The following is a 71438-nucleotide window of genomic DNA, read 5'->3' as shown; positions in this document are numbered from 1 at the left end:
GTCGTTTCCCTCTAATCCTGGACCCTTGCATCAACAGCATCAGATTCGAGCGCGTGCTCGTGGATGGAGGAAGCTCCATTGACATCCTCTTCCGCAACAGCCTGCCCGCTCTCAAGATATCTCCGGCACAACTAAAACCCTACGATGCTCAATTCTGGGGAGTCTTGCCAGGACAGAGTTCAGTGCCCCTCGGACAGATAACATTGCCTGTCCAATTCGGCACGCCCGACCACTTTCGGACAGAGTTCGTCAACTTCGTGGTCGCCGACTTCGATGGGACCTACCATGCCATACTAGGCCGACCATCGCTGACAAAATTCATGGCGGTCCCGCATTACTCATATCTGGTCCTCAAAATGCCTACGGAGAACGGCGTCTTGACCGTCAGAGGAAATGTCTACACTGCATATACTTGCGAGGAAGAGAGCTTCAAGATCACCGAAGCAATTGATCTCTCAATCCGGATGGCAGAAACAGCAACCCAAGCCGCACAGCTACCTCCAGATCAGCTCCAACTACCTGAGCAAGAGACCGCCAGGAAGAATTCAAAATCCAAGGAGCATAAAGAAGTACAACTGGTCGACGGCAGCCCCGAGAAGACGGCCCTCATCGGGGCCAATCTGGACCCCAAATAGGAAGACGCGCTCGTCAGATTTCTAAGGGACAACGTGAGCGTTTTCGCATGGAAACCCGCAGACATGCCCGGCGTCCCACGAAACCTGATCGAGCACTCCTTAAACGTCTCGAAGACCGCAAGACCAATCAAGCAAAAGCTGTGATGGTTCGCTCGTGACAAAAAGGAGGCTATTAGGACAGAAATAACATGGCTTCTAGCAGCCGGATTCATAAAAGAAGTGTATCACCCCGATTGGCTTGCCAATCCGGTTCTTGTACGCAAAAAGAATAATGAATGGAGAATGTGCGTTGATTACACCGATCTCAATAAACACTGTCCTAAAGATCCTTTTGGTCTCCCTCACATCGATGAGGTGGTCGACTCAACGGCCGGATGCGAACTCCTCTCTTTTCTCGACTGCTACTCTGGTTATCACCAGATCTCGCTAAAGGAAGACGATCAGATAAAAACATCTTTCATTACTCCTTTCGGCGCATATTGCTACACGACCATGTCATTCGGACTCAAAAATGCCGGAGCCACCTATCAACGGACCATCCAGCAGTGCCTCCACGACGAGATTCGTGATGACCTCGTCGAGGCCTATGTAGACGACGTAGTCGTCAAAACAAGGGATGCAAGCACCCTAATCGACAACTTAGACCGAACATTTAAGGCGCTAAACAGGTACAAGTGGAAGCTTAACCCCAAAAAGTGCATCTTTGGCGTCCCTTCCGATCTACTACTCGGCAACGTCGTCAGCCGCGACGGCATACGACCGAATCCTTCAAAAGTAAAAGCAGTACTCAACATGCGACCACCCAAAAATGTCAAGGATATTCAGAAGCTCACCGGATGTATGGCCGCACTCAGCCGCTTCATCTCAAGACTAGGAGAAAAAGGCCTCCCTTTCTTCAAACTCTTGAAGGCGTCGGAAAAGTTCTCTTGGACAGAGGAAGCCGACGCTACGTTTACCCAGCTTAAGACCTTCCTCACTTCCCCGCCTGTTCTCACAGCGCCTCAGCCCAATGAAGACCTACTCCTTTACATTGCTGCAACCGACAGGGTTGTTTCCACGGCAATAGTGGTTGAGCGAGACGAGCCAGGCCATGTCTACAAGGTCCAGCGACCCGTTTACTTCATAAGCGAAGTCCTAAACGAGTCCAAGGCCAGATATCCACAAATACAGAAGCTCTTATACGCCATTCTAATAACGTCGAGAAAGCTAAAGCACTACTTCGACGGCCATCGAGTCTTAGTAACCACCAGTTTCCCTCTTGGGGACATTCTGCGCAATAAAGACGCCAACGGCAGAATAGTAAAATGGGCAATGGAATTATGCCCATTCTCCCTGGAATTCCAGAGTCGCACCACAGTCAAGTCTCAGGCCCTGGTCGATTTCATTGCAGAGTGGACGGATCTCAACGAGCCTCCCGTTCCCGATGTCTCTGACCACTGGTCGATGTTCTTCGACGGGTCCTTGAACATCAACGGTGCCGGCGCGGGGATTCTTTTCGTGTTGCCTAACAAGGATAAACTGCGTTACGTCCTTAGGATCCTTTTTCCGACGTCAAACAATGTCGCCGAATACGAAGCATGCCTGCATGGCATCCGACTAGCCATTGAGTTGGGAATCAAACGCCTCTATGTCTATGGCGACTCCGCGTTGGTTATCAACAAGCTCAACAAAGAATGGGACGCGACCCACGAAAAGATGGATCTCTACTGCAAAGAAATTAGCAAGTGGGAGACCAACTTCTACGGCATAGAATACATCCACGTGGTCCGAGATAAGAACCAAGCAGCAGATGCGCTGTCAAAGCTAGGGTCATCTCGGGCCCAGTTCCCACGGGGTGTTTTCGTCCAAGATATCCATGAGCCAAGTGTGGGCTCCGGCCTGGTTGAAAAGCAACCTACGGAAACAATGCTCATAGACGATGCCACCCCGGCAACCAGTGGCCGTGATTGGCGCACCCCGTTCATCAGATATATATCGGACGGGTCAGGCTTTCAGGACAAAACAGAGAACGAGCGCCTCATTCGACGATCAAAGAATTACATACTGGTGGACGGCAAACTTATGCGAAAAAATGCGAGTTCTGAAGTGCTGCTCAAATGCATATCCCAAGATGATGGCACCAAGCTCCTAGAGGACATACATGCCGGATCCTGCGGCAATCATGCTGCATCCAGAACGCTGGTCGGGAAAGCTTTCCGAGCAGGTTTTTATTGGCCAACCGCGGTCAGCGACGCAGAAAAACTGGTCCGACATTGTGAGGGATGTCAGTTCTTTGCTAAAAGGACCCACGTACCTGCTCACGAGATTCAAACCATCCCGTCGTCCTGGCCTTTCGCCTGCTGGGGGCTCGACATGATCGGGCCATTTAAACCGGCCCCTATTTCTGGTCGTCAAATATGATGGAATTGCACCGACCACCGAGCACTTGATGCTCGGGACTGGTCGCCCAGTCTATTAATTTGGAACTTCAAGGACTGCACCGACCACCGAGCACTTGACGCTCGGGGACTGGTCGCCCAGTCTATCAATCCGGAATTTCAAGGAATGCACAGACAACCGAGCACTTGATGCTCGGGGACTGGTCGTCAAATATGTTGAGACTGCACCGACCACCGAGCGCTTGATGCTCGGGGACTGGTCGCCTAGTCTATTAGTTCGGGAATCTGCGGGCTGTATCGATCTCCGAGCATTGTACACCAGAGGACTGGATAATTTTAATTTTTTAGGCCTTGCTACAAGGCTCATACTTCGCCTTCCAGCAAGCTCGGGGACTACATCGGTACGATGCATCTGGCGATGCATTTTAGATTCAAAAATACTTTGAGGAATTTTCTTTTGACCCTGGCACCACGTGCCTACGTCACCTACTACCAGGCTCGAGGACTAAGTGGGCACACTTCACCTTGCGGTGAATATGCTTGCTTTTTTGAGGAACCGTACTTTTCAGAAAAGTAAAGTGGGCACACTTCACCAGAGAAGAAATATTTTTTCTCAAGAGCACCATGCATTCTTCGAACAATTGGCTTCTTCGATGATGATGTTGATCAGATATATTTACATTTGGTCAAAATACCGTCGCAATTGCCTGGGCAATTTTCATGCTGATTGAAGATGTCAAAGTTTCATTGGTAGAAGAAGCTCAAGACGGTGTGTTACTTCACAATACATGGTGCTCGGGGACTAGCTGTGGGGGTATAAACCCCTATACCCTTACGGCTAGACTTGGGCCAAGAGGCTTGGCCCATTACGAGACAAGTTCAAGGCTTGATCCGACAGTTTGGAGTTTCGCGCAAGGAAACAAGATGTGGAGATCAAGCGGGATTCTAGTCGGTTAGAATAGGAATTGATATCGAACTATCTATGGCAATTGTAACCGACTAGGATTAGTTTCCAGATCTGTAACCCTGCCCTCCGGACTATATAAGGAGGGGCAAGGGACCCTCCTAGATCATCATATTCTCTCAACACAAATCAATACAACCAGACACAGGACCTAGGTATTACGCCAGCTCGGCGGCCGAACCTGGATAAAAAGCTTGTCCGTGTCTTGCGTCACCATCAAGTTCGTAGTTTGCGCACCGTCTACCGATAAACTACTACCGTGGGTATACCCCAAGGTAGACTGCCGACCAGCTTTCGTCGACATTATGGTTTAAGTTTTTGTGAAGTTTAACTACTGTTATTGTAGTAAATGTCCACTACACTGCTCTCTATATTACACAATAATTACCTGCATTTTCCTCTGGTTTCTTATCGATTCTTGTTGCTCCTTTAATTTTATCTCGTAACTGTAATGTTTATGGTAAATATATACAAAGAATGGAAAAAGATTACATAAGGATGACCCTGTATTATACTGAGTACAACATATAATTTGGCATACATTCCATTAAGGGATTTGTAAAAAATAGGATTCACACTGTTTCTATAAAAAACACTGTAATATACTACTGTCAGCAAAGAACTTGTTTAGAAGCAAAATAACTTAGGCGATAGAAAAATATAGAGAAACATAATTCATAGTTTTAAAAGCTATAACAACTTACAGTTTTCCTCTCAACAATTGAAATGCCCGCTCTTTGTTCTGTAGTTGTGATCTCTCAGTATAGAATATCCTTATTCCTAGCTTGTGAATAAGGTCAACAGCCGTCTCCACCTTGTTAACATTCGGCCCTGCATTGATTAAAGTGTTAGAAGATGCTCGGTGTAAGAGAGCAAGCAATACAGAAAACCTAGTACTCTACTACGACAAAACACAATATGCACTCGAACAATAGCAATACAGAAAGAGAATGCACTGGTCTAATGCTCCACCAGATCTTGTTGTTCTAAGCTCAATATCTTTTGGATCGACCTTCAAAAAAATCTTTTGGATCAATAACCACATCACCTCTGTCATCGTCCTACTATGCCATTGAAACAAGAAGAGGGAATTCATGTCATAAAACTTCACACAAATGTCAAAATGGTCCACCTCTGGCATAATAGCTACAGTTGCTGTTGACGCATGAACACAACCCATAGTCTCTGTCAGGGGAACACGGTGTACACAAGACTCAAAGTTCAATTTATTATAAACAAAGTTGAAATGTACAACTGAGAAATGGAGAGAGGTACCTTCAAGTAAGATGTTGCGTGAATCTAGAGTAATGTATGCTTTCTCCAACGAAATAAAGAAACTAGTATTGTAGAATGCATAATGGCTAGAACTAATTTTTGGGATAACCACACTAACACACTTGCACATCGTCACCTATTCACGGACGAAAACATATGCATCACACATATATATGGAGAAAATAGCAGACAGTTACAACTAGTCCCAATCAGTTGTATCCAAATCAGAACCGGTCACAACTGGTTTCAGTCAGTTGTGCTCACATTAGTTGCAACCGATCACAACAGCACCAACAACAAGCACAACTAGTTGTAGCTAACCACAGTCATAACTAGTTGGAGCCAAACTTGCAGCAATAACAAGACACCAGATTTAACCTGAAAACTCCCCAAATCGGGGTAAGAACCAAGGGACCAATCCAGCCAAATCTTCTTCCACTATGCTTGTGGGATTACAACAAGTTCATTTCTATACACCACTAGAGGCAACAAACATAAAGATTCTTGGATCTTGGATAACAACAATAAGATTTGGGGCTGCTACTTAGGGAGTGGAAAGACCTCATCAAATGATAGTGGAACTCAGAGGCACCAAGGATGTGGATCTCAAGCTTCACAACCTTGGGGACAAATCCTTCTTGATCTATTGCAATATCTCCTCTCTAATCTCACTCTTCTCCCTCTCTTTTTCTTTCTCTGGTTTTCTTCCCTCTCTCACGCACAAGGAGCAAAGGGGCTATGCTGAAGCTATTGCTCTCACTCTGCTGCTGAACTGGACCGAGCTACTTCTCCCTTCAATATCTTGTAAGACAAGTGGAGAAATGCTAGATGCACACAAGTTTGGTCCACTTTCTTGAGCTGCACATATAATATGTAGGTCTGCTCTCAAACAACAATTACTCTCTTCAATGCCCACTCATGAAGAGGATTTCCCAACACATATGTAGATATTGTGCAGAGTGTTATGTCCTATTCACCTTCAATTTTTCTCCAAGCTCTTTCAAGCTCGTTAGATAGAGCCTCCAGCTCAGAAGCTATCATCTGACATATCAGGGTCATCTTTGTTCTCTTTTTCCAGAATAATCTAGTTCCTCTAATTAGTTCTTCCAGACTTGTTAGACAAGCACCACATAACACCTCTGATTGCAATGCTTCGTCCCTCTAATCCTGCTGGTGTCCTAGGTGCCTAGCTACTGTTGTAGAAGGTCAAGAAGTCATCGGCATAACTCCGATCCCTATCGACGTCTTAGGCACCTGGTTGTTGCTGTTGTAGAAGGTTAGGGGTGTTAGGCAGCCTTTAACACAACTTGACTTGACACTGCTGCTCCCCATCGATGACCTTGCTGTTGAGTTAGCTTCTATGACGGTGCCAAGATTGTAGCCTAGGAGCATTAGCTTGTGTTGTGGGGTGTCATTGGCAATGCTACTATAGAGGTGTGTGTACACGTCATTGGCGATGGATCCTAGGAACAGCTCCACAAGGTCATCGTCCGTGCTCCACGAGATGTACATCTCCAAGCGGTTGTCGTCCATGCAAGTGGCGCCATCTTCAATCCGCCATATGTTGTCACAGGTGAGAAAAACGACATCGCAAAGATGAAACTATCACAAACCATCTCCAAAGTCCACACTGAACTAGCCCATTATAGCTACTGCCCCAAACTGAACCAACCCATTGGAGTTTTCAACTTATTTCCACCCAAACGATGTTAGCCTAAATAGACACCCAAACCAGTAAATTAGACACGCTTTTGGTCCAAACCATTACTAGGTTTAACACCGACACATGAATCCTCTATAAGAGGTAAGACACCATCGCCGCTAGTTAGAGCAACAGTCCGATCATACAGACACACCGCAAAATTATAGCGTATGCAAAATTCTTCTCTAACTATAACTCATGGGACATCAAGCATGCTTGTTTAGCACTTGGTCTTCATGTATTACATTGATGTAAAATGAACTATTGCTAACGAAACAAGCCAAAGCTAGATCAAAATAAACTAAATAAAAAGAGGATGAACTATTCGAAGCATTTAAGAAGGCAAAATGCACAGTAACTCTATGAGGCCACTCTAATAGTATGGACAAACATTGGTGCAGGACAAAAATTATATTGAGTCATACAATTTTAGTTGCTCTAAGGGAAAGCGACATCATTTCAAATAAATTATAATAATATAGCCTAAATACACTGGACAATATTTTAAACATAGTATCTATCTCAATCCCGTGTTTTGGTAGAGTGGAGAATTCATAAAGGGGATTGGGAGAGAAAATCATAGCCGATCTAAGTTGGCTGGGATGTTTGAAGTAAATGGAGCCATCATGGCCATGACAATGGTGAGGTCATGCTTGTGGCGAGTTGTGAGTTGAAAGTTATTTTCGCTTATTTTTTTTCGAACACATAGAAGATCTACATGCCATCGTGTAGAGGCACGTGAACACAAAAGAAGGTACAAATGCTATAGTGTCATGTAAAGAAGAGAAAATTACCCAAGCTCACACAACTAGCATAGAAGCATTACAGAGACATGCGCACCACATGCTGAAGAGTAATGACCAAGAGGATTTCTCTCAATCCCTAGGTGCTAGCTAAGCCCTAAACTCCAGAAGCCCACCTCCTCTAACATCTGCCTTGTGACCACATTCACTCGTGGGTCGCTCGCCAACCGCCATTGAAGGCACACATTCATGTGCTTCCCAATAAGACATGTTATAAGAATAACCACAGAGTTGAAGCCCTTTTGTCTTGGCTTGTCCAACTATCTTTTGTTGTTTGCCACCACCAATCTCTGTCGAAACCAAAGACATTAGCCTTGTAAATACATCATGTCTTCGTTCCAAATTATAAGATGCTTTGGGTTATTTTAGATAATAGCTTCTGCTATACACTTAGGACACCCACAATGATATAAGCTAGTTACTAGCTCTAAGACTGTCTCTTCAATGATACTAACTTTAGGGTATATCTCATAAGATGAATAGCCCACATAACATCCTCATATAATATTGAAACATGTGCATGAATTAGTTTTTCCTCTCTCTTCTATTAAACTATGAAACAATGTTTTGAGCTAGCTCATAAGGGGCCTTTCGAGCTACCTTTTGATACACACTATCTAAATACATATTAAAAATAATATATAAAAAAATCAAAATATCTTATAATTTAAACAAGCCAAATAAGTGGTGAATAGTCATTTCCTCTTACAATATTTTTGTTGAAACATGGAAATTCCATTACTCAATAATTAAGGCCAAATTGTTGGCCAAAAGTTCATAGATACAAATTGGGGGCGGGGCACACACCGAACACACTGGTGCACCCACCACGATCACAGGGCAGTCTTGAGCCACCGGTCTATGCACCGAGTCCACGAGGCTCCTCCCCACCTCGAACCCACCGATCATCGCCGTCGCCGTCGCCGTACCCGTCTAAAAATACCTCCCGATCTCCGACGGGATGTCAACTATGGCTTCTCCCGCGCACCCGGCGCTCCACCGCCCGCGCCTCCGCTTCCGGCGGCCTCTTCGCGCGCAGCCACCGCCGCCGCCGCGGCTGCCTACTCCCTCTTTCTACTCCCGCCGTCCCTCCGCACCCCAGGTGAAGTCCCAGATCCCTCGCCACCTTCCTCCTCCTCCCGGTAGAGTTTTCCTCGTGATTGTCGCCTTCCTGGCTTTCGTAGAGATGCTTGCGTGAATGCGCGAAGTCGAGTGATCTCCGATTTTTCGCCCTGTTTCACGCTTCAGCAGCATTTTTGCGCGACTTGGCGTAGTTTGATTCGATGCCGTTTTATCGGGAAATTCGCTCAAAATAGTCAGTCTGTTTCTGTAGCAAAAAAAAAAAACGAATGTTCTGGGTAGTGCTTGCTTGAACATTACTAGGCTTGTACCGTTGTGCGTGGGGTACGATTTGGGGCGTTTAAACATTACTGGCTTGTACGGTTGTGCGTGGGGTACGATTTGGAGCGTTTGCTAGGAGTATATGAGTTGATCGGTTGTACATTTTACTCTATAAGTATAAGCCAATGTTTGTCCCTATTAGCTTTTGTTTCGCCAAAGGGGAGCATTTGAAGTTGTGCAATTAGTCTCAATGGACACTATCTTCTGCAGGTATCCCAGTTAAGAACCACCGCGTCAAGACCTTCAAGGAGGCGTCATGCTGTTCAAATTGTCACAGCATTTGATGATGTACTGTAACACCTCTCCACTCTTAGTTACAATATTTCACTATGAAGTAGCTTGTATTATGATTTATATTTGACAGTGATTTGGTGCAGGATCCTGGGGACTTCTCGCTGGCGCATGATGATGGGGACTTCTCGCTGGCACATGATGATGGGGACGAGCAGTTTGGTGTTGCTCCATATTCAAGTGAGAGTGAATGGAGTGATGATGATGTTGTTGTATTGACCGCAGTCACGGATGTTGAGTTGCCGATGACAGTCAAGAGCCGGGCTGAGGGTGCACTAACTATAGCTGCCCATAGGCTCGCCACCATTGACAAAGGGCATAAGAAGAGTAGGTAAGAGTGCTGAGACAATTTACCTTTCCATGTATCGAAACAATTAGCTTTCCAGACAATCCTAAAATCTAGTGGTTGAGGATTTATGAGAGAAAAATACTGCTGAATGGCCTGTTCGCTTGGCTGAAAAGCCATGACTGAAAGTACTGTTCATTGATTTATTGTGAGAGAAAAACACTGCTGAGTAACAGGCCACTATGGCAGCTTTGTATCTTTTGCTTCTTTCAGTGTTTTCAGTGTTTTCCTTCTTTTCTGTATTGGAAAAGGGGGGCTGTAGAATAGCAGCTTTGCATCTTTTGCTTGGCAGTGCAAGAGGCATATGTGTTCAGGTGCTTATATGGACAAATTAATGTACCAAAATAGAAATATGGCTATTTGTTAATTTTTTTTATGGGACACATAGCAATTATTGAACCATCCTTGGATGTGGTATGTACTTCAGAATATGAAGTACTACTGTACTAGTAGTAGTAATAGTACAATAAGAGCATGTATGCTACTATCTTCCAGGTTTAATACGATATCTCAATGGAATGTTGCAATTCTTGATTGTCGTGGTAAATGAAACAGAAAGTATGCCATACTACTAATATGGAGAGATAAGCTTTTTTTCCATCTGATATAGGTTCTAACTAAGTTCTTTACATCGATTCCCAGAACTCAACAAGGGCTGATGAATAATGTTGGACTGATTGCTTTCTTAGCAATATTACTTTTCTTTGTCGACTGGTGTTCTTGGAAGATTGTTAGACTACCACTGGACTCCTTTTACTTGACACGCCCTTTTTTACAATCAGCAGTTTTATCAGCACTTGCTGGATTTCTTTTTGCACCGGTCGCTGATAGCCTGAAGATCCACCATTTCCGGAGGAGAGGAAAGTCTGTTTCTCCGTCAAGTAGAAAGCCAACCCCGGCAATGGGAGGATTATTCTTTGTTCCTGTTGGTATTTTTGTTGCAAAAAGAGAGGTTGGTTCCAACTCGAATGGGGTTAATGGAGCAGCTATGATTACCCTCATATTTGCGATGGTTGGGTTGCTTGATGATATTTCGAGTCTTGTGTCAGATGGCAGTCATAGAATACCACAATGGATAAGGTTCTTGGTTCAAGTGAGTTATTCTTTTCCAAAGTGTCAATGTGAAAATATGCCATCCTTTCCTATTACACTGAATTTAACTTTCTTACTATCTTGTGTATTTTGCAGATTGTTGCTGGCATTTACTTCTCTATCTGGTTGGGTTCTGTAGATATTTCAACACCATATAGCATGTAAGCATTCGTGTAACTTATATATGCCTTACTCCATCTACAGCTTGATTGATTCCAGTTTATTAATGAAGGAAATTTCTGGTTCCTCTACCTCCTCCTTTTGGCCTTGCACTCATTGGAAAAGTATATATGGTTCTGGCTGCTACATGTTCACTTTCCATGGGGCCGGCAGTAACACTGGTTGATGGTCTTGATGGTTTGGCTGGTGGTATTGCTGCTTTAGCACTCATAGGACTATCTGTTGCAGCTCTCCCGATTTGCTCTGGTAAACTCTTCAGCTTCCTAAGCTATTCAGAGTTTATGAATTCAAAAAATAAAATAAAAACTATAGCATAGTAGCTTCTCCTCATGAAATATGATGGATCCTCGCTTTAACTTTGTCCAAAGGTTTTTAAGGTCCTGTATTCCATCAACAAAAAACCTGTTACATTTAGCCTCCTAGCAGACTGCACCTGTGCCTTGTCATTCACATGCCTAATATTAGTAGGTGCACCAAAAAAATTCAAGATTAGAAATACTCCTGTTTTGTCAAGCTGTTATACAATTTTTGAGCTTTTCCTTGCACAAAAAGGTCCTGTGGATGGGAACTATCTTTGTGAGTTTTTAATCGATCATGTGATGATAGTTTTTCAAAGTTGTAACATAGTTCGATTTTCATGATTTCTGCAGAAATCAGTGTTTTTGGAGCATCAATGTCAGGTGCTTGCATTGGCTTTCTTTTTCACAACAGATATAGGGCCTCAGTCGTTATGAGCCGGGTTGGTTCTTTTGCACTCGGAGGAGCAGTTGCCACAATTGCATCATGCAGTGGAATGTTTCTTCCAATGCTAATAGCATGCAGTCTCTTCTTTATTGAGCTACTTTTTGCAATATTGCAGGTGCGTCATTCTGTTGACTACTTCACTTCAATGGTTGCAATTCTAAAATTGTTCATGCTTCATTATGCTGTGTTTGCATCTGTCCATTTGTTGATCACTACCCTGAAGTCTGGACCAACTAGTTTGTGTCATCCTCCACATCTTTGTGGACCATAACCCGCTTGTTCATTGCGTGATGATAATGGAATTTAAAGTATTTGCCAAGGATGTGATGAAAGCCCTTTTAGTATTTGTTTCTACAAAAGTGAGCAGCATAACTTAAGACAAACATAACTAATCTGACTCTTGCTTTTTGCTTATTTCTGCTCCTTCCTATTTCCTGCTGAAAGCTAAAGCTATTGTTTGTCACATCTCCCTCGTTATATGTGCATTCTGACCGGTTTGCATCACCTTATATGTAGGATTATAGCATACCATCATGCAATGTTCTAGTTATGTTTGTGGTGTACTTAGAATCAAGGGTGCTGCTGTCGAAGTTCAACTAGCATTTGTTTCATTTGTTTGCACTTTTGTAGGGTCATGACCACTTCAATTTAGAACATAACCATATGGTCTAATTCCTTTTGGTGCTCAGGTTCCTTTTCATATGGCTACAAATTATTTCCGCGGAACAAGCAGACATCCCCTGAAAATCCGTCCCTCTCATTACTACCTCAGATTGTTAGGCATAAAAGAACCTTATATTGTGGCAGGTGCATACATGATATCATGCTTCTTAACTCTGTTGGCAGGATACCTTGGCCTTGTTTCAGCATAGATGAGTACACCATTCTTTCATTGTTTTCTTTTTCAGTTGTGGTACATGATATAATTCAGGCAGCCGTTAATGCTTCATTTTTGCCGGATCTGTGTTTCAGTGATTTGAAATTAACAGACATAGAGGAACTATAGAGTGAGGCCTGTAGGATTCCTCAAACAGGGACCGCGCCGTGTATCCCGCTTGTACCGTGAGCTGTTGGTATTTGGATGTAATTTGTTTGTGAGCTAGATTAATAGTGTTTCATAATTCAAAATGTATCTACTCAGGGAAATCTTTCTTTTACAATGGATCAATTAACCTTGATCAAGAAGGAAGTTTAGATGAACTATCCTGTATAGGCCATGCTATTGGCTCCTGACATCGCAATTGCACTGGGATGGGGCGGATGATAGGCCCAAAGTACCGGGAATCATTGTTGCTCTTGCTCCCAGTCGGTGCACGTTTAAGCACTCTTTAATATTATACTGTATTATTAGGGTCTTGTTTAGTTCCCTAAAAGTTTTGTAAAAAAATTCGGATTCTCCATAACATCGAATCTTACGGTGCATGCATGGAGCATTAAATATAAATATAGATAAAAATAATAATTAATTGCACAGTTTGCCTATAATTTACGAGACGGATCTTTTGAGCCTAATTAGTTTATGATTGTACAATATTTGTTAAATACAAACGAAAATGTTACAGTGTCTATTTTGAAAAAATTTTTGGACCTAAACAAGCCTACGTATAGATATAGATTATATGGTGTTTCGATAGATAACAATGCTGTCATGGCATAAACTGTACTGTAGACTGTAGAGTAGTTCATTCTGTTATTTATTTTTCGGGGTTTTATTTTGAGTCGAGGAGCCGCCGTCCCTAATGGCAGATGGGATGCGGTGTTGCCATATTGCGACTTCGGCAACATATGTGTCCGTTGTGTCTTAGACCTTGTGTTTTCAAAAATTTTCAAGATTTCATGTCACATCGAATTTGTCTGTAATTTGCGAGATGTATCTTTTGAGCCTAGTTAATTCATAATTGGACAATAATTATCAAATACAAACGAAAGTGCTACAATAGTAAAATCCAAATTTTTTCGCGAACTGAACGCCTTATGAGTTTTTTTTTCCTTTGTTTTCTTGTTGCGTGCAAGCTTCTTTGTGCCTTCTGTGAGCAGCAATCACGCCTTATTTAGGCCTTGTTTAGTTCCCCAAAAATTTTGTAAAATTTTTCAGATTCTCCATCACATCGAATATTTAGATGTATGCATAGAGTATTAAATATAAATGAAAATAAAAACTAATTGTATAGTTTGGTCGGAATTGACGAGATAAATCTTTTAAGCCTAGTTAGTCCATAATTGGACAATATTTGTCAAATACAAACGAAAGTGCTACTATTTCTATTTTGCAAAAAAATTTGGAAGTAAACAAGGCCTAAGGCTGCCAAGAGTGGGCGAGTACAGCAAGCTAACTGGAGGTTCAGTTCCTATTCAGGAAAGGCAGATGCTCAGTTCCAAAAAATTTTATAAAATTTTTCAGATTCCCTGTTGCATCAAATCTTACAGCACATGCATGGAACATTAAATATAGATAAAAGAAATAACTAATTGCATATTTTACCTGTAATTTGTGAGACGAATTTTTGAGCCTAGTTAGTCTATGATTGAACAATATTTATCAAATACAAACGAAAGTGCTACAGTGTCGATTTGGGAAATTTTTTTGAACTAAACTAAAAGAAAAGAAAAAACTAGCGGCGTCCGATTGATTTCAAAATGAGTTAATCTATGTTGACCACTTAACTCTTCTATTTGTCAAATTTTGTCCATGAATTCCAGTATCATCTAGTAAATGGTACCTCAGCTATTGACAGTGTTCTATTATGACCCCAAGACAACGCAGCCATTTTTTTTAAGGTCAACGTAGCCATTTTCCCTCTAAGTTGTCTTTTTTTTTAAAAAAAAAATCGTAGCTTGTCTGGCTTTTCTCTTCTCATGACCAACTTCCTTTGAACGTAATAAAAGTCTACCTAGATATGTCCAAGGTCAAACCTTTTAACTCTGCCCAACATCTAGTTTTTTATGAAAAAAAAGGACAGTGCAATGTTTTCTTCACTAAGGCCTTGTTTAGTTAGCAAAAATTTTGGTTTTTGGCTACTGTAGCACTTTTGTTTTTATTTGACAAACATTGTCCAATTAAGGAGTAACTAGGCTCGAAAGATTCATCTCACAAATTACAGGTAAACTGTGCAATTATTTTTGCCTATGTTTAATGCTCCATGTATGCGGCCAAAGATTCGATGTGACAAGAAATCTTGAAAATTTTTGCCAACTAAACAAGGCCTAAAGAAAAGAAGCAGCCATAGCATAAGAGCATCTTCAAGAGCTTTTTTAAATTTCACTATCTAAATCATGAAGCAATTTGCATAAAAATTTTATATCTTTTCACTCTCCAACGGTTTTTCTATACCTCATCCACACTTTAGAGAGTCATTTTCATCTTTTATATTTGGCGAGTGAAAATTCTGGAATAGAAGATGGCTATATTTGGATGGTGGATTACATAAGTTGTTGTAGGTAGTTTTTCACTAAAATATCTATTTCAAACATTTAGAAATGATATGAAGAGTCTCTTGAAAATGCTCTAATGCTTGATGGAAACTAGAATTGGAAAGCGTAAAAAGTAAAAAATATACAAAAAAAAATAGAGAAATGATTTTCAAGATCCTTAGTCCAATAGCGCTGTTCTGAAATTTCTACTGGATTCTACGCCTGTGGCGTCACATGACTTCGCTTGTGCCATTTTCTACTCGTAGATTCTGCTCCGTCACAATGACTTGCATGGATCCAGATTGTTGTATATTTTAGTTCGCAGTACTGATTTCCATGTGGTTAGTTTGTTCTTAATGATTGTACCTGGCGGGAGCTTTCATGGGTTCTTTGGCTCTTCCAGTTGTGGATCAGCTCTAACGTCACCTTCAGAAACCGTCTACTCCCAATCATTCACACTGCCGGACCGGGGCAGTTCGGACCCGAGACCGGGAATGACGTGCCGACGTGGGCCGTGTTTAGTTTCTTAAGAAAAAAATTTCGTGATATTGTATCACTTTTGTTTGTTTGTAGTAATCAACTATGAACTAACTAGACTTAAAAGATTCATCTCATAAAATTTGATTAAACTGTGTAATTAGCTTTTATTTTTGTCTATATTTAATATTTCATCTATGCGTCTAAATATTCAATGTTATGAGGAATCTTGAAAAAATTTAGGTTGTGGAATGGAAGTAAACAAGGCCGTGGGCGTGTCCATCCAGGCTGCTAGCTGGGCAATGACGCTGTAGTATTTGTAATGGGAGAATGGAGATCGTGATGTGCAAATATTTTAGTCCCAGGAGTAATTTAATCGTCGGGCTTGCAAATTAGCTTCCTCCCTCGCTAGAGCGATCCAATTTTATTTTTTGCCGGAGTCAAACAATTCTAATAAACACCAAAGTGATTTAATTCATTTTTTTATTAAGTCAAACTGTTTTAAGATTGACTAATGAGTAACATTTATAATACTAAATTAGTAAAATTAATTTAGGCAAACTTGAGTAAAGCTTTACTTTATCTAAATCTAGAACTGTTTTCTTTCTATAGGACCAAGGTAGTACAATACGTAATTGTGTGTCTTTGTTTTTTTTTTCCTCAATTTTTGCAAGGGAACAATGATCCTGCACGAGGTGAACATGGCTACGGTAGATAAGAGGAACCAAATAAGCACCTCCGGCTCACGGGAAGCCTAAAGGGTTCATGTGGGCTACCAAACAAACCCACAAGTATTATCTTTGACCCTGAGTGACGATGGATCTCGGTCCCGTCATCACGAGCTGTTGTACACTGTAGCATTATGTGCATCCGAATCGAATGCAAATCTGATAGATTAGTTAGGAGATGGGAATGCAAATAAGGGTATATTTGAATCTGTTTCTCTAAACCTTAGAGCAACTCCAACAGTTTTGCAAATTTTGTTTGGCAAATATTGTTGTTTGCCAACTTCCAGGGAACAAAAAGGATATCTCCAAGTATTTGTCAATTTTGACTTGGCAAAAATAAAATTCTACTGGTTCTGAAGATTAACGAATAAGCATCAGGTTGTCAGCTTGCTATAAAAGCGCGTGCATGCATAATGCCAAGCCTATTCTAGTGTGCATAAATGCCAAGAAAGGAGGAGAATTTGTCAACTTGCTATAAATGCCAAACCTAATTGTCAAACTGTTGGATAGAAGATTTTGAGAGTTTTGACAAAAAACAAGAATGCCAAACCTATTTGCAAAACTATTGGAGTTGCTCTACGAGCTTTAAACTTTAGAGATAAAAGACTCCAAACAGTTGATCTAAAGAAGCTCTAAATTTTAGCCCACCTCATATTAGAGTTTTAGAACTTAAACTGAGCTAAAATGCTCTAAAGCTTTCAGAGATCTAAAGTTTAGAGAAGAGCATACACGATTTTAGAGCTCTAGCTAAGCAAGGGCCAGCGGCAGAGCCGGCTCTAAGGGAGGGGCAGGCAGTGCGACTGCCAGGGGCCCATGGAGCTTGGGTGCCCAAGACCATATAGCTAATTAGTACACATAATTTTCTATTTGGCATAATAAGCATTTGAAGGTCCAAGACAAATCAACCAAAGCCGTAGATAACTCTTCCTTCTACTCCTATTCTATGTGTAGAGACAGCGGACAACAAACACACACGTCATCACAGTAAGCAACACACCAACAACCACGATCGATTAGTATTTTCTATTTTTTTTTCTTATTTGTTTTGTGTATGCACTATGCTTATATAGTGCTAGGGCCTAGGATTATAAATTTATAATTCAATGTGTTTATCTAAATATATTAGATGTTGCCTAAGAAGCATTTGTCCGGTATTCAAAAAAAGAGAAAAAAAAGAAAACAAGGAGAACAAAGTATTGTTATGTTTTCTGAAATACATATATATTACAAAGTAATTTTTATTATCCATACTATATAGAGTAATTTTGATAATAAAAGTTTCGGTTGATTTAAATAGATTTTCAATAAAAAAATTTAGTTAAACAAATCTTTATCTTGTTACTTGCCTAAAGGCCTTCAAAATTATAGAGCCAGCCCAACGGATAGACGTGTACAAGACAAGACGAAGTGACTTGAGGTTGGGGTTGCCTTATCACTGTGCTGGAGTGCACGACTTAGTCACAGGTACGTAGCAGCCCAGCTTGCATTGCCGCGCGCTTGAGGAGGACCGCACGTATTGTTAATATATATATATATTCAACGTCGTCTTATTTGCTTAATATGCTAGTCATTCAGTAATATTTTTTTCTCACAATAAATTAGGTAATAGTACTCTTTGCTATGACTTATCAGCCAAATGAACGAGATGAAGTAGCAATGTACACGGAAACGCAATGTCGTCGTTGCTCGTATAGATAGTAGATTGATACATTGCTTTCGCGCGCGCGCGGCGGCGGCACACGGAAATAATGCATGCAAACGTCTGGTCGCAGCTAGCCGCTGGCACAGAGAAAACGTACCGCGCGACTCGATTCGGAGCTCGTGGATCGCGATGTTACCGTGTCGGGACGAAAAGGTGTATCATTAATTGGATAACCGGTAAAATTATTGGCGTCCACTGTACATGGTTGGAGCCTGGAGCCACAAACTGATAGTTACGTCTCGTCTCTGTGATTCCAAACAGGACCATAAAATCGGATCGTCGTATCCCATTGCCCATGCATCCCCATCGCACTTGGTGCTAGCCAGCCAAAACAGACCACCACCGACCGACTAGTATAGTATCTGTGTGCGCGACTACACGTTGGCAAGCACGTGACCGAGAGAAGGCTGGGGCTCCGGCCGGCTCCGCCGCCACAAATAATATATGCAACCAACACTTCCGTTGTTCCAGCTGACAGCTGGACACGAGGCCATGCAGGCCGCCGCAAGATGAAGCCACTTGATCGAGCTGAGGCTGGGGTTGCGTTACTCGATCGCAATGGTACGATACAACCACACTACATTTATTGTATATATACATAGTAGCAATAATGTACACGGAAACGCAATGTCGTTGCTCGTTACACATAATAAGTAGCAGCGCGGTACACACATTATAATTGCTTTCATTCGCCGCGGCGTGGCAGCACACGGCGGAAACGCAACACGCCAGCGTCTGGTCTCCCACCGGGCCGCTGGCAGAGAATAAAAAACGTAGTAGTTGTTTTGCGAAAGTGAAAGTGATTTGCGGATAATGACTGTTGTATTATCTCTTGATGAACAGTAATATATTTATACATGAGACAGTTTCCATTGTCAGAGAGACAATGCGAAACGATGCCTATTGGTGCCCAAAGGGCCTGAATGGTTTCTAGGCCTAATCCGTAATTAACACATGCTAATTACGTGTATTAATACAATTGATTAATAATTAATTATTCTAATTAATCCTAACACTCCCCCTTGATCAATTGATCTCCTTTGGCACCGTTGCTTGTTCATCAGTAAATATCTTGAATCTTTGGAAAAACCCTGTGGGAAAAATCCAAAGTATATCGATATACCAGGTAAAATTCCTTAAAAACCCAGTGGGAAAAATAAGGAGAAACTCCACGATATACGAAATCAATGTTAATAGACCCTTTAGGTTACCTAAAGACTTAGTCTAAAACAATTTGATCAGAGATCAAAATGTCAAATATTATCCTTGAAAAACCTCAATGAGGAAAAATAGATAATATGACAATCACCTTGTGTTACTATTACCTCATTAAAAACTTTATGTGAGAAAGCTCTTAATAGAGTAAAACTCATATAAAAGAAAAGAGTATAATATAATGATGAAGTAGAATATCTTTTAGAGAGATTCTCCCCCTGATCTTTGCAAATCTTTAAGCTTTCTCATACCAATTCCATCAACACATTTCTTGAATGTGGAGTATGGCAGAGATTTTGTGAAAATATCTGCTAGATTATCACAAGATTTTGTTTGCAAGATCTCTATTTCTCCATTCTTTTGGAGCTCATGAGGGTAGAATAATTTGGGAATAATATGCTTAGTCATATTACTCTTAATATATCCTGACTCCATCTGAGTAACACAAGCCGAATTATCTTCAAAGATAATCGTCGGTGTCTCAGCTGTACCAATACCACATGATTGCGTTATGTGGTGAATTACTCTACGAAGCCATACGCATTCGCGTGATGCTTCATATAAAGCAATTATTTCAGAGTGATTGGTAGAGGTGGACGTTAGTGTCTGCTTTGAAGACTTCCAAGATATTGCTGTACCACCTTGTAAGAAAACAAAGCCCGTCTGGGATCTACCATGATGTGGATCTGATAGATAACCAGCATCTGTATATCCTAACAAAATTGGATCTTGATTTGTGCTATAGAATAAACCAAGATCTTTTGTGCCATTAAGGTATCTAAATACTGTTTTGACTCTTATCCAATGGCGCTTGGTAGGTGCAGCACTATGTCTTGCCAGCAGATTTACTGCAAATGCAATCCAGCCGGGTATTGTTAGCAAGATACATTAGTGCTCCTATGGCACTGAGATATGGGAAATGTGGTCCCAATATCTCTTCATTCTCTTCCCGAGGTCTAAATGGATCCTTTTCCACATCTAAGGACCTTACTACCATCGGTGTTTTTGTTGGATATGACTTGTCCATATTGAATTTTTTCAATATCTTTTGGACATAGGTAGATTGGTATACGAACATACCAGAAGGTACGTGCTCAAGTTGTAAACCCAAGCAAAATTTGGTTTGACCCAAATCCTTCATCTCAAACTCCGTCTTTAAATGATGACGTGCTTCATCAATATCGGATCCATTGCCGATAATATTGAGGTCATCAACATAAACTGATATAATACAGAATCCAGTTGATGACTTCTTAATGAAGACACAAGGACAGTCATCATTATTTGTGTATCCCTTTTGCTTAAGGAATTCACTTAACCGATTGTACCACATTCGGCCTGACTGCTTTAAGCCATATAATGACTTCTGCAACTTTACGCAATACATATTGCGATTTGCCTTCGGGTTCGGTATATTAATTCCATCTGGAACCTTCATGTATATATCCGAATCTAATGACCCATATAAATATGCGGTCACGACGTCCATCAACTGCATAGATAGACGATTTTGTACTGCCAACGCTATTAAGTATCGGAATGTTATTCCGCTCATTACTGGAGAGTAAGTTTCGTTGAAATCAACGCCAGGTCTTTGCGTAAAACCTTGTGCCACTAGCCTTGCTTTATATCTCACCACTTCATTGTTTTCGTTCCTTTTGCGGACAAAAACCCATTTGTATCCCACATGGAAGATACCAGGGGGTGTTGGCATTACAGCCGAAAACACTTCCCTTTTATAAAGCGAGGCAATCTCTGTTTGAATTGCTATCTTCCAATTATCCCAATCTGAGCGCTTCTTGCACTCAGCCATGGACTTGGGATCTGTATCAGTTTGCATGATATTTGCAATTTCTTCAGAGAAATAAATGTCGACAATTATGGACTTACGATTGTAAGACTCTCCAGTCTCAGCGAAATTTATAGAAATTTCGTCTACCCTTAAAGATTCATCATGATTTCCCAAGATGATGGATCGAGGGTTTTCAGCTGTTTCAGCCTCAGTGTTTATGCGCATAACTGAGTTAGTTGATGGACAATATGTGTCCTTTGGGTGTCTTTGCTTGTCAATAATCAGATCCTGTTTCTTGGAAGTGCTTCTCCCCCTCTTTTTACCAAATTGGCGTTGAGTGGTTTTATTAGGTACCTCCACTCGTTCAGGCACATTCCTTGCAGGATGTAGAGACTTTGTGACACCTTTATGATCAATGAAAGCGTCTGGCAGATTGTTTGCAATATTTTGCAAATCAATGATTCTTTGAACTTGTTGTTCAGTTTCCGTAGTACGTGGATCAGTAAATGAGATGCCTTTAGCATCCCAATCTATTTCCTGGCATTCTATTTGGTACAATTCTCCCCCTAATGCCAGGAAATGATCCTCATTGAAAATACTATCAGCGAACCGGGCAGTAAATAGATCCCCTGTAAAAGGTTCTAGGTACTTAATAATTGACGGAGATGAGTATCCAATATAGATACCCAATTTCCTGTGTGGGCCCATTGATGTTCGTTGAGGTGGTGAGATGGGTACGTATACAGCGCACCCAAACTTACGCAAATGGGAAATACTCGGAGGATTCCCACGTACTAATTGCATTGGGGAGGTTTCGTGATATGCAGTTGGTCGTAGTTGGATTAGGTCTGCAGCGTGCAGGACTGCATGACCCCAACATGACATAGGCAATTTGCAATTCATTAGCAATGGTCGTGCAATGAGCTTGATTCTTTTAATCAATGATTCAGCCAAACCATTTTGAGTATGGACATAAGGTACAGAGTGCTGAACCTGAATTCCCAATGCCATGCAATAATCATTGAAAGCACGGGATGAGAATTCAGCAGCATTGTCCATTCGGATTGATTGAATCCGATGTTCAGGATAATGAGCTTTCAACTTAATAAGTTGAGCCATTATTTTAGCAAAGGCATGGTTGCGTGTCGATAAAAGACACACGTAAGACCATCTAGTGGATGCGTCTATTAAAACCATGAAGTACCTGAACGGCCCCGATGATGGTTGAATCGGACCACAAATATCTCCTTGAATTCGTTCAAGGAATTTAAGTGGTTCAGCTCGTATTTTAAGATGTGATGGTCTTAAAATTAATTTCCCCGTAGCACAAGCAGTGCAACAAAAATCTTTATTTTGGGGAAATCTTGCTTTTTCCATGTCATGACCAGTAGAATTGCTAATAATTTTCCTCATCATCCCAATTCCAGGATGCCCAAGTCGATCATGCCAGTTACGGAATGTATCGACATCTCGGAAAATTATTTTGTAGGCAATATGTTCTACAGGTTTTATGTATGTGAAATACAATCCATGTTGGAGTGAAGAAATCTTTTCGCAAATTCGTTTGCCAAATGCCGTAAGTTTGGTAAAGAGAAGATATTCCTCTTTACTATCTTCATGTGTTTCCACAGGAAAACCATTCTTACGGATGTCTCTAAAACTTAGAAGGGTACGAGTTGATTCGGGATACAACAATGCATCCTCTATCGTAATCTGTGTACCCATTGGGAGAGTAATAGTGGCCCGTCCAGAACCAACTATTAACGCATCATGACCAGCAATAGTCAAGATGTTCCCTTCTCTTTTATTAAGAGTTTGGAAATATTTAATTTCTCTAAGTATAGAGTTTGTGGTCCCTGAGTCCACAATGCATAGTTCTTCCTCCAGTGGATTGAGTTCATCAGACATCTATATGTATAGTAAAGAAAATAGATACTATAAATGAATCATACAAGTATATAATAATAATATATTGAATATCAAGTATGATATATTACAATATGAGTAACTTGTTACAAACTTGATATAACAAACAAGTATGTACAAAATACAAGAACACAAGATAAAGGTATGACTCAGACTAATTACAACTATATATATATATATATAAAATGATATCAAGGTTCAAGTTATGAGATTATTCTAAATCTCCAAACATGTCTCCAGATTCAAAATCTATGAGCATGTTGTCTGTTGATGGCATTTTCTCTCCAATATTGAGAGATTCACTACGGGTTTGTTCCTTAGGGGCTATCTTGGAACAACCCGCTTCCTTGTTAGCCTCAGTTGCAAGATTGAAGTGTGCTTCATATTTCTTATCTCCTGCAGGCTTAGCCTCTTTTAAGGACTTTTGGTACAAAGCAACTAAATGCTTTGGAGTACGGCAATTCTTGGCAAAATGCGAAAAATCTCCACATCTATGACACTTGTTGTCATTTTTGGGAGCTTTTGCATTGTCCTTGTTCTTCTTATTGTGATTAAACCTTTGCTTTTTGTTGAATTTGCATTTACCAAATTTGTTCTTTTGAAACTTTCCTTTGAACTTATTCTTAAGCTTTTCCTGTACATTGTGAACCTCAGGTAGAGGCGCCGAACCAACAAGGCGCTTATGATGATTCTTTAAAAGGAGTTCATCATGTTTTTCAGCCTGAGTTAATGTATGGATAAGCTGAGAATATGCTTGGTAATTATGAGCCCTGTATTGCTGTTGCAATACTCTATCAGATGGGAGCATGGTAGAGAGTGTTTTCTCTATCTTGTCTTTATCTGATGGCTCTTTTTCGCAAAATTTCAACTTGGAGCAAATCCTATGAACAGCGTGGTTAAAGTCTGCCACAGATTTGAAATCTTGGAGATGTAAGTGATTCCATTCATGGTTGGCCTCAGGCCAAATGAGTTCTTTTTGCTGTTCATATCGTTCTTTAAGAGCGTCCCATAATTCTTTGGGACTCTCAATCATAAGGTATTCAGATTTTAAATCCTTATGAATATAAAACCATAGTAAAGCCAAAGCTTGATAAATTTGCTTTTCTTGCAGGGCATCCCCATTTTGGGGGTTCTGTATTGTTGCCAAAAGACTACGAGATGCAAGTGCTATCTTGATATCAGAAGTCCATGTAGGATAATTCTCTCCGTGTAAAGAGAGTTCCTCAAATTCCCTAGTGGAAGTCATAATCCTACATGTGCATTTGCAACCATGGATTAATTAATTTACCCTATGGTAAATTAAAAACAACATGGTAGAGTTGTAATTCTGAATGCAATATATTTTATGATTTATATCTTATCTTAGTGTTGGATTTGTTGTGATTAGTCACGAGATTGTGTAGACCATACAACCAAATCACCATTAATTTTGATAAACACAAGTGAGATAGTCTCTATGTCATAGACAAAGAGTAGATCTTAATAGTAGGCAATTTAGATTGCTGCCTAAGCACGGTCTCAAGGCAAGATAATTCATAAAGAATTAAATACAGCCTTTGCTTAGGACTCTACTACCTTGTGTATAATCAAAATAATATGATGATATAATAATCCAACACTTTTATTTTGGATAAAAACACAATGTAGGTAATCATCAAATTTCAAAGAAAATGATGTAGACCTCTCAGTAATAGGTGATTAAATCACTGCTATGGCACGGTCTCTAGGCAGAATAATTCATGAAGAATTAAGCGCAGCCTTTGCCATAGACTCTATTACTTTGTGTATATTTAACCAAAATAATCAAGATATGTATATTGCAATTTTTAATCTTATGGTAATCTAGAAATAATTCTGATTATAAAGATGTCATAGTTAAATTGTGTCTAAGTCAAATAGCAATTTAACTTGTATGTGGTGCAAAATTTGTGGTTTGGGGCACCAACATACCCTATTTCTATTATAAATTCCAAGTGTAACTTTATGTTAGTGCAAAACAGGGGGGTTTGGGTGCACTAACAGATCACAAAATAATTATCAAAGTCACAAATGTAGAATATATATGTGGTGCAAAAGGGTTTGTGTGCACAACATATATCAAAAATATAATAGAAATAAGCCTTGGATTGTATAACAATATAAACAAACCATAATTTATTTACAATCACAAGGTACAGCAGGTACTGAGCAACAACAATCATACAAATAACGATGTTCTTGCAATCAATAAACTAGCAAATCATATGCTAATTAACTTAATAGTAGTGCTGAAAGAAAATAAAAGAAAACGAAAAAAGAAAAGGGGGCCAGGCGGCCAGCCAGGCCAGCGGCCCAGCCAGCCGGCCAGGCGCGCGGCCCAGCCGAAAGGCCAGGCGCGGCCCAGCCAAGGCCAGCCAGGCCCGCCGCCGCATATAAGGAGGGGAGCGGTTAGGGTTTGGGGAACCCTAACCGCCCACCCGCCCCAGCCCGCCGCCGCCTGCCTCTGACCGCCGCCGCCGGCGCGCCGCCGCACTGCCGCCGCCGCCGAGACGCCTCGTCCGCCTCCCCCTGTGCCTTCTCTTCCCCCTCTTGCTCCTCTCATGGCGGATTTGGGCCCTTGCCCGATCTCCGGCCATGGAGGTCGGCCGGCAGTGGGGTCCGCCCGTCCCCGGCGAGCTCCGGCCAAGGAGGCCGACGCTGCTAGCCGTGAGCGGCGGGATCCCCCCCCCCCACCGGCCCCACCGTGATGCATCAAGGGCGGCGGGTCGCCTCCCCCTTCACCGAGGAGGAGACAAACCCAGCCCCGAGTTTGTCGGCGGGCGGAAGGGCGTCACGGCCCCGGGCGGAGGTCGCGGCCACGACGTCGGCGTACGAGCGGCCGCGAGTTGGTGGAGGAGCGATCGGGGAGAGCGCCGTTGGACGGTTTGGAGGAGGCGGTGGAGTGATGTCGAAGTCGTAGGCGAATCCCGGCGGCCAAGCCGGCATGTCGACGTCTCGGCGTGCGGCCGCGAGGCCACCACCTCCGTTCCATGGGCGAAGAAGTGCGGACGACGTCGGGAGCAGCGCCGTTGGAGTCGGCGCCGGGAACGGGGATGGCTTCGGCAACGACGACGGCTTCGGCGAGGCCACCGGTGTTGCCCCAACCCGGCGGACGAAGGTGGTCGGGCCGTGGCGGGGGCAAACACCAGTGGTGTACTGTATCCGCGATGAACGCGGTGCTTGCCGTGGCGTCGAAGGTCGGCCACCGGCGTTCGGTCCGGTGGCGAGGCGGCGGCGAAGGGCGATGCGGTGCTGGCCAATGTCCCTGAGGACTCGGCGGATGGCGCCCTGGAGGATGAACCTGCGGACTCCTCCAGGGTGGCTGTTGCCACGAGCGATGGCGGCCTCCACGGCGTCGGTGACCGTGTCAACCATGGCGTTCATGGACGGGAGTGGAGGGGTCGACATCTTCTACCTTGGATGAACAGCAACTCCGGCGAACTCTCGGCGAGTGCTCCGGTGAACTCCTTCCCTCTCTGCCTGTTAGCAGTTGTTGGCAGAGCGCGTGCGTGATAACGTGTTTTGCGAAAGTGAAAGTGATTTGCGGATAATGACTGTTGTATTATCTCTTGATGAACAGTAATATATTTATACATGAGACAGTTTCTATTGTCAGAGAGACAATGCGAAACGATGCCTGTTGGTGCCCAAAGGGCCTGAATGGTTTCTAGGCCTAATCCGTAATTAACACATGCTAATTACGTGTATTAATACAATTGATTAATAATTAATTATTCTAATTAATCCTAACAGTAGTAGCACTGGCTATCAACTCGCAGGTGGGTACTAGCTCTAGCGCATGGATAGCGAGGTTCCCGTGACGTATACGGGACGAGAAAGCTACTCCCACCGATCCACACATACAAGAATGCGCTCGAGAAGTTAGATAATTTAAAGTTAACTAAAATTAAATAATACTAATATTTATCATGTAAAATAAATATCGTTAAAATTATTATGAATATATTTTTATAGTGAATCTAATTAGATATCAATACCATTCACGATAAATATGATTAAAGTGAAACTAATTTGATCTGCACGTGGTCCATTGTGCCATTCTTTCGTGATCGGAGAGAATAAACTACTTGTCTGTTCCTATCCTTGCTCAGTTAGCACTGAATCATTGGATAGCCTACTAGCCTGCCGATAAGACTGTGAGGCCGATGGTAGTTGTAGCCGGACACCGACTAGTTATGGTGTTAGGCTTACGTCACTCTCAATGAGAGGTTTTATATTGTTATACACACGAAACTCTTTTCGTCTCTCTCTTTAAAAATGATGACACGTCATCGAAAATGCTTATGAAATAACTTATTAAATACAAATAAATCTCTGATGAAATTTCCACGAAGAATAGCATGGTGATATTATTAGCTCCATGCACCTCCGTGAATTCACACCGACTACTATCACCACTAATATAATGCCTATGCTAATGCCATGATTTTATCTAGAGATACATATAAAAAAAACAATGATTTTCTTTTATATTTTAACTTTTAGACAATTATATTTGAGCATGTAACAAATTGCGAAACACTTTTGCGTAAAAATACATAGTAAAAGTTATTTTTTATATTAACCATCTAACGTAGTAGAACACTTGTGCTTGCGATGATGTTAGAAAGAAAAACATTATTTTATGTTTAAAAATAATGAAGATAAGTTGAAGGGAACACGCGGTAGTTGGCACGCGACCAAAAGAAGCCACGCGATACGACCGTGTACCGTGGGCAAGCGGCCGGGCCGCAGCCAGGCGCCCCGCGGCGCGCGCTAGCTGCCGTTACGTTTCTGGCGGCCGCCGCGCGGTTTTCAACGCACTGCGGCCTGTGTGCTTCCGTGCGGGATCCTTTTATGGATGGTGGTACGGATGAACGGATGCTTGAAAACACCCGAACGGATGCGATAAAGCACGCTAGCTCTTCCGTTGTCGAGGGAACACGTACCGTACTGAAGTAGTACGGAGGAGTGTTAAGTACTGATTTCGGTTGTCGAAAGCAACGTATAGTACGTACAGTACGTGCGATCCGCCGGCCGGAGAGTGAATCGGCATCCACGAGCGACGTACGGATGGATAGGGTCACGCATGGTCGCTCGCGCGCGTACGGTTGCTGGGCACCAAAACCGAACGGGACGGGTGCGTACTGCCTAGGCTGCAACAGCTGTGCTTGCAGCCTTGCACTGTGCCGCCCGCTAGCAAGAATTTTATTGTCGGCCACCTGTTGCTCCGTCGTTCCTCTCAACGTCGTTGGAGGATCTTCGTTCTTGGTCGTGCCTCTCCAAGGCAAGGCAAGGGCAGATGGCGCCACAGGCGCAGGGACAACGACCCAACGTACAGTTCAATTTTTATCACAGAATAGTTAGACACACACACACACACACAAATAAAAACATAGTTAAAGAATAATTTACAAAATAATTTTTTAAAACCTAATTAATTTATAACAAATAAAACGGTCAAGTCCAATCCAGCCCGGCCGTGGGATTTGGAACGTCCGTTTCGGGCACGGGGCACCTGCGCGAGACGTGGGGAATTCTGTTCGATGGTGACACGACCTCAACAACCATTTGGACTTGGGTTCGCGAGCCGCGACTCCGCACAGGACGGATCGGGATCGGAGCCGTTCGTCGTCGACACAAAAAAACAGGTGGGCGTACGTACTGGCGTGCGCAGCGCAGCGCAGCGGGGCTTTCCGGTCGGCACGTGCCACGTTGACCGCGCGCACCGCGCAGGCAGAGAGACCAGACCACGGACGGAGCCCGCCGGCCGGACCGCCGCCGCCGCCGCCGCGCGCGCATCGCGCATCCCAGGGGTCCCGTCGCGCGCCGCACGAACCATCCCGACGACCCACGAGTCGTGAAGGCAGCACCGGCAACGCGGGCCGGACGAGCGAACCGTCGCATCCCAATTCCCATATCGGTTCCAATGGAAACGAACAACCGGGGCAAGGCAACGAGTCCGACCGGGGACGGCAACACGTGAAACTGGCAAGGCATATCTCCGTGCCGGATCATGTGGTCACGGCTGGATGCCCGTCTGCCGTCGCCGACCCCCACCCCCCCATGATGGCCTGAATCATTTGGCGTGAGAGGTGTGAGATGGGAAGGCGGCGATGATTGGCCAACTGGGGAGTAGCTTCTCAGACCGCACCTGGACACATGGGCCACCCCGACGACCACGTGCTGCTTGCTTCTACAGTACTACCACTGGGATTTACTTGTAGTACTTTCTACTCCGTATTTTGCATGAAAAACGTAGGGTCTGTTTGGTACACCTCACAACACCTTCTGTTTTTTTTTTGCCAACACTTATTTATAAAACAGCTTTATGGGTGAAGCTGTTTTTTCTCTCCTCTCACAAAGACATAAGTTGGATGAAGCTGGAAAAAAGTAGCTTATTGTAGCTTCTCCCTCATTTCTCTCTCTCAACTATGCATGAAGTAGTTGGTGAAGCTATTTTGCCAAACACTTTCTCCAAAACAGCTCAAGATCATCTAGAAAGTCACGCATGAAGTTATTTTCTAGAAAAACAGCTTTACTAGTGAAGTTGAGCTGTGCCAAACAAGCCCGTAGTACTTCTATATTTGTATACTATAACTAGGTTAATGCCCGTACGTTGTTACGGGTTTAAAAATACACATACTCTATGTTTCTTCATTGTTATTTTATTTTTTCTGTCTATATTCTTTCTTTTTTATTTCTTTTCGGTTTTCGTTTTTTTATTTTATTTTATTTCCTATCCTTTCCTTATTCTTTTTTTTTAATTTTACCATTTATTTTCTTTTTCTTTCGGTTTTAGTTTTATTCTTCCTTGCTTCTATTTGTTTTTCTTATAAATTTTTAGGTTTTCTATGTTTCTTCATTCTTATTTTATATTTTAATTCCTTTTAATCTTCTTTTTATCCTTATTTGAATTATTCATTTATTTTATTTGCTCTATGCACTTTTTATCATTTGTTAATCATGTTTGTTTTTATATTTTCTTCTTAGTAATTTTATTTTTTATTTTTATTTTTTGTATATATGTGATGTTTATGTAGTATATATTTAGTGTTCTATGTTGTGTTATGTCATGTTTACGTAGTAATGTTCTATGATGTTTATTAAGTAGAGACAATATTCTAGGTTCAACAAACAATGTTCTGTCTTTGTAAAACAATGTTATCGATTTTTTCTGTCTATGTTTCTTACGTAGTATGCATGTAATCTATAATAGATGTGATCTTCTATAATATATTTAATGATGTTCTATGATGTATTTAGTGATGTTAATGTTCTATAAATATATTTACGATATTTGAAAAGTAACCCTTTGATATTATTTGAAATTTTTCTACATTTTGTGTTTTTATTTTTTTCTTATGCTTTTACTCTAGATTTTTTTATTATTATTATCTATGTCATGTATTTATGTATTTTTATGTATATTGTAATATCGGTTTCATAAACCTAAAACCAAAATACTATTCTTCTAAATCGATAACATTTTTTTACAAAGACAGAACATTGTTTGTTGAACCTAGAATATTGTCTCTACTTAATAAAAGAAAATATTTTATCTTTATAAGATAAATATTCATTAATAAATTTTATCTAAATATATCCATGTGTGATCTTGTTTTAAAGGATTTGTTATAAAAAATTTAATGGTGCAATCGAAATTTAATTTATATCTTCGGTTTAAGAGTTATGACTTTTTTAATTAGCTAAAATAATTTTGCATGCATGAGTGAGTGGCGCCTGAGTTGATGGGATAGCCTATCATGGTATAGTAAAAAGAGGAGTTGTGGCTTCACCATAGATGTAGTAGATGGGTCCTCTCCATAATTTTTAGTTGTAAAGATAATCTGTCACTCTTAGCGGTGATGGACGAATGCACTAAACTTTGAGGATTTGCTTTCTGGTCAGCCTTCGCCAACGCTTTTACCGGTAGCTCCAAGGTCCACGTAGAATAGAATAGAGAAATTAGGTGCTCTGCATTAGTTGCCTGCAGAACCTACATATGGTTACAAAAGGAGAAGGTGAGTCATCATGCTTAAAAAAGAAGAGGGAGAGAAAATAAGGCCATGTTTAGTTCTCCTTACTAAATTTTAGCTAGCTAAACTTTAGTCACTTTAGTAGCTAAAGTTCCAAACACATTGACTAAAATGAGCTAAAATAGTTAGTTCCATTAGTCACCCAATAATAGCTAAAATAATTTTAGCTAGCTATAAAAGTAATGTATGATGAAAAGAAAAGTTTCTTTAGAAAACACATGTAGTGATAGTTTGCATTGTGGGGATAGTAGTCTCAATATTATCTAGCTTATGTGGATCACGTTAATTGTATTGAAAGTGTTAGCCTTTATTGCTCATGCCCTAGAAAAGCATCTAACACCTCTGGGAGCTCGGGGATCACATCTGCAATGCAATGGTTATCTTTTTTTTTAAAGTTGGCTATTATAACCCTAGCCCCGGTGTTACATTTTGTTTTCTAAAATCCGCTTTTGGAGGACAAGGATGGATTATTGTTAGTGTGAATAATTTAAAAATATATAATTGGGGGACATATATGGTTACGTTCCATTTGTATACTTGATGAAATTCGGCATATCTTAACTAAACTCTTTGCATGGGCTTGCCGTGCATTTGTATTGTATTGTTTGGCTAAGGCCTTGTTTAGTTCTAAAAAAATTTGGCAAAACGACACTGTAGCATTTTCGTTTTTATTTGACAAATATTGTCCAAACTTGGAGTAACTATGCTTAAAAGATTCGTCTCGCGATTTACAGACAAACTGTGTAATTGGTTTTTATTTTCATCTATATTTAATACGCGCATGTGCCACAAGATTCGATGTGACGAAGAATCTTAAAAAGTTTTGGGTTTTTTGGGTGAACTAAACAAGGCCTAAGCTTACTTGTCTTATAGTTTTGATGTTTTATCTGTTTTCTGTTTTATCGTTTGGATGATTTGCTTTCTTGTCAAGGAGCCTAGCCGCTTCGCTCTGATCCCTCTAGGAGCCCGAGGACCACACATCTGCAATGCAATGGTTGTCTTCTTTTCTTTTTATGTTTGGCTATTATTAACTCTATATAATCTTTTAATTTGTTTCGTATAGCAACAATTCATACTGCTGCGGTACAAAGAATAACGTTTCAAGCTTCTGACATGGTTGTTTCGAGGACATACTGCCTCCATACAGCAGCAGCAGATATGCGTCCACCGAATTTGCCAATCAGCGGGCAGTGCGGTTGCCCTAGCCTAGGAGGCTAGGAGGTTGACACACAACAACATTCTACTGCGTACCACATGGCTGGTAGCTTCCATTTGAAACGAACGGTTGCCTTTTTTGAGCAAATTCATTGCAGATACAGATACGAGCGGTTTTCAGAACAGAGACGAGACACACTCCTCCAGAGCACGCCCTGCCCACAGTAGAGTACAACAGCAGCACACATGCGGTCACCAACCCACTTGTACTCAACAGTTGTTCATTCATCATATGCTAGTATTATTACTCTTCGCTAACCCAACGGCAACGCTCTGTCTCCTTTGGGTTCCTGGGACCCTTTGCCCTGGCCGAGCTGTTAGAGTGTGAAGTCCCGACCCACCCAAACCCAAGCCAATTTGTTTGCCAACAAAATAATTGAATGGACCATGCCGGCCGGCCTGAAAATCAGGACACGAGCAAGCCAACACCACAACCTACAAATCAAAATCATCACACCACCAACACCAATGAAGCAAAGAACCACGGCGACGGACACGACCTGCCCCCGCCAAGAAATCGAAAAGAAAAGCGGCAGCGGGAACCGAGATGCAGAGAGACAGAGAGGGGAGAGTGGCAGGCAGAGGCAGCAGGAACAAGAGGACAAGCAAGAGGCAGGCACCAACCAGCTCAGAGACAGATTTCTTCCTCAGAACGATGGGAACTTGGCGCATCGCTGCTTGAGGTACACGGTGCAGCCGTCCTTGGGCACGATGGTGGGCATGTACACGGGGTCGTCGCACCCGGGCGTCCTCTCCCGCCGGAACTCCACCACCGACACGAACAGCGCCATGAACAGGACGAGGTGGTTCAGCGCGTACCGCTGCCCGACGCACTGGTGCGGCCCCGCGCCGAACGCCAGGAAGTTGCGCTTGTACGCCACGTCCTCCCGCCGCGACTCCGAGAAGAACCGCTCCGGGTCGAACGCCTCCGCCTCCGGGAACCCCTGGAACGACGACTCGTACACGGACGGGAACACGATGGTGCCCTTGGGCACCGTGTACCACTCCGTCAGCTGGAACGCCTCCCCCGCGATGTGCGGCACCAGCGTCGCCGGGGGACGGTACCGGATCACCTCCCGCGCCACCGCCTGCGTGTACCGCATCCCCTGGATCACCTCCGCCGTCATCGGCTCGCCCGAGTCCGGGGACCAGGCGGCAGACACCTCGGCGCGCACGCGGGCGAGAACCTCCGGGTGGGAGTCCAGCGCCGACACCGCCCAGCAGAGGGACGAGGTGGACGCGTCCTGCGCCGCGAAGAGGAAGTCGAACATGAACCCGCCGATCTCCTCGTCGTCGGTGTGCGCGGGCGGTGGGCGCCCCGCCGCCGCGGCCTCGTCCATCTCCCGCAGCGTGTCCTGCATCCAGAAGTCCACCAGGCACTCGGGCTCGCCGCCGGCGCGCATCCGCGCCTTGCTCTGCCGCGCGCACTCGCCCAGCGTGCGCACCAGCCGCGCCACGCCCTGCCTCGCGCGCCGGAACGCGAAGCCGGGGAGGTCCACGGGCAGCGCCATCAGCCCGACGTTGAAGAGGTTGTAGTCCCGCTCGAACCGCCGCCGGGCCTCGCCGGTCAGGTACGGCCCCGCGAACACCGTCTGCGAGGTCTCTAGATTCATGTCGCGGCAGGGCACGCGGATGGGGAACGCCCTGGCCCTGCTCCCTTCGCCCTCGCTCCGGTCCAGCCACCGGCGGAGGTGCGCCAGGATGACGCGCTGCTGGAGCGCGGCGTAGGTGGAGAGCGCGCGCGGGGTGAAGTTGGGCGCGATCCGGCGCCGCAGGTCCTTGTGGTCCTCGCCGAACATGTAGATGAGGTTGTGGTCGCCGAAGAGCTTCTTGCCGAAAGGGTGGCCGATGAGGTGGAACGCGTCGGGGCGGACGTTGGCGAACACGCGGTGGGACAGCTCCGTGTCGCGGATGAACACCACGAACCGACCCACCAGGAAGTCGGCGGCGAGGCCCACGCCGGAGCGCTTCGCGCGCGCCGCCTGCGCGTCCCAGAACCCCGTCGGGTCACGAATCATGTGCGCCACGCTGCCGAGGAACGGCACCACGAGCGAGGGGCCGGGGAGCGGCCCCTTCTTCCGGTGGTAGGACAGCTGCTCCACCAGGAAGTAGAAGGCCACCGCCGCCACCAGGAACGGCGCCGCCGCGCGGAGGTCCAGGAAACTGGAACCGGACACGGACACGGACAGAGACTCCGCCACCGCCGCCATTGCGACCAACCACGCGGAACGCTGACCACGAACAGCAACGGCCCTAGCAGCCGCCGCTGCTACAGGTCAATTTATCCTGAGGGTGAGAGGGCTGAGGCTCGTGGGGAGCTCGAGCTCGCCTCTCCCTCTCCTTTGACGCGCGGATGGTGTTCCACAGAGGTGTATATTTATGCGACGCGAGGTCGCGAGCGATGGGCTGGAAGGGAAGCGAAGGTTGGAGCGGGAATCTGCGGTCAAAGGCTGGCGGGGAAAGGGAAATGCGAAGGAAAAAAAGGAGGCGGCCTTTTCGCCTGGCTGGCACGGCCGTGGCGGATTGGCTGATGGCCGCGGCCCGCCCGGGGTGGAAGAAACGAGGCCGAGGACGAGGACGAGGACGAGGACAACGACGAGGCCGCCGCACAGGCAGAGGGGCTCTCTCTAGTCTGAGCTTTGCGGCGGTTGCGGATAGGAATTCCTTTCACGGAATGGGAAGTGGGGAGGGAAGGGATCCCCATCCCAGGTTAGCGGCGACAGGGGCGGAACGGCCAACGGCCTAGGCCAGAGAATTTGGAAGCCCGTTTCTTCTTTTCTTCACCGTGTGTGCAGGGATTTTTGCCCAAAGAAAAGCCCCAATTTTCTTCAACCTCGTCTGGGGTTCAGTTTTCCAACCCTAAATCTGGAGCCGTTGGATTCTGTGCCAGGGGATCGTGGTATTGGATTTGGAGGCCGATGGACGCATGTTTGATATGCTCAGCAATTTTGTTGTGTGTTGCGTTGGGGATTCATGGAAACGTGATGCATTTTCAGTTTTGCCCTGGTGCGGTGGTTAGTTAGGGACCTGCCGTGCTTACTGTGGTTTTGAGGCGTCATAGGGCCTGTTTAGTTTCCTATTCCATTTAAAATAGTTACTCCTTCTGTCTATGAAAAAACCAATTTCTAGAATTGTCTTAAGTCAATTTTTTAAATTTTTGACCAAATTTCTAGAAAAAATGTTAAGATTTATGGTATCAAATTAGTATCATTAGATTCATCATAGAATATATTTTTATATGATGCATATTTTATATCATAGATGTTGTTATTCTTTTCTATAAAGTTAGTCAAACTTAAAAAAGTTTGACTGACACGGATTCTATGAATTGATTCTTTCGTGGACGGAGGAAGTATCATTTTACATTCTGGATTTTGGTCTTAAGAGCCAAAAAAAAAGAACAACTTCACGTATTTTGGACCTTGAAAATTTTGATATTTTAAATGGACTAAACACACACATTAAAAATTTGCATTTTGCATTTCACTATTTCAATATACTTGGTATTTTATATTTTTTATTCCATGAAAAACAAAACACACCCGTAATACGTATGGTCCCACTGGATCATGTGATAGCGATGATGCTGAGCTGAATTTCTCTACTATGAATGCTGGATTTTATGTGTGTCCATATATTGGTTAGGGAGTATGTTGAATAGTGCAGGTCTTATCGATTTCAAATATTTGCCTTTTAAATTAATAAAAAGAAAGGCACGAATATTTGCAGAAGAGGAATCTACATGATTATAGAGTCCACGTATCTAGTAGTGTTAAAGATTTTGTTCACGTGCACTTATAAATCTTTGCTGCTGCAATGCAAGTTTAAACAGCAGACGGTGTTTGGTCCCTAACAATCCCTACTGTAAGATAGCACAAACTTCATTTCAAAAACCACATTCATCGAATCAAACAGAACTATCATTTGGATGTGCAAGCATTGTAGTTTACAGTTGAGTGTTAAAAAAACAGACCAGGTTCTAGAACTCAACGTTGACGTACGTTTAACTTTGACACAGGTGTACAGCAGCACCGAAGACATCGAGATGCTTAGTATTTGTTTGATAAAATAAAGTGGTTTAAACTTATGTGTTTAATCCAAAATAATGTCATTTTTCTCAACTAAACCAAGATAATAATGCAAAAATGCTATACAATGCAGATGTATTTTAGCACCAAAAAACACATGGATTTTTTGTATCTATGATGTCTAAGGCCCATATGTCATAATGAATACATAAACAACCTCCCTCTCAAAGGTTTCTCTCACCCAACTCCTTCCCTCACCCGACCCTCTCTCCCTCTCCCTCTGTCTTTCTCACCGGCAACCACCAGCGCCGAAGCTGGGGACTGGTGACCTCGCCATGGTGCCTGCGCCGGCCATGGATCCGGCGGCGGATCCGGCTCCACGTAGGCTTCTCTTCCTCTTCATCTGTGATATGTGATTTGTTGTCTGAATGTAGAAAAAGGGTCGAGGCTGTTGGATCTTAATTCTACGGTGTAAAAAAATCATGTGTTGAAATCGCATAAAGCACACGGTTGTGTAATGTCTTGGACACAATATATACTTCATTTTTGAACCGAACCACAAAAATTTCAGAAGATAAGACAGAACGAGGTAGCAGCGTGGTTTCCTCTTAATTGACCGTTGACCCTATAGTCTCTATCTTTTCATAAGACAGGTATTAAGGCCTTGTTTAGTTCACCTCAAAAAGCAAAAAGTTTTCAAGATTCCCCGTCACATCGAATCTTACGACACATGCATGAAGCATTAAATATAGACGAAAGCAAAAACTAATTACACAGTTTAGCTGGAAATCGTGAGACGAATCTTTTGATCCTAGTTAATCCATAATTAGATAATATTTATCACAAACAAACGAAAGTGCTACAGTACCGAAATCCAAAATCTTTTCGGAACTAAACAAGGCCTAGGATATGAAAAGGACATCACAAGCATACTTGGACCATCATTTACTCGTACATTGTATCACCAGTCACTTTAAAATGAATGTGCATTCAAAGATAAGTGGAGTGTGAATGTATTGACCGATTTTTTTTAATACTCTATAAGCATGCATATAATTTGAGTAACTATTGATTAAATTCTACGAAGTTTGACTTTTCTAAATCCTATAGCATATCCTAAATGGAGGGAGTAAGATGTAGCGAGGTGGGGGCAAAGCTAACTCATGGTCGTTTATTTTATCTATAAGCATGCATATAATTTGAGTAACTATTGATTTTGTAGAAGTGAGAAGATCCAAAATACTATTACTAGTACCATGACACTGCCTGTCATTATGGCTTGTAAAAGATGATTCCTCCAGGTGGCAAACAGGCTGTGTTGTGGGCCATATGAAAATGACGTTTATTTCCAGCTCTCAGCTGTCTTATGGATGGATTTTGACGTTGGGGTAGAACGTTCCTCTCCAAGACTCCATGTGAAGCTAGTCGAACATTCTAGAGTGGCGGCCTGCTGGAGTGAAAGGTCAATGTTTGAATGAAAAGCAAGTCAATACTGTTATTCTGTAGCTCATTCCTTGGGGAATATTCAAAATTTCGAATAGTTTCAGATGAAGATGGTTTTAGATTATCCATAAATAATTGAACTTTGTACCGAACTTAGTTGATTTGGTTCTCTTTGTATTTTCTATGCTAAAAATTGGACTGCTTTCATCATGCTAAGTGGGTTTTGGACATTATCGGACTCCCATTGAGACCATGATACAAGCCTACTACATACACCGTCTCACAAAGCCGCTTAAAATAGATTTAAATACCAAACTTTTTATTTGTATTGTCCACTAATAACTATGTGTTACACATATAGGAGTACTTGCTCCAAGAGTAGTTGAATCATATGCAAAATCTAAGAGAAAATTCCATGATTAAGGCTATAGCTTGCGATTCTATCCTTCTTCTAGTGATAATATATGAAGCCACCTTCTTGGACTAGTCTGTACCGCTGAACGTATGATTTCCCTTCTCGTGTGGTGTTCGAATAATTTTCTTCTCGAGGATGGTTTATGTACCTTGTCCGTTATTTTCCGGTATATCTATATCCCGTTTGAGTGTTTGACTACTGTGTGAGTATATGCAAGCTATTTTTCCCCTTTAACAACAAATAAAAAAAATCAATCAGCCGGCGGTATGGCCTCAAGGCATTGTTTTCTGAACTTAATAAAGTGCTACTAATAAAACAATGTATATACCCACCACTACACTATAGACCATTCGCTTTACGTAGCAGACACTCAGTATAATAAAAAAAAAGTTTGTGAGAAAAATAACTAAGAGCAGATCGATAGATAATTAGACGAGCACAAGCAGTTATTGGCCAATAGCGTGGCAAAGATGTACCAGTGTTGATATAGGTACGTTCTGGATCGGAAAAGGGCACGATTTAAAAATTGAACTGATCGATTTATTTAAAAACTGATGGATCGGCCTTGTTTAGATCAAAATTTTTTTGGATTTTGACACTGTAGCACTTTCGTTTTTATTTGACAAACATTGTTCAATTATGGAGTAACTAGGCTTAAAAGATTCGTCTCGTGATTTACAGGTAAACTGTGTAATTAGTTATCTTTTTTATCTATATTTAATGTTCCATGCAAGTGCCGCAAGATTCGATGTGATGGAGAATCTTGTAAAGTTTTGGTTTTTAGGGTGAATATAAACAAGGCCGAAGTGGTCTGGAAAGACGTCTGAAACGAGTCAGCCTGCAAAGCAGCAGCGCCAGCCTAGAAAACCTGGGGCGCCGTCCGGCGTGCGGGTTGGATGGAGTTGGGCCTTGTTTATCAAAAAAATTTTAAAAAATAAGATTACTCAGGCTTTGTTTAGTTCCAAAAATTTTAAAGTTTTCCGTCACATCGAATTTTTATACATATGCATGGAGCATTAAATATGAACGAAAATAAAAACTAATTTCACAGTTTATCTGTAATTTGCGAGATAAATCTTTTAAGCCTAGTTACTCTGTAATTAGATAATAATTATTATATACAAATGAAAGTGCTACAGTAGCAGAATTCAAAAATTTCGCGAACTGAACAAGACCTTGTTATATCGAATCTTACGTTACATGTATAGAACATTATAAATACAGATAAAGACAAAAACTTATATAATTTATCTATAATTCACGAGATAAATCTTTTAAATATAGTTAGTCTATAATTAAATTATAGTTAACAAATATAAACTAAAATACTACGATATAAGAAAAATTTAACCTCAACAACTAATATAATTACTAAACAAAGCCTTGGAGCGAGCCGTCCCCGGCCCCCGGGCAAAAGAATTAGGGGTTGACCCGTCGTCTCACGCGTCCGTCCTCCACGACCACGAGGTTCTGCGACGATCTGTGGGGGCTGGACGATCTGCAGGTGCAGGTGCAGGTGCAGCTCTGCGACGCCCGCCGATCGTCCCTTCCAAGGAGCACGCGCACCAACACCGGCTCTGGCTCGTGGCTGCAGCAGCTTTCTTTGCTGCGGCGGCCTGCGTCGTCCACTCGTCCCTTGTGGTACTACCACCATGCATGCAGAAAATGAAGTTCGCGTGCGAAGAAGAACGGTAGTGGTCGTGAGATTCGAGTGCGGCGTCGGGGCACAACCCTCGACAATCGACATGGCCCGACAGGCCGACACCGTACGTGAAAGCGAACGTGCACGTGACATGCGGATCGGATATGCGAGTACGGCATGGCAGAATCGACAAATCAGCTCGCGAAACGAACAGTTGAGGCTCAGGCAGATTAGGATTCTTTTTATTATTATTATTATTATTATTTTAGGAAAAAGCAGCTTAGCTGCTCTAGCTTAGCACAGTGACGGATCTGCGTGCATGCTACCACGGCCCACGGGATTCGCGTGCCTGTCGGCGCGACCCGGATTCCATCCGGCCTTCACCCACTGCTTCTGCTTGGGCCTAGCGTATCAGGATTCATAATATGCCCGCTGATGAAGACCTTCACCGTGCACAGTGCTCCGCGTGCGCGCGCCGAGACCGTCGCCGACGCCGACGATCCCCGGGGGATGTACGTCGCGTCGTGTTGGGGGCATGCATGGATACGCGCAAGGTTCACGAGCAAGGACTGGCGACGCAAATTTGACGGGAGGGAGGCCAGTCACGGCAGCCGGAAGGGAAATGCGTGCACGAAACTCGGCAGCCACAGGCTTTGTTCACTTGCGAATTTTTTTTTGGGTTTTAGATAATATATTGGTACTTTTGCTTTTTATAATTATTATTCAATAATAAACTAACTAGATTCAAAAGATTCATCGCACGATTTATAGGTAAACTGTACAATTAGTTTTCGTTTTCGTTTAGATTTAATGTTTCATGCATATGCCACAAGATTCAATATAATAAAAAATCTTTAAAAGTTTTTTGTTTTTGAGTGAACTGCCTAGGAAAAATTGTACGTACAGTAGTAGAGGAGGAGTACTGCTTTATGTCTTTATTATGGCTTTCATTCATTAGTGTTGAGATAAAAAGTAGATTCGATGGGGCAAATTAAGAGGGAATTACTCCCTTTGTCCCTCAAACAATTCTAGGCCAAAGGTTTGTCTCCAAAAGAATCGATTTCTAGAGGTGATTGATCACAATGCTAGAAGTACATATAGTAAAGTATGATCAATACATGAGGTGATTAATACTCAAATAATTTTTTTCACAGTGAGAGTATTAAGATTGACATTCGAAGACACAATAAACTGTACCATGGTCGCCACTGTCTTCATAGGCAGGCCCAGGGATCAATACATGAGGTGATCATTCGGACCCTGCCATCTACAATTCTACGTCTCTATTGCATGGGTGATACACAATTATCATTGAGACACCAACACTGATGTAGAATTGATCTACCAAATAGGTAGAAGCTATCAAGAGTTCAGAGATTAGAAGTCTTGTGCTTGAAAAGGGTTACAAGTTTTTTTTCCAGATGAAAAATATCACGCATGGATAAGTAAAAACAATTTGTATATATTTTGCATCAATAGGAAAACTGAGAAATGATTAATACGAATCCTACCTGTAGAGCAAGACTAAGCTACTTACTACTTTGTTGAGTTTTGAAAATGAAATCTAATAGTATGTTGGTGCAGGAGAAGCCACTCCAACAGCAGAGCCCTGGAAGAGCAATTTGGCATCTGGCATAGAGACCAAATGAATTAGTTATATATGAATTATCTCAACTTATGCGCCAATTTGTATGATGTAACAGTGTTCTCATTTGAAGCGGGTGCGCTGACTAGCACCAGCTTGGGAACAGGTGCTTTGGGCGCATTATTTGCCACAAAAAAATGAGTCAATGAAATACATTTCAAAACGTGTGTCCAAAACTCTTTTTTTTTTTTGACAGGTATGTCCAAAACTTTTTGAGTGCGACGAGACCCCTGCCGCTGTGCCGCACAAGCCGTTGGCCCGTTGCCTGGAGGCCAGGCTTGTCTCCGCAATTCTGGCCCAACCAGCCCATTGGACATCTTCTAGTACAATGGGCTGATGGCCTGATACTTCTGGTCAAATTTCAACACAAAAAAAAACTTTGAGAATCTTCAGAAATTAGATTGTGGTGGAGTAGAGTACTGGAGGTGCAATTAACATGCTCAGTACTCAAAAGAATTGTTACCCGAACAGGACTAGACGAACGCTGTCACTCCAATTCCACCAGCGTTTACTGGTGTTTTAGGTAGATGCAGCCATACGTACGGGCGCACCAATAAATGGCTTCCTCCTGTCAATGGGGTCTCTCCAAACTGTTTGTCCCTCACGGGCACGGCCACGAGAAGGGGCAAAGCCCGGGCGGCGGTGTGTGTCCGAAATAAAAATGTCAATGGGGGGCCCGCGACCCACGACCCGATGGGTATTTACTCTATTAGGGTATCAATATGGAGTGAAATCCGTACCCATGGGTACACAAACGGAGCAAACCCTTCACCCATTGGGTACGCGGGTATGGGGATGTTCTAGTAGTCCCCATACCCATTTACCCATGGGTGAAAAATATCCGGCCCAAAACTAAAGAAGCCCACCAGCCACCAGTCCACCGGCAGCTCATACACTGAAACCCTATGTACTGCTAGCAAAGTACTAGTCTCTACTACGTGATTTGTATGGATCATGAATTTATGTTGCTATTTGCTAGGTATATGGTGAGGTGGCTATTTGACGATGCTTGTAAATTGCTACTACGTGACTGGTGCTTGTGAATTGCTGATGTTTGGCGGGTATGGGTGACCCGCCGGGTCTAATTTACCCACCCGGATATGGGTCTGGGGAAATTTCCCCACCCATGACTGTATATGGAGATACCCGTGGTGTCATATTGTTATCACGGGGATAGGTCTGGGGAGTTCGTACCCGATGCGGATTTACCCATTGCCAACTCTAGTCCGAAACCATCCAGGCTGCTGCAATCTGGGTGTCCCGTGTCCTGGACACAAAACATAACCACGCGAACACCTAACCAGCTTGTGGCACCCAGAATAACTTCCACCGGCCGGTACGGGTGCGGCACGCACATGCGCCTGCTGCCACTGCACCTGCACACCAACGTGGCCTATCCCTTGCAGCTGAAGGAAGGTAAGGTACCTTCTTGTGTTCCTACGCCCGGCCGCCCACTGTTTTAAAAAATCCTGTGACGGAACAGCAAGGAATGAGATGCTACCCTAGCTCCTTGCATTGCATATTTGCATGTGGCAGCGTTAACCCGCTTGGTTGTAAAGTATGGGTAGTCTTTGGTAAAGTTAAACAAACTAGTCTACTGTTAAACTCAAATTGTAAGTCGTTTCACTGTTTTTTTTTACTTTTTTTTTTCCAGGTACATTTGGAACGGAGGGAAAAAAGGAAAATGTATAGAACAGAGAGGAATTCAGAGGGGAAAAGGGACACTGTCACATTGGTACTTGAACACGTACAATTTTCTTTTCTTTTCTTTTTAATTTATCAGATACATACAAAACCACCCCAAACACAAATCGACCTCAACCAATCTGAATTACATTTGATCTTTTTTTTTTACCTACAACCTTCGCCCAAAATGCTCAAACAAAAAGTTACAAATCAGGGGAGGTGGAAGGAGCTAGCAGCGGCAGCCACCCCCAGCAGCAGCAGGAGAGGATGCATGCAAGAATGAACAAACCAAACCAATCCAGTTCCTCTTCTTTACATCACAATCACGTTACACCCCAAAGAATGCACACACACACACGCACACCCAAGCAATGCACCAATCCTAGCAGCAGCAGCGCCTCGCTGTGATGGGCGGGCGACAGGGCCATCCCCACTACAGCGACCGACTCGGATGGACGTGTCGCCCCTCCTCCTCCTCCTCCTCATCACGAGGGCGGGCCGAGCGCGGGCGCGGCGGTCCCCTCGCTGCTGCCGATCATGTCGTCCTTGTCGCCGCAGACCGGGGCCGCGTCGGGCGCTGGGGCCTCCCCCCCGCCGCTCTTCAGGCTCTGCTGCTGGTAGATTTGCCTCAGCCTCTCGATCTCCTTCCTCAGTGCCTCCTGATGAGCTGCACACCACACCACACACAGCGTCAGTCAGCGGTGGCGGCATCTTGCATTACTGCATCGCATGCAGCTAGCGCGAATTGAATTGTGATGGAGACTGGAGAGGATCGTAATCGGGGGAGGGCGGCAATGGCGGTCACCATCTTTGAAGATCTTGTCCTGCGCGAGCGCGGCGATTCGCTGCTTGAGGTGGCTGTTCCCCAGCGTCAGCAGCGAGCGCTGGTGGTCGAGGAACGCCACGCGCGGGGACAGTGCCGACACCTCCGTCTGCGCAAGGCCACAACGCACGGTCAAATTCATCTCCAGAATAGATATTTCTTCCGGCAAAATTCAGCACGAATTGTTTGGGCGAAATTCAGCTCAGAATGCCCGCGGATCGCATAATTCAGCTCCGGTTTCTTGCCAGAGCTGAGCTCGGCTGCAGAAAGATGCTTGAATTCTACACGCACGCACCTGAAGCGACGTGACGCTGCGCTCCAACTCCGAGATGTACTGCAGCTTGCGCACGCGCGACCGCTGCGCGGACTGCCGGTTCGCCAGGATCCTGCGAGTTTTGCGGCAAGGGAGCCACCCCGGTTGGTGAATTCTGCGTCGCAAACGTCGGGCATTGCCGGAATTGAGCGATGGAGTTGGCGGGGTGCAAAAGATCGTCACCTCTTGACACGCTTAGGATCGACCGGGGCGGCGGAGGCCGGCGCGGCGTCGGCGGTGGCGTCGCCGTGGCACTTGCTCTGCGCCTCCTCGGCCTCGCCCCTGTCCGTCTTCTCGTCGTTGATGCTGTTGTGGTCGGACGGCGACGAGGAGCTCGCCACCGGCGCGGCTTGCGCGGTCGTCGTCGTTGGCGGCGGCGGCGGCTGCAGGTCGTCGGAGAACATGGACAGGAGCTGGTCGTCGTCGAGGCGGTCGAAGTCGTGCGCCCCGACGCCGGCATTGCCGTCGCCGGGGCCGGCCTCGAGAAAAGCCACGGAGTCGCTGACGGAGCGGCGGTGCGCGCCGCGCTTGGCGGCGGAGAAGTCGAGGAACTCGTCGACCCACGACGGCTGCTGCTGCTGCGGCGGCGGGTGGTGGAGCGGCGGCGGCGGCATGGGCGCGGCGAGGAACGTGCCCACGGAGGGGCTGCGCTGCTGCTGCTGGTGGTGGTGGTGGTGGTGCCCGCCCCCGAACTCCGGCCACGCCGGCGCCATGGTGGGGATCTTGGGCGGCAGCTGCGCCATGGCCGGGACCCCGCGCCGCGCGTTGGTTCGATTCGGGGGAATCAACGCAACACGCGGGAACGGTGGGTCGGTGGCGCAACGCCGAAACCTTCCCCCCGCGGTGCCCGAGGTCCCGGGCGGCAATGTAGCGAGGGCGACGACGACGCGCGCGGGCGCGGCGCGGTGCCGGCCGGGGATTGCGCGCGCGGCTTCCCCTTTTTTTAGCTCGCGTTTTTGTTGCTTCGATCGAATTCCGCTGCTGGCGGGGTGTGCGGGTGCGAGCCCGTGCCGCCGCTGCGAGCTTGGCGTGGGTGGACGGTGAGGGGGTCGGCTTGCTCGGTTCGTTTCTGCGCTGCGCTAAATTGGGCAATGCCGCTTGCCGCGACGGGAATGACAGGGACGGGGAATCAGGGATGGCGGGAGTCTGTGTGAGAGAGAGGAGAGCTGAGCTGAGCTTGAGATGAGAGAGAAATAGAGTGATGAGAGGGGGGGTGGGGAGGTCACATGACAAGATGAGAGAGACAGCTAGCACCAGCTGGTGATGGAAAGAGCGCGGGAGGGAGGGAGGCGGGAAGGGGGGGGTCTCGCATGGACATGGGGCAGACCTACTACAGCTTGGTCGGTGCACTTTGTCCCACTGACATGTGGGGCCTACGCGTGCTTTTGTTGCGCTTTTTCCTTGTGTACTATCTCTGGACATGTAAAATAAAATCGTTTAGCACAGTGACACGGTCTACAAAATCTAATTTTAACTCTTTGTTTTTATAAAAGTATTTTATCAAGAAGTGGTATATGTACTTTTATAAAAGTATTTTTTAAGACAAAATTATTCATATAGTTTTCATATTTCAAACTTAACAATTTAAAAGTTATTTATATTCTAAATATTTAACTCAAACCTTATTTAAAAGGACTTTCTTTACGTACACAGAGGAAGTATATAAGCTTCGCATAATAAAAAGGCGGAATATTTAACGGTCACCACTGGTAAAACGAGGGAGAGCCTATTACAGCTCAAAGGACTTTTAGAGGTAGATATATAATGGTCTACAGAACTTTTGGAGCTAGAGATAGCTAGAGACCGAGAGTACCATCGATCAGGTTTTTTTTTCCATGTTTAATTAGAAACTTAGGCCCTGTTTAGTTCTACACCTAAAAAATTTTCATCATCCCATCGAATCTTTGGACACATGCATGAAACATTAAATGTAGATAAAAAATAAACTAATTACACAGTTTGGTTGAAAATCGCGAGACGAATCTTTTAAGCCTAGTTAGTCCATGATTAACCTTAAGTGCTACAGTAACTCACTTGTGAAAATGGCAGATTAATTATACTCAATAGATTTGTCTTGCAGTTTCCAGTCGAGCTATGTAATTTTTTTATTACTCCCTCCGTTCCTGAAAGCTGCAACTTATAGAGTTGTCCTAAGTCAAACTTTTAAAACTTTAACCAAATTTATAGAAAAAAGCACTAAGATTTATAGTACCAAATTAATACCATTAAATTTATCATTGAATATATTTTCATAAGATACTCATTTTATGTTATACATATTGATGCTCTTTTCCATAAAGTTGATCAAAGTTAAACAAGTTTGACTAGCACGGATTCTAGGAATTGAAGCTTTCAGGGACGGAGGGAGTAGTTTTTAAAAACCTCTTTCGACATTCTTCCGACACATTCGATGTGACACCCAAAATTTTTTCATCTCCAATCTAAACAGAGCATTAGAACTTTCGCATATAGTTACAGATGGGTCCTGCCACGTAAAACTTTGTGTATTGTAATCATCTTGTTAGACAGATTAATTATATCTGTATCTAACGTACTATATATTTGAAAATAAAAGGCATAAATGCACACATTCATACTTCAAAATGTTTCAATGTTGCTGTTTGATTAGGCAGGCTTTCAATATTGTTTAAGTCAATAAAATACTTTCTTGGCAAAAGATATAACATTCCTATTTGGCTAGTGACATGACATTCTAAAATATAATATAATAAATTATCACTATGACTGTATCTATTTTATCAAATGCAAAAAAATGGCAAATCTTGTACCGCTAATTAATGAAAAATTTTGGCCAAAGGTAGAAAGGTTTGTTTTAGATAAATTCAGATAGACATGTATATACTCTCTCTGTTTTTTACATGTTTGAGCGTCAATTTCAAAAGAATTATATAGGTCCATTACATAATATTATGTTTCTAAATTCACTATGAGAAATTCGCTCATACATATCATTTGTTCTAAGTCAGATAAATGTATCTTTGGGCACTAATTTAAAAAAAGAATTACATAAGTCCATGACATAAGACTTATATTATTAGATACATTATGAGAAATATGTTCATAATATACAATTCATATATTATGAAATTATATGAGAATTTTTTATATAGATGACAAAAAGATATTAATATCTACCTTAGGACGAAGTTAGTGTGACATGAAAAGAATAGAGCGAGTATAGACCTAGACACTCATGTTCACTGCTGATCACTCGAGAAAGATGGCCAGGGATTGGGCGGTGGCCTGGTGGTAGGTTGGTGAGTGCACGGGAGCGGCCATGAACGCGGTCCGTGAGTGGACACGTGCCCGCGGCCTCGCCGACCGATGGGATTAAGCGCCCGGGCCCCGCGGGTTGATCGGGCTGGGATTAACGGCGGCGCCCAAAAAGTCGCCGGGACCAGCCGCCACGTGCTGACGTGACCCGGAGGTTTCCCTTTCCGGTGGGCCTCCCTCCCTGGCCCTGTTAATTTCCTCTCTCACGCCTCGTTTAGTTCCTGTGAATTTTTTTTAAAAAAAATAGATTTTTTGTCATATTAAATTTTATAGTACATATATGAAGCATTAAATATATATTAAAAAATAACTAATTATATAGTTTATCTGTAATTTGCGAAACAAATTTTTTAAGCCTAGTTAATCTATATAACTAAATAATATTTGTTAAATACAAACGAAAATGCTACAATATTAATTTTGTAAAAAAAATTTACAACTAAACAACGCCTCAGTCCCAGCTCAGCTGTGCTGTGATAAAAAAAATGCTCAGCTGTGCTTGGTTGCTTCATCATCTCTCTAAAACACGCACACACGACCTGGTCCTTGTTAGTTTACTTGGGCGACGTATATGCTTGGTTTTCTCGCAATAAATCAGCCAACAATAATTTCAATTTTAACTTTTTAGACAAACGAACAAGCGTTATGGCTAATCCACCGGCTAAGCGTTCCACCCTAGTCTGGCCCAAGACAGAGTGTCAGAGCCTCAGCATGAGTGTATAGGTGACGGACCTGTTTTTATTTGACAAACGTTGTTCATTCATGAAGTAACTAGGCTTAAAAAATTCATCTCACAAGTTACAGGTAAACTGCGCAATTAATTTTTATTTTCGTCTATATTTAGTGATTCATGCATGTGCCGCAAGATTCGATGTGACGAAGAATCTTGAAATTTTTTTGGTTTTTAGGGTGAACTAAGCAAGGTCTTAGTTCCCTACCGAAATTTACCATGTCAAATATTTGATAAACAAAGATTGCTAAAAGTTAGACAAAAAAATATTTATCATTAGATTTAATTAGAAGATCAAATGTGAGCGAGATATTGGTAAATTTTGGTAGCAAACTAAATGATAGCTGAAAAACCAAGTTTACTCAACTTTTTTTTGTTTTGGTAATCTTCATTCCGCTTGAACTTATCAGCACTATCTTTTAGCTATAAAAATAGTATTTTTTATTCACAACAAGTTAGCATCAGCAGCAAATTTTTTTTTTCAGTCAGACACCATGCATGCTTTGCTCTCGCCTTCATAAAAAATACACTGAACTCCGCCATTTCGCTTTCTTGTGCAAATATCTTCCGAACTGAACCTGCCTGGCTGCGTACTGCCATGGCACGTACACCCTCGTGTCAGACAAAGCGTTCGTTTGGTTTTATCTCGGTGGGCATGCATACCAGATTACCAGTAGGAGACACGCCCGCCCGGGCGTTTGGCTGCATTTCGATCGCCGTCCTAGGCCATGCATGAAGTATTAAATATAGATGAAAATAAAAACTAATTACACAGTTTGGTTGGAATTGACGAGACGAATCTTTTGAGCCTGGTTAGTCTATAATTAGACAATATTTGTCAAATACAAACGAAAGTACTACTATTTCTATTTTGTAAAAAAAAATTGGAAGTAAACAAGGCCCGGCATGCAATGCAAATGCTTTGCAGTTATTTGCATGCAGAGAGATCCACCTCCCAGGCACCCACACGGCCACACACACACTGTTCTGGTTCTGGAACTGGGATCAACTTGCATTGCCAGTTGTAGCTCGGGTCGGTACGTACGCGGTACGCCCTTCGGATCTACCACTGCGTCTTCTTGTTGGCATGCATGCATGCCGCCACTCGGCCACTCCCTAGCAAGCTAACCGTACTCACTAGTGTAATGCTCGTCGGGCCTTGTTTAGTTAGTGAAAAAAGTTGAATTTAGCTACTGTAACACACTTTCGTTTGTATTTGATATTGTCCAATCATAAAGTAACTAGACTCAAAAAATTTATCTCACAAATTACAGATAAACTAAAATTATAGACAAATTATATAATTAGTTATTTTTTATTTATATTTTTTAATACTTTATACATGTGTCGCACTATTCAATATAACGAAAAATCTTATAATTTTTGCGAAGTAAACTAGGCCTCAGCTACTGCTGGAGCCCGCAGGATATACAAATCATTGAAGTCCGCTGCTCTCGATTTTGTACCGGAATGCATGCCTGCCACCGTGGGAAATGATATATGTATTCGATTGTTGTGCGTTCGGTGCTGTAAGAAATTAAGTATGCGCCTTTTTCTTCTGAAAAGTACATTTGGCACTACAAAGTGATCATGTATGTTCGTAGTGCCAAATATACAGTACTAAAATGCATGTATGATCACTCCAAAATGTAATACTACAGTTCACATGCATTTTAGCTAGTAACATTACTAATATAAAGCTGACTACACAATAGTACTCGTCCAGCGAATGTACTCCATACACTATGCATGCATGTGGCATAGTATATCCTCTCGATCGCTTCTTCCTCCATCGATCCATTTCCCCAATCCATCGTCTCCTCCCCGGCCTGTTGGTTTTGGTCCCCGCCGCCAAGCCATGATCCGCCACATGCACCACACATGCAGGCTACTAGAGTAGTATGCATGCTGGCTTTTATTCTTTCACCTCTCCTCCTTGATCCTCTGTCTAACTGTCGTCTCTCGGCCTTTTGCTACTAGTTTCCACTCCGTCCATGGCCAGCTAGACCGTGCATGCACAAACACACCTTTGTTGCCATTACGTTCCCGTTCCGTAATCACGGATTGCCGGCCCTTTTTCGTTTCAATGGCCGCAGCTAGCGCATGCAAATGCAGATGCAGGCCGGCCGGATCGATCGACCCGACCGGCGCGTGGACCAACTTGCATGCATGCACTTGGGGGGGTCCTCGATCCGGATGATCGGAGCTTCTTCTTCCATCGTCCGTGCCGCGTGCCGGAGCCGGGCGTATACGCTGTGCTGCGACGCATGACTCTTTGTGCATGCAGTCTTGATCCAGCTTGTCGATCGATCGCCGCCCTGTTCTGTTCCGCATTTGCTGCGCCCTAATTGGATGCGGCGCGGCGTGCCCCCGGCTGCAAGTTGTCGTGGGACTGGGATTTTATTGGCCGGAGATCGGATCGGAGCTCTCACGAGTAAAGGTTTATTTTGGGCATGTGCAATTCCTCTCTCACCCATTTGATTCGCTTCGAGAAGTGTGCACATGCATATTAGCCATGCACTCGGCCTGCGCTAGTGGTCGTGGATCGGATCGACCGAGCTCAAAGGCAGCAGCTAGCTATTCTTTGATTGCCGTATGCATGCATGGTGTGCCTGCTTGCATGTGCATCGTCGCTTGTTGTTGATATGATGATGGCGATCCAAGGCGCGCGCGAGTGCGTGCATGCATGGTGTGATGATCATCTATCAAAGTTTGATTGGAGGGAACGATCCAATCGAAAACGACTCCATCGGTGGCGCCGTTTCCTTCACTTGTTATGATTAATAATATAGCGAAAAAGTATATATGCAGCTTAATTAACAACATTGACTGCATATATCTTTGTAAACTGCTAGCAATAGCGTCTCGCACGGTTCACCGAGGAAGTGCAGTTCATCAATTGCCAGTCCATCAAGGCCTTGTTTAGTTCACACCAAAAAACTAAAATTTTTTCAAGATTCTCCGTCACATCGAATCTTGCGGCATATGCATGAAGTATTAAACACTACCATATTGGTGGAGTTCTCCTAATATTTCTAATTAGTAATAAAACACTAACACTAGTCATAGCACTAGGGAATCCTCACTAGGAAACATTTACTAGAAAAAGTTTATACTAAATTTTGAATGCTAAAACACTAGGAGAAGCCCACATTACTAGAAGAAGTTGAAAATTTTGGTTGTGAAATATAGACGAAACCAAAAACTAATCTGTAAATCGCGAGATAAATCTTTTGATTCTAGTTAGTCTATAATTGAACAATATTTGTCACAAACAAACGAAAGTGCTACAGTAGCAAAATCCAAAAAAATTTCACATCTAAACAAGGCCTAAGGCCCTGTTTAGATTGCTGCTGAAAATTTTTTTTTGGTGTCACATCGGATATGTCGGAAGGATGTCGGGAGGGGTTTTTAGAAACTAATAAAAAAACAAATTACATAGCTCGCCAGGAAACTGCAAGACAAATCTATTAAGCATAATTAATTTGTCATTAGCACATGTGGGTTACTGTAGCACTTAAGGCTAATCATGGAGTAACTAGGTTTAAAAGATTCGTCTCGTGATTTTCAACTAAACTGTGTAATTAGTTTATTTTTTTTATGTATATTTAATATTCCATACATGTGTCTAAAGATTCGATGGGATGAATGAAAATATTTTGGGTGGGAAACTAAACAGGCCCTAAGAGTAGACGGATTGTTGCTCATCGACCGCTGACGCACGTACCGACCTCCAAGTGACACGAGTTACTCCTAATGTAGAACAAAAACAATCTCAAAAAAGAAAAAGCCCATACGGAACAAAACTCAACTAAGCCCACTGGTGGTTTGGTCGATGTCCATATCTAGACTTCCCTAGTGGGCCTAACCGCCTAAGCCTATTAGTATATAGAAGAAGAAACTATTTGACTTACTTGGTCAAATGATTTCAATCCAAACATATTTTATATTATTTTTTTATGATAATAACATAATATAACACCATACTATATCTTAAGATTTTGATTGTATGAGAAGATTACATTTGAAGTAAACCTGGCAACATAAATATTGCTGAAAAGCTGCATCCCCGTTTTCTTGTTCAAATTCCCAACCCAAATCCTCTTAGCTACAGTATTTGTGACAATACACATCTCAAAGATTTTCTTGATTCCATTCAAAATAAAATGTTTCTTGTGCCTTTGGTAAGGCGAGACTCGGAGTAGGGCCTAGTTGCTAAAGCGTCCCTAGTGGAAGAGAGGTGCCTAGCAAGAGAAGGTGCAAAAGAGTTAAGGACAGCTCGTTGAGTTGTAGAGCAAAGCGGCCTCTCGCCCTCTCCTACCTACACCATCATTTGTTGAGCACACTGGCCTATAACTCCTATGTGACACCTCCTTCTCAAATCTCTTCTTCGTCACAACCTCAGTCATTTTCATAATAAAAGGAGCATGTGTGCATGACTTCTTTGGGATAAATGGAGGTGGTCTTGATCTCTCTCCAAATGAAATCAAAGACACTAAAAGGGGCTCCTCAGTCCTCACCCTCCAACAAGGGACGAATGGATGCAAGAACTAAGGAGACATCTCCACCATTGGGTGCAAGTGTGGCATTAACCAAATGTTAACATCAATTAGGGCCACACATCAGCAAGAGCTAGCATAACCGAGGTCACACACTACCTAGCATGCAGCGAGAATACCCAAAACCTTTGCAAAACATTCAAGGTGTTATCAATTCTAGGTTATAGTTCTGGTACAAAGGAACCTAACAAATTAAAGTTATAATCACAAATTTTGGATTTGATTTAGATTTTTATCATGTTTTAACCTATTTGCACATTCTTTGGAAAAAAGAACCTAATAAACCAATTTATATTAGGAACCCTGAACTTTATGTAAATCTTAAGAGCAACTTTCACTATTTATATCTTCTTATATTTTATTATATTTTTCACCTAGAACCCTCTAATGTTTTCTAATTCCTTTTGTATATATGATCTGTTTGATGTATATGTATATATATGGTTGATGACTCTAGTCTATGGTACATGAAATATATATTGGTGTTTGTGGATATATGGAATCGTGATTGCGTATGATTTTTTTTTCAAATTGCTTTTATAGTTGTCTTTGATGTCTGCTTGAATTTATATGTGATCAGATTTGGTACTAATACATCGAGAACACTTGAATTTTTCAAAATTATTTTTACAAGTAATATATTAAAGAGTCGTCTCTGAAAATCCAGAAAGAAGAGGCGGCCATGGGAAAACCGTTTGTGTAAACCATTTACCCAAGTGTTTGGCATAAGACAACCACATGTGTAAATCCATTTACCCTGATAGTTCTCAAGTTTGCGCAATGTCACAAACTCACATTTTTCACTGATCTTAGGCTGACAATGCAATTCAATAAAATTGCCAACAATGGAAATCAGAGAAGTGCCGCAAATAAAAATGTGTTTGTAGTAGTGAGAATTGTATCTCTTTATTTGCGATGTATGTATTTTAGCCCTGCTGAGCTGCATAGATCTACTACCCCAAGTCTCTCAAATATACTGATTGCAAGTAACTTTAATTTGGCCAAGCTGCAAATTAAAACTGATGAATAGTTTATTAAAGAATACACCGTTCACAAAAGAGGTGTGGCACCACACCTGTGTCAGGCACTCGGCCAACCCTTGCCTGCTGACAAAGAAACTCGAGAAAGGGGTTCGATTCCCTCTTCGCGCTGACCTCTTGGACCATCTGGAAGGAGCGCAACACACGATGCTTCAGGGATACCGCAACCACAATTCTAGAGCTTCTGATGATGATCAAGGCGGAGGCGGAACAGTGGGCGAACGCGGGGGCGAAAAACCTATGGAGTTTAGCGTGGGGGGGGGGGGGTAGCTAGCTGCCACCCTTTTTTCAGTGTAATCTTTAGGGTGCCCGGCTTAACGAGGGGTACTGAATTTTTCTCACTTCTTAATATAAAGATACACAACCCTCTTACGTATTCGAGAAAAAAAAAAGAATACAGAGACTTTTACATTGGAGGCGCATCAACCAGAATAGTCTGTACGATTTGGTTGAATTATTGAGATCACAACACTATAGATTCTTGTAAATATAAAAACGAGTACGTAGGCCCTCACGCGGACAGCGCATGCATGTCGATCGACGACTGGCCACCTGCTAGAGGCGAAGGAGGTTGATTTTGCGGTATTTGTAGTCCTTGTACTTCCTGGGCTGCTTGTACTTGGCCGGGCTATCGTCGGTGACGAGCTGCTGGTGCGGCCCGACGACGAGCTCCCTCGGCGGCTCCACGAACGTCGGCCACGACATCCGGGTCTTCTCCTTGTGCACCCTCGAGCGGTGCATCACGGCCTTGTACCTCCCATTGCTCAAGGTCTATAAACAAACACTACGTACGCACGAATTGAGAGTGATCGATCGAGCAGCAGGACGGACGAATTAGCAGGCGTGAGGCGAGAGGACGTTTGCTTGCTTGCCTCGATCTGATCGCCCATGAAGACGTTGAATGCCTCGGGCACGTGCGGGACGTCGTGCCACCTGCCGTCCTTGAAGACCTGGAGCCCCTCGACGTCGTTGGGCAGCAGGATGGTGACCACGCACAGGTCGGTGTGCGGGCCGACGCCGAGTGTGACCTCCGGCTGCGGGCACGGCGGGTAGAAGTTGATATTCTGCAGCAGCACCAGCTGGTCGTCCCCGCCGAAGGCCTCGCTCATGGCGTCCTTCTCCAAGCCGAGGCCCAGCGAGAGGTGTTGGAAGAGACCGCGCGTCAGCCGCTGGATGTGCCGGCAGTACTCCTCGTTCGCCTCCCTGTAGCCGGCGGGGTTCTTGGGCCAGATGTCGTGGTTGACGACGGCCGGCGGCGCCACGTAGTGGAACAAGTAGTCCTCCTAGTTCTTCTTGCCCTCAAGGTTCCTACGCGTCGTGATGCCGACGCCGTAGCCCTCGATGCTTCCGAAAGACCCCGTGCAGTGCACCTCCTGCTTCTCCTGCCTCGGCAACGAGAAGAAGGCTCGCCCCACAGGCTGCAGCTCCTCCGACACCGCCGCCGCGGGCACGCCGTGGTTGACCACCTGGAAGAGCCCCCGCTCCCTGGTCGCGTCCGCCATGAGCGCGCCGCACTCCGGCCTCGGCCTTGACATGTCAATCACCGGCGGCGCAGAGTCCCCGCGGAACGCGTTATTGGGGCCTGGCTGATCCTGCGCCAAACGCACGAAGTCCGGCGGGACTTTGCCCGACTTCGACAGCGCGAGCACGCTCTCGTAGACATCCGCCATCTCAGAGAGCACAGAACGTATCCTCCCTGCAACCGAAAGGAGGATGTGTTGTGGTTTTGCACTTGCGTCCTAGCTACAAAGCTGGTGTTATATATACTATTTTAGGAATCACTTTTTTTTATGACGCACATATTGATGTACAAGGAGTACCTAAGGCCTTGTTTAGTTCCGAAAAGATTTTGGATTTCGGTACTGTAGCACTTTCGTTTGTTTGTGAGGTCCTCTGACGAACACAAGTGCCACACACACGATGTGACATGCCGGCACGTGCAGGCTGAGGATCGGCAAGATGAGCTTCTTTGGGTCGTCATTGCCACGTAGCCTCACGGGGTCACGGGTCCCTAGCACAACTCCACGTTCTTGAGGCCTTGTTTAGTTCCAAAATTTTTGGCAAAATGAGCACTGTAGCAATTTCGTTTGTATTTGACAAATATTGTCCAATCAAAGACTATCTAGGCTCAAAAGATTCGTCTCGTCAATTCCGACCAAACTGTGTAATTAGTTTTTATTTTTATCTATATTTAATACTCCATGCATACGTCTAAAGATTCGATGTGACGGGGAATCTGAAAAATTTTGCAAAATTTTTGAGGAACTAAACAAGGCCTGAGTTCCACCTCACGGCGACGTCGTAGCAGGCTACCTCTCCGAAACGATCTTGGGCAACCGCCTGATCACCTCCAGGGGAAAATCCTGGGGCGTATATTTGTTTGCCTAAACTAGAGTGACTGTAACTGGATCAACACTAGCTGGACATGTGTAAATGGTGTAGCTTTGTGTCGTTGTTTGTTTGAGCTGCGTCAGATGAGCTGCATCAGATAATAGGCTTATAGCGCTTAGGTAGGAAGATGCTCGGCCCATTGTCTTTTGTAAAAAAACCAAAACAAGAACAACTATCCCTGTCATCTCTAACATGTATTTTCGCACTAATAAGGAGTTCCCGTGGGCTAAAACTCTTCAAAGGCGTAGAGTGTATGCTGCATAGTCTTTTTTAGAAACAAGCATGTTGTATAGTCACAAAAGTGCACGCAACCAAATGATATAATGCACTTTTGTGACCTTAGACTCTATAATCATTATATATTTTTGCATAATTCAATTGAGTTTTGTGTAAATATATTATAGCTTGCTATGTTTCGTAAAGAGTAGTTTACTATAACAACAATAACTTTGTTATGTATAATGTTTAATACTTATTCAGGTATTCTTATAACAGTATTATATATAGAGATAAAAGTTTGAATGGTGGGGATTCATGAGATTATACATATATTGAAACATTTTACCAAAGAAACAACTGTCGAAACAAACACCAAAAAGAAAGGAAAAGACATGCAATCCAATAAAAGAAAAAAAGAAAGAAAGAAAGGAAAACAGATGAGAAAAAGAACACTACTCGTAGTGGGCTATGCCCCAAGCCCGCGTGGTGGGACTACTGGGCCGTGTGTTTTCACACTGCCCAGCCCCAGCCCAGGACTGTTGCGCTCTGTCTCTAACTTCTGCCCAGCGTCAGCCTCGGCTCGGACCCCCGCCATCGGTTGACGGTTGTCATCGGAGTCGGCGGCCAGCCATGTCGAGGTTCTGGAAGCCGGGGTCGGAGAAACCGAGCACCCTGCTCGTCGACGACGAGGAGGGTGGAGTCGTCTTCCTACCCTCCTCCACCAGCTCCGCCTCCTCCTCCGGGTGCGTTTCTAAACCCTAAACCTTCTCCTCCGTTTCATCAAATTCGTTGCTCGGCGTTTCAAAATCTGAGACTGGGTGTTCTCGCTGTTGCATTGATAGCTTTGGCTACGCGAGTCTAGAAAGACAGCGGCAGCGGCTGCCGGTGTACAAGTACCGCAAGGCCATCCTCTACCTGGTAGAGCGGCATGCCACCACCATCGTCGTCGGCGAGACTGGCAGCGGCAAGTCCACGCAGATCCCTCAGGTACTCCCTTAAATCCTTCACTGCTTCATCGAACGCATCGGGGTGTTTAAAGGGATTGTTATGATTTTGCGTGCTGCGCTTCTGTCAGTTGGCATTTGGTCGAACAGCTGCTGCGCGTGGTCGAGTTCCCATAGCAAGCATTCATACATTCTGTATTCTAGATATGTGAATTTTTCGGGTTAAGGTGATGAGGTCGATGGATGCACTCAACCAGTGCTCAATGTATTTGTGATAATTCTGTCTGGATTTCACCAAACATCCCGTGTGTGAGTTTGGCATATGCCCTGTGATTGGATTCCTGAGTGGATTAGAACTTGAGCAGTAATTCTATATGGACCTGTGATGACTCCATTCTGCAATGGATTCATTCCTCGAGGTGGTGTTTGCTCGCTACCACTGACCATCCACACCTACTGGTGGTGTTATAGGTTCCGTGTCGTGTGTAGATCCACATCAAAGCCAGCTCTTATATTGGACATGTACACTAGCGTGCAATCATTTAGATGTGTGCAATAAACTAAAATGGTGGAAAAGAGGACTAGAGGAGCAAAAATGAGCCAGCAAGGGTGCAAGACAGACTAAAGCTTTGAAGCATATAAGCTAATGAAAACAGTAATCTGCAAGTAATTTGTGTCTTTCTGATTATGTTTTATTTCTAATAATTTGACTGCACTTTGATCAGTACCTTAAGGAGGCTGGTTGGGCTGATGGAGGTCGACTTATAGGATGCACTCAGCCCAGACGATTGGCTGTGCAGGTATCAAGTGCTTTTAATCTTCATTTAGCTGTGCTTGTGAGAACTATTTATGCAATACTAGGTCCTTTTGTTTTTTCGTCTGATGAGGTCTGTGTAGGTATTATTTTGGGGTACACAAAATATTCCATTTTGCATCTTATATGATGCCACAGTTTGCTCTGTCTACATGTTTTGGATGGTTAAACTTCCAACTGTGTTGTGTGATCCTTCATTAACTATACTTGCCGATCAAGAAAAAAAATTGTGACCAGGTTTAGCATGCTCTGATTCTGCAATTACTCATCAAACATACATGGTCTGGATCAATATTTTATTATTGATTTTCTGAAACTTGTACTCACTTGTCGTTATTTCCCCTCGAACATTATTTACTGATCAGAAATTCAATGTTTGATTATATCCTGGTAAAAGGATGTATGCGAAAGAATACTCTATGTACCAATTCAGCATTGGAGAGTACTATGCTGAACACATATTCATGTGATCCTAATTTTCCTAGATCCCGTTCTAGAGCAATCAGTGGGTAGAATAGTATGCTTGACTGACTCGATGGATGATGACTAGTGACTACAGATTTAACTAGCGTGACACACTGTTGTGATGTTGGCGTATAGTATTCCTATTATGGTATATAGATGTTTCTCCTTCTCTTTTGCTTCTTATTGTTGCCTTTTCAACTCATCTTAGTATTGAACAGACGGTTGCATCAAGAGTAGCTGAAGAAGTAGGTGTAAAGCTTGGAGAAGAAGTTGGTTATACAATCCGATTCGAAGATCAAACAAACCCGGTACAATCAAGTTTTACTCCTTAACTAGTTTTCTTTATATGAATCCGGCAATATGAAACATGTTAAACTAATTTGGGTACCAAAGCAGAGTACTCAAATTTGTTATTTTTCTTGTCCTATTAATCTTCTTATGCCTGCCTGGTTTCTCAGGGTATGACCATGATAAAATTTCTCACAGATGGGGTATTGATTAGAGAAATGATGGAAGATCCTCTTCTTACCAAGTATAGGTATGCCCATAAGATTGAAGCCCAATCTAGTAGTAGAAGTGACTTTCTTTTATTCCTTATAAGTATATATATCGGTACTGGCTAATTCATAATGGAGTAAACTCCTTTTATCTTGGGTGAAAGTCCATTAATAATTATCTAATTTGTTGCCTTAGAGGGTTCCATACCAATTCCCTTAACTCATACATTGATCCATGCTCTTCTATTCTATTAGTGTAATTATGGTGGATGAAGCTCATGAAAGATCCATCTCAACCGACATGTTGCTGGGTCTCTTGAAAAAGGTTAATATCTCTTTAATATCTTAATTGGCTTTATCTTAATGTTCTTGTGTGTGAATAGTATTTAAATTATCTGCAACGTCTGAATATTTACATGGATGAATCAGATTCAACGTCGTCGGCCTGAGTTGCGGCTTATTATCTCCTCTGCAACAATTGAAGCAAGATCAATGTCAACCTTCTTCAACATTAGGTCTACCCCTATCAAGAAGTTCATTTCTTCCTGGCTGCATGTTATTATCTTTTGCCTAGCCTTGCCAAGTGAAAAGGCGCATTGCCTATCTGGCTATCCTGGCCGTTGAAATTCAGAAGTGTTTTCTCAATAACTGGCATGTAGCTACAGTATACTCAGTTTGTGGTAGCCATGTAGCTATGCTATACTCAATTTGTGGTAGCCATGTAGCTATGCTATACTCAATTTGTGGTAGCCATGTAGCTATGCTATACTCAATTTGCGGTAGCCATGATACATGCATAAGTGATAAATCTAAGGCTCTAAGCATACTGGTATCAGTAGAATCTCATGCAGTCATGCAGCTTGCCTTCGTTCACTGTTTGTTACTTTTAACGAACAAGATAAAGGTATTGCCATGGTTAATGCAATGAGAATCCTATTTATCAACTACATCCAATTGTCAACTCTGATGCATGCATTGGTGACTGGTGTTCAAACATCATATACATCCATCATATGCACTACTGACTCCGTTTCTGCTAACAAGCTAGTGTGGTCCTGATCTTCGTATTTTTCCACACACACAGGCGGAAGAATTCCTTGCTTGGGTCTTCTGATGATTTGCCCAGCCCAGAACCTGCTATACTTTCTGTTGAAGTATGTTCTTCCTTTGAGACGAGATAATCATGGAAGAATGCTGTAATGCTCTTTATTGATAAAGACATAATTTGGTTCTACAGGGTAAAGGATACACCGTGGAAATTCATTACGTCGAAGAACCTGTCTCAGACTACTTACAGGCTGCTGTGAATACTGTACTTCTTATTCACGAAAAGGTTGTTTATTTTTTGCTGTTTAATGAAAATTAGATGTAATTTGGGCTCTCATGTGTGATACTTTTGATGATTTGTGACTTCAGTTTCCTTTTATTCCCGAAATTGGATTTGTTCTTCAGTATTTTATTAATTCCATTAGGCTGTTTTTTCAATATATAACAAAACAAACATCAATCTTATTCAGATTATTATTTCAGATTTTAGATGAAACTCTGAAGCTAACATAAACTCTACCAGTGATTTACATAAGTGCTTGCGAACTGCCATTACTATGTGTGACCTGTAGAAGTATTATGTGCAATCACATGCTCATTGTTAAAGCACTGATACTCAAATTATAACTTGGCAGTTACAATAAACTTAAATTCCCATAGCAAAGTTCATACAATGTAATCATCAAATAAAACATGCTTGTGATTAACAGATAACATTGTTGAAATGTTTCTGGATGAAGCAGTTGAGAAAAAGAAAGCAAAAACTGTTTCTTATCCTTGTAATTAGCATTGTTATAGTTTAAATATTTACCTACATATTAAGTAATGCTAGTCTGCCTCTCATGTCTCATCAGTTATGAGGTTATGATGTCAGGCAAGGTATGAAACTCTTAATGTTGCCATCATAGTTCAGATAGATAGGCATGGTTTCCTGATTCCATTTTACAGTGTTTTTAGTTTGCGAAGTAATATATGGAACTACTATCTTTCATATTTTTTCACTGGGAGTTCTCTGGCCAATCAAATAGCATATCTTCACTTGCAGAATTTTTATGCAGGAACCACCAGGGGATATCTTGGTATTCTTAACTGGTCAGGATGACATAGAAGGTGCTGTTAAATTGCTGAATGAAGAAATTCAGCACCTTGGAAGACATTATTTGGGTAATTTCTTCTCTTTGCATCATAGAAAATGGCGAACTGAACTAGGTTAATCCTACTAGTTATGTCCAGGTGATGATATTCTAGAAGTGAATGTTTGGCAGTTATGCTTATGTACAAGGGATTTTTATTGTAGTTAGTAAGAGGGAGGCAGCACCAGACTTGTATCTGGCCAACTACCTCCTGCGTGATTTGGAAGTAATTCCAGAATTTGGCATGCGCAGGAAGGGGTTGAAAATGAGAGAGAATGAATGAATTTAGATATCAGACTTGCTACATCTTGATTAGGGAAGTAGAGTGACATTCTGAGTTCTGACGCCTTGATAGGCTGGCCCTAAAAAACGAGGTTAACAAACTGGATCTTTAGGAACTGATGGCTAACAAGACAGCTAATATGACCATGAAGCAAGCCACGAAATTAGTTCAAAATAAGGTTGCAACAGCTAAGCTTTTCATGCTAGACAACCCCCGTGCAGCCTATTCAGGCAATCAGGCCATGCATGTCCTGTTCTACACCCAGCCTGAGCCCACCACTGGTATTTGAGCCCCCACATCGCTCTGGCACAAGTCTACCTGTTAAATTGCATTCTGCCTGCGGTTGTAAATTTTGGTTTCTATTTCTAATGCATTCAGATTGCTTCAATTTTCAGACTTGCTGATTTTGCCCTTATACTCTGGCCTTCCACGGGGAGATCAAGTCAGTATTCCACATTAGTATTAGTAATAAATTATGTTGCACATGGCACCACTCCGTCTGCAAGTTGACCCTGTCTGTTTGTCTTTGGCTTTCTAGGATCTCATTTTTGCTCCTACATCAAAAGGGAAAAGGAAAGTTGTGTTATCAACCAACATTGCTGAGACATCGCTGACTCTGGAGGTATTGCATGGTTAGGCTAATGAATACCATGTTGGTTGTAAGCATGTTATTGATTCTGTGAGTTTGTTGCAGGGGGTGGTGTATGTTGTTGATAGTGGATTTTCCAAGCAGAAATGCTATAATCCGGTACTTCCTCATTTCTGTTTGTATGACAAATAGTCCACTATTTCTTTGCAACTTCACTTCAGCACTGCATTCTGCCTGTCATCGGTATAGCTCTACTTTCTGTTTTCTTTTCTTAGAATATTTGAAGTGAACATTCTGCCAACTGGTGCAATCACCTTCAGATTCCAACTTGTCTGTGCCTATTTACTTTGTATGCAAGCATGTGAATTCTTGGATTTCGAATCCTGTAATCAATATCTGTGAAGGCATTCATCATGAGTAGTTTCAGGCCCCTCTCTTGTTTGCTAGAATCTGGTGCTGTTAATAAATACGACTATGCTTCAGCTTTCAATAGGAGTTGTATACATCTTAAGCACATCAACGTGTAAGAGTAGCTAGGATCAACAGACTCTGAAAGGGTAAAATGCTTTTCATATCTGAAAAAACTATTTATCATGCACCTTTGGGTTACTCATTTTAAGAATTCCCCTACACCTCTTTTTATGACAGATTAGATCAGACAAAATTCGTTGGTGTACTCTCTTCTTATATTGTTGGGTTTTAGTTTTTTTTTCTTGTGTCATAACACTGGATCTCTTTTTTGGCTTAGATTTCTGACATAGAGAGTTTAGTTGTCGCACCAATATCCAAGGCATCTGCAAGACAACGAGCAGGCAGAGCTGGAAGGGTGCGACCCGGGAAGTGCTTTAGGTAATTCAGTTTTGTTATCGAAGTATTATATTTCTTTTTGTTGATAATACAAGCTATAATGTTAACTTATGATTTTCCATTTCTGATGGCAGTCATATGCTGCTGTAATTTCAGCTAACTGATTTTGAACACATTTTGGGATTTTCTTAGAAATAAATCATTATATACATAACATTACTATATGGTATTTAGTCTATTATGTATGTACACATATGAATTTGACTTGCATGTATTTTATTGTATTAGATCTAGTAAAGAATTGCTAAGCTAATAAAACAAAAACTAATATTTGGTTACATTATAGAGGAATTAATTGGTGATGAAACAAATAATGTATGTACATGACTTGTATGTGAATATATTAAAGATTTAAAGTATTTCACATGATATAGATGACATGGTTATTTTTTATAATTAATATGGAATGATATGGACTTAGTGGTGAATGATGTGCACATCTTGCATGAAAAGATAAAATATTTAGTGGGTCATTTAGTGGGGAATGATGTGTACACCTTGCATGAAGAGAGAATTCATCTAGTGGGTTTTAGCTTTATAAGAGTTATAGATATTAATAAAACACTGCAAAATAAATGTAGTTACCACATTAACTTATGTTGTGCATTGCATTTTTCTCCTTGGAGTTGTATTTATCAGTCTTTATACATCTTGTAATTTCGTTAGATTATATCTCCTGCAGGCTCTATACAGAGGAATATTATCTTAATGAAATGCAATCAGAAGGAATTCCAGAAATGCAAAGGTCCAACCTGGTCTCCTGCATAATACAGGTACCTTGGCTTGTCTGTTTCCTGATTCTTTTAGTAATATCATTGTATATAAATGCTGTAAACAGATTTTTTTTGTGCAGCCTACCTTTCATTACTGGTCTTATATGTGGTTCTGAAAATGACATATGGATTGCATACAGTGTAGTTCTGTTTTTTTTGGTTTAGATGTGCAATGCTATTACACAGACTATTCTTGGATCTGCTGCATCTAACCAGGAAAGTTCCAAAAAAAGTAATGCAAACCATGGACAACCAGTCAGAATTTGTTTCAAGTTTTGATTGAAGCATGTACTTTGAGTAAATGATGAAAGTCACAAAAACTTGTCGTTGGTTTCTTCTGCACAGAAGATAATATAACTATTAATATTGTTAAGCATAGAATTGAGCATATAGCTAACTTTGTCCAGTATGTATATGTCCATGTGACCAACTCTACCTTGCATGTGTGCCTAGCTGAATATTGAATAAAGTGTATGGCTTTGTAAATAATTTCTCTCTTTGAAGTTCACCAATATAAGGCCTTGCTGATATACTTTCTATGATGGCAGTTAAAAGCCCTAGGCATAGACAACATTCTGGGCTTTGATTGGCCAGCTTCTCCATCTCCAGAGGCAATGATTCGGGCTCTTGAAGTTCTATTCTCCCTAGGAATCCTTGATGAAGATGCCAAATTAACAGTACCCACTGGTTTCCAAGTTGCTGAGATCCCTCTGGTATGTGCTGCCTAATACTTTTCCCACTCATAACTCCATGTGTAATAGAATGTTCTGAACCTTCTGCTTATGGAATAGTTGCTGTAGGAGTAGTACCCTGATAACCCAACCATGGCGACTGTGTCAAGTTAGCTCATTCTTCTTCTTCTTTGTTTTTTTTGTGTGGTGGTGGTGGTGTGTGTGTGTGTTGGGGGGGGGGGGGGGGGGGGTTGTATTTAGTGAGATGAGGTACTTTCGCCAACTGGTATCATTTGTGGACTGCCAATCAGGGAAACTAAACCGAGCTCAGTTGGATGAGGAATGCCCCAACCACCCAAGTTTAAGTCCTCATCGAGCCAAATTTGGGTGCTATTTCTTAATGAAAAATCCAACCTAGTTCCTCCTAGGTTGGAATTTTTTTTCTGGACTAATGATCTTTGGTTTTCGGAATTACTTGTGAATTTCTAGGAAAAAAATGCACATGCCCCAAAATTCCTGCAATGAAAACCCGAAGGTCAATTAATTGTGGTAGAATTCAGAGCTTTAGAGGTGTCAAACTTTTATCCTACAGCCCCCTCTGGATATTTACTGCAGCAGTACATTTTTTTCTTCAACATGCAGGAGATCTGCGTGCCAACCATTCATGAATGATATTTTACAACCCCACCACCACTTCAAACTAGAGTAAATTAAGTTGTACCACGAGAATTTGGGTATTAAAAGTCTAATCTGTCTGTTAAATCATCACAATATTTGCGTTTAATCAAAATATCGTTGGAAGTATTCAGAGTACTGCTAACTCTCACAGAATAAATTTACTAAGCATGATAAAACAATTGTATGTTATCTGAAACCCCTTTGAATGAAAGATTGCAATGGGAAAAAAGGGGCTATCCTAAGGTCATTCTGATCTGCTAGATTGCAAAATAAAGTATTGAATCAAACTTTTTTGAAACAAAAAACAGGGACATGCATTGTCTTGCAATTACTATTTCGGCATAATACTTAAGGTTATATACTTTTTGCTTGACAGACTGCCTGTTAACTAAATTAAGGAGACTGCTGTGTAGTGCGAAGTATGTAATATGTGCATGAATCATAGTTACATGCTTTGCTTTTGTGGCTAAGCTTTTGGGGCAGTATATGATGTATACTATTTTCTCCAGATTACAGTTACAACGTTTTAATTGTTTACTTACCCTTCACTCTAATATACAACTTTTATCTTTACATTGCTGAACCCTGACAATGCTCTGGAGTTGGAAGCCTGCAACTTTGTTGGCCATTCTTATATTATTTGACACTTGTCCCCCCCACCCCCCCACCCATATGCTCTTCTATTCTTACCATCGTTCTGAACAACATCCTCTTCCCAAATCAATGTACATTAACATTAATTTCTTACAGGACCCCATGATTTCGAAAATGATCTTGTCAGCAAATGATTTTGGATGCTCTGATGAGATATTGACCATAGCATCATTTCTATCGGTTCAAGTTAGATTTTGTATCTCAGACACTATTTTCCTTTTTCTTATTCTATTTTAATCTTCCAATTATTCTGATACCAAATGCTTTATACAGTCTGTCTGGGTTTCCGTGAGAGGAGTGAAGAAGGAATTTGATGAAGCAAAGCTTCGATTTGCTGCTGCTGAGGTTTGTGGAATCAACATGACACATTTATATTATTTACTCAGGGACCCTGATGCCACTTAACTGTTAATATTGACTATTATATTGGTGCTCACTACTTTGTGAGATCAAGTAGCATGGGACACACATTTGTCACTGTAAAAGAATTGAAGAATATTGCATCATAAAAATATGCCCATCGTTAATTCACCGCGTCCCTGATTACGTTTCTGAATTAAAGAGGTGCTTTTGTATTTGAGCAAAATCCTCAATGTCTTACACTGCTTAAAGCGTATGTGTTTTCTGTTGCGGATTTGCGCTGATGGCATGGGATCAGCAAGCTGACACTGGTGACAGGCTGATTGGTAGTTCACCTTTTTTTTTACTATGGAGCTTGTATTTAAGATTGGCTTCATTGCCAGCGTATCCATATTTTAGGGCGCCTTCCCACATGCATGTCATCAGAAGTATGTGCTTTATCTGTTTTTGCTCTTGGTTGGTCACATATTTTCTTATGCCTTAAATGTATAATGTACCACAGGGAGATCATGTAACATTCCTGAATATCTACAAAGGATTTCACCAGTCTGGAAAATCTAGTCAATGGTGTTACAAGAACTTTTTGAATTACCAAGCACTGGTATGTCTTCACTACACAAGGTCGTGATCCTTTTAAATTAGGAATCTGTGCATATTCAAAGCTGTGGTTCTCCAATTGTTCCAAGTGAGGGCACATTTTTCATAACATCCTTTTCTCATTACCGCAGAAGAAAGTTGTCGACATTAGGGGACAGCTTCTCAGGATAGTGAAGAGTTTTGGTATACAACTGAAATCATGTGACAGGGATATGCAGGTATGGTATTAGAACTAGTTTTGGCACCATTATTTTGTACATACTAGGGTCTGATTTCTCCCTCCCAGCTTGCTCCCTTATGGTCAATCTTTGACAGCCAGGATCATCCTCTTTACTCCCACCCTAGGCCAGCAATCAGGAAAGTTTTTATGTCACCGTGGTGACATCCAATCCAACTCACCTGGTTGGCCCTAGGCTCAAATTAATGAAGCGCTGTACAAATAGGCACACTCAGAGGGTATATCATATATGTATATTGATCAGGAGACATGCCTAGTGCAACCACTTTTATGCTAGCCCATATGCTGCTGTCATTCTATGTCTTAGAAATTAGAACTGGTTAATTTTTTTATTAACTCTTGTACATATACTCTTACACTGTTTTTCTTTTCTGAAGTGTTTTAAATTGTATCCTAATGTGTTCTTTATGAGTTATCTAAAACATCCATGTGCTTGAGCTTACAGCATTGCTATCCTAATATTCTGCAGGCAGTTAGAAAGGCCATTATTGCTGGTTCATTTACTAATGCATGTCATCTGGAGGTATTTGCTGTATTTATTTAAATGTGATCTTTCTATTACATCACCAAGCTGATTGGATGGTCCCTTGTGTATATCTAACTTGTAGCCAAAATTTGGTTTCTCCCCAAGAGATGTCTCATACTCTCATATGATTTGGGCATGTAAATCTTTGTTGGTGCGTGGCCAACAAATGGCAACTTGTCAGCATGATTGGGAAAACATTCCCAAGGAGATTAGGTCACTCTAGACAGGCATAATGATTGGGACTGATCTTTCCCTGGGCTAACTTATCTCATGTAGTCATGTTTAACTGTGCATTTCTTGAGTTTTCCTTGGCCCACAACATATAGCTGCCTTACATTTGTGATCTGTTTACCTCATAAATGTGGTTGTGATTTTGTCCAAAAGGTTGATCTCTTAGCTTATATATAATGTTGTATATTTATGTGTTAGCACATTTTCCAGTTATAGACAGCCTTCTTGGTTGCTTACCTAAAAAAGGGGCACATCTATGTAGAAACCTCCCACACAAGTTGGGATCTCAGGAATGGGATTTCTTGGTAGCCCTTGCTCTTGCTTATTTTGCAAGGAGAGCCTTCTTGCTGCTTAGTTCTTACCATAGCCTGGACAAGAGTAATACTGTTGAGATTTTGGAACATCATCTACTCTTTATTCTGCCACTAAGATAAGTTAGCTGCTGTCTCTGCCTCTGTGGCTCATTTCAAAACATATGACTTAGTTCTCTTGTTGCCATGCTGTTGCACATTTGTAGTCTGTTTATACCAAAGTGAAAGCTATCAATCAGTATGCAGCTAAGTAGCTGACATTTATTTTTTTCAGTGATCTTAATCGCTTTTCTGCTATATAGGAATACAGCCAAAATGGAATGTATAAAACGATTAGGACATCACAAGAAGTTTATATTCATCCATCTTCAGTTCTCTTTAGGTGAGCTCAGCAATAATTTCTTATTTTTAATGAATTCGTTTTTTTTTTCAGTTTATTATTTATACTTTATAATGGCATCATTGCATTTAGGGTCAATCCAAAGTGGGTTGTCTACCAGTCTCTCGTTTCAACTGACAAGCACTATATGCGGAATGTTATTGCCATTGAACCATCATGGCTTACAGAAACTGCACCACATTTTTATCAGTTCCGAACACTCAATCCAGCTCTCCACTAACATCACTGGTAATTTCTTTTGGCTACTCAGTTGTCTTTGGCTTACATTTAACAATGACTCAATGGCAAGATGAAAGGTGTTTATACTCTTTTTTTTTTTCTCCCAGTTGGCTTATCTTCTCTGTTGGATATGGGATGACCCGTTTTTTTAGTTCAACTGGCAAGATGAAAGGTGTTTTGTAGATTAGAATGGCTTCGCCATTATTGCTAAAAGCAGGTGTAATGATAGTTTTCAATAAGGGGACCCATGGCGCATTGTCTGAAAGTATTTATTTGATTATCGGCTGATCCGTGTCTTTGATGTTGATTTACACGGCAGGATTACGCTTTGTTTTGTAACTTTTAGAGAACTTTACTTAGGGCCACAATTTTGCTAATGAAAAGAATTGTCTGTACTTATATATGGTAAACACTTGTGGCATCATCCTATTCCAGTAATCACGGGGCAGACAAAATCATTGTTATCGGTTTATCCCAAAATCACAGGAGCGAGAACTGAACTTGTACTACCTCTTGAATTGCCCACATTTTGTTCGTGTTAGTTTATCATATGATGCAGTTTATTGGACTACACAGTTGAGTTGTCTTAATCCCCCCACCACCCCCACCCCCACCCCACCCATCAGAGCATGGTTTATCTGCAAGGCTGTAAGGATCATTCATCGAGCAGTGTGCTTATGCTTATTATTTATTCCTATCAGTTGGCAACCTCCTTAAATTTCTTTAGCAATAAATAATATAAAAGAAACTGCACCATCTAGCTGCCACTAAGAGAAGCACATGGCACTTAAAGAGTGAATAATTGAATTTGCCCTTCAAATTGACTTGTTTCTGTGGGATGGTATATTAGTAGGATAGTTTCATCACCCAGGCCTTCGCTTCACATATCCCTGAAGAGATGGCGGTATCTGCCGTTTGGTTGCCAGTAGTTGCTGTAATCTTCTTTCTCTCCACGCAGATGTTTTTTTTTTTTTGAATTTGGGTAGTTTCTCATTGCACTTTACCGACAAATCGTTAGCCACAATTACATTGACACTATCGAGGACATTACACGAAATATGATCTATCCCTTCTGTGCTACCCACACCAAGAGCAGCAAGAACATGCGATGCCTTGTTACATTCTCTAGGAACATAAACACAGTCACACCTAATAAAATTTGCAAACATGAAAGATTTTAGCTCTTCCATCAGAGATCCTGTCACCGAGAGGTCCAACTGATTTGACGCCCAGCCTTGTTTGATTTTCAGAGCATCAGTCTCCATAATCAAGTGAGCTATTCCCAAATTACTTGCAGCCTGCACACCCAGCAGACATGCAATGATCTCCGCTTGCAAAGGGTTCACCAGATGGTTCACTCGCCCCCACCCAGTCAGCACTACATCTCCATCACTGTCTCTGATGCTAACTAGAAGTAACGAATTATGATTCAACCTATCCACATCTAATCTCCCTTAAAGAAGCAATATTAGGGGTTTGCCTCTTTTTTTTAATCTTGTTTTGACAGGTGGAGAATCCGACACTCCATATCAAGAGATTGTCTTGACATTGAGGTAAAGCACAAGTTAGATTTGCTAGATCCTCAAACCCTAAAGAGTCGGCTAGTCACGCGTGGTATCTAGTGCTCTTTTGATATTAGTAGAAAAGGAGGAGTATGCAATGGAAAAGGACAACTCCATCCTCTGTACTAGGTACTCATCGGCAACATGGATCCCAGTTTTGTACTTGCCTTTGGATCCCATCTCATCCTGTGTGCTGGTGCTTCCTTTCTAAACAGATTAGCTCCACTTTCGGCTTTCGGAGATGTGAGAGTGAGATTTTGGACACTCCTGCAAGGCGAATGATGCGCTTGCGCCCAAGGATTTGAATTTACCGTGCATCCAGCGACAGCGAAAGGTAGCCGGGGGCCGGTGGGTGGGGGAGGTACCTCGTGTGGATTTGATCCGGGCATGTCATCTGTCCCCGTCCTGCCCAGTGCCCACAACGCGCGGCCATAGATGGCCATGTGGCCCGTGGCCCGGCATTTTGGCCCGGCCCGGGCATGGCACGGCCCGACTACTACCGGGCCCGGGCCGGCACGGCCCGACACACCGGGCCGTGCCTGGGCCACCACCGTGGCCCGTGGCACGGCTCAGGCACGGCCCGATGTTTAATATCCCAGTAAAAAATATAGCTTTTTAATTCTAAAAAAATAAAAATATAGGTCTGTTGGCTCATCCATCCATTCTAATTGGCCTGTTAAGAAATGTGGCTTGCTAATTCTAAACAAAAAAAAGAAAATATAGGCCTGCTACTGTCCTGGCACGACCTTGGTCCGGTGGCCCGCCGTGCCTTCGGGCCGGCCCGACGGCCCGTGCCTTGGGCCATACCCCCGGCACGAGGCACGGTGGTGGCACGGTCCGGCCGGCACGACGGCACGGCGCGGCCCGGGGCAGGCACGGCACGGCACGGCACGCCGGGCCGCCGGGCCGGGCCGGCACGGCCCGATGGCCATCTATACGCGCGGCGATCCCGCGTGCGCTTCACCAGCCCGGCCCTGTGCCTCGCGGAAGGCACTGCCGACGTGCAGAGACATGAGC

General features: G+C 42.8%; 4 protein-coding genes and 1 pseudogene across 6 annotated transcripts; 2 read left to right on the top strand and 3 right to left on the bottom strand.

Moving 5' to 3' along the window:
- Window positions 8581-13011, top strand: LOC8079523 (phospho-N-acetylmuramoyl-pentapeptide-transferase homolog). Its single transcript, XM_021455511.1, has 8 exons — window positions 8581-8859; window positions 9369-9446; window positions 9536-9780; window positions 10438-10888; window positions 10984-11048; window positions 11120-11313; window positions 11718-11926; window positions 12501-13011. Exons 1-8 carry the CDS (start codon window positions 8719-8721, stop codon window positions 12681-12683), a joined length of 1566 nt encoding a protein of 521 aa, XP_021311186.1. The 5' UTR covers window positions 8581-8718; the 3' UTR covers window positions 12684-13011.
- Window positions 32391-35447, bottom strand: LOC8079522 (cytochrome P450 710A1). Its single transcript, XM_002454910.2, has one exon. The coding sequence runs from the start codon at window positions 34542-34544 to the stop codon at window positions 32982-32984; it is 1563 nt and encodes a 520-aa protein (XP_002454955.1). The 5' UTR covers window positions 34545-35447; the 3' UTR covers window positions 32391-32981.
- Window positions 43240-45560, bottom strand: LOC8079521 (basic leucine zipper 2). The gene is made up of 4 exons (XM_002454909.2): window positions 44513-45560; window positions 44312-44402; window positions 43999-44125; window positions 43240-43860 (listed from the first exon to the last, which is right to left on the bottom strand). The coding sequence occupies exons 1-4, from the start codon at window positions 45070-45072 to the stop codon at window positions 43679-43681; spliced, it is 960 nt and encodes a 319-aa protein (XP_002454954.1). The 5' UTR covers window positions 45073-45560; the 3' UTR covers window positions 43240-43678.
- Window positions 54325-55665, bottom strand: LOC8081420 (annotated as a pseudogene).
- On the top strand, window positions 57123-69339 carry LOC8079520 (probable pre-mRNA-splicing factor ATP-dependent RNA helicase DEAH9). 3 transcript variants are annotated; one of them, XM_002457101.2, is made up of 24 exons: window positions 57127-57305; window positions 57405-57549; window positions 58232-58306; window positions 59004-59093; window positions 59244-59323; window positions 59538-59607; window positions 59712-59797; window positions 60367-60436; window positions 60520-60615; window positions 61388-61493; window positions 62141-62187; window positions 62284-62367; window positions 62440-62493; window positions 63083-63183; window positions 63884-63974; window positions 64523-64687; window positions 66074-66163; window positions 66251-66322; window positions 66840-66938; window positions 67066-67152; window positions 67642-67695; window positions 68543-68622; window positions 68713-68868; window positions 68967-69339. In XM_002457101.2, exons 1-23 carry the CDS (start codon window positions 57193-57195, stop codon window positions 68858-68860), a joined length of 2103 nt encoding a protein of 700 aa, XP_002457146.2. In that variant the 5' UTR covers window positions 57127-57192; the 3' UTR covers window positions 68861-68868; window positions 68967-69339. The 3 variants fall into 3 exon arrangements, 2 of the variants coding, with proteins under 2 accessions (XP_021313399.1, XP_002457146.2); XM_021457724.1 differs by lacking the exon at window positions 66074-66163 and having other exon boundaries at window positions 57126-57305; XR_002451524.1 differs by lacking the exons at window positions 68713-68868; window positions 68967-69339 and having other exon boundaries at window positions 57123-57305; window positions 66840-66958.

Source organism: Sorghum bicolor, chromosome 3 (genome assembly GCF_000003195.3).
Source record: "Sorghum bicolor cultivar BTx623 chromosome 3, Sorghum_bicolor_NCBIv3, whole genome shotgun sequence".
Lineage (NCBI taxonomy): Eukaryota > Viridiplantae > Streptophyta > Magnoliopsida > Poales > Poaceae > Sorghum > Sorghum bicolor.
Note: the sequence above shows the minus strand (reverse complement) of the source record. Positions and strands in the feature narration are given on the sequence as shown.

What these genes read in the sequence shown, in the direction of transcription:
- LOC8079523 (XM_021455511.1), top strand. Translation starts at nt 8,719, where the DNA reads ATGTCAACTATGGCTTCTCCCGCGCACCCGGCGCTCCACCGCCCGCGC. An exon ending in AAAGGGCATAAGAAGAGTAG is followed by an intron (nt 9,781 to 10,437) that starts GTAAGAGTGCTG and finishes ATCGATTCCCAG; the next exon opens with AACTCAACAAGGGCTGATGA. An exon ending in ATTTCAACACCATATAGCAT is followed by an intron (nt 11,049 to 11,119) that starts GTAAGCATTCGT and finishes TTATTAATGAAG; the next exon opens with GAAATTTCTGGTTCCTCTAC.
- LOC8079522 (XM_002454910.2), bottom strand. Translation starts at nt 34,544, where the DNA reads ATGGCGGCGGTGGCGGAGTCTCTGTCCGTGTCCGTGTCCGGTTCCAGT.
- LOC8079521 (XM_002454909.2), bottom strand. Translation starts at nt 45,072, where the DNA reads ATGGCGCAGCTGCCGCCCAAGATCCCCACCATGGCGCCGGCGTGGCCG. An exon ending in GATCCTAAGCGTGTCAAGAG is followed by an intron (nt 44,403 to 44,512) that starts GTGACGATCTTT and finishes CAAAACTCGCAG; the next exon opens with GATCCTGGCGAACCGGCAGT. An exon ending in GGACAAGATCTTCAAAGATG is followed by an intron (nt 43,861 to 43,998) that starts GTGACCGCCATT and finishes TGTGGTGTGCAG; the next exon opens with CTCATCAGGAGGCACTGAGG.
- LOC8079520 (XM_002457101.2), top strand. Translation starts at nt 57,193, where the DNA reads ATGTCGAGGTTCTGGAAGCCGGGGTCGGAGAAACCGAGCACCCTGCTC. An exon ending in AGCTCCGCCTCCTCCTCCGG is followed by an intron (nt 57,306 to 57,404) that starts GTGCGTTTCTAA and finishes TTGCATTGATAG; the next exon opens with CTTTGGCTACGCGAGTCTAG. An exon ending in CATCATTTCTATCGGTTCAA is followed by an intron (nt 66,164 to 66,250) that starts GTTAGATTTTGT and finishes TGCTTTATACAG; the next exon opens with TCTGTCTGGGTTTCCGTGAG.